Source organism: Amblyomma maculatum, chromosome 7, assembly GCF_055883805.1.
Source record: "Amblyomma maculatum isolate TAMU_Amacu chromosome 7, ASM5588380v1, whole genome shotgun sequence".
Classification (NCBI taxonomy): Eukaryota; Metazoa; Arthropoda; class Arachnida; order Ixodida; family Ixodidae; genus Amblyomma; species Amblyomma maculatum.
In genome coordinates, this window is record NC_139350.1 from 20,719,690 (window position 1) to 20,791,778 (window position 72,089).

Sequence of the window (72,089 nt, forward strand, 5' to 3'; positions counted from 1 at the left end):
AAAAATATTGTACGAGGCTCTGCGTGGTTATCTGTGCGTGGTTATCGACCCGCACAGCGCGAGAATGTGCGAACGAGGATGTACGAATGGGAATGTGCGAATGAGAATGTGCGAATGAGAATGTGCGAATGAGAATGTGCGAATGAGAATGTGCGAATGAGAATGTGCGAATGAGAATGTGCGAACGAGGATGTGCGAACGAGGATGTGCGAATGAGAATGTGCGAATGAGAATGTGCGAACGAGAATGTGCGAACGAGGATGTACGAATGGGAATGTGCGAATGAGAATGTGCGAATGAGAATGTGCGAATGAGAATGTGCGAATGAGAATGTGCGAATGAGAATGTGCGAACGAGGATGTACGAACGAGGATGTACGAACGAGGATGTGCAATGAGAAGACGCGCAATGTGTGCACGGTGGGAGAACGTGCAACGTGCTCACGGCGCGAAGGCGTGCACATTGTGACGACTTTTGTACCCGTGTGTGTGCGGCAAAATTTGTGCATAGCTATCAACATTCAGAGTGCATGGATGTGGGCACTCAAGGCCCCAATATAGTCCGAAGTAACGCGCGCGCGCCGCGTCGGCTCGCGCTCGCTACGTCCATCACGCCGTGCCGTTGGACTATAGACCTCAGTTTTTCGCCGACAAAACCGAGGTCTATAGTCCAACGGCACGGCGTGATGGACGTAGCGAGCGCGAGCCGACGCGGCCCAGCGTCGCCGACGCGCGAATAGAATCTCGCCTATTTCTCGCCGACCGCGTCAGCCGCGTCGGCCACACATTCCAGCATTCCTCACGCGCAGTGAAGATGGCGGCTTGCATGTAGACAGAGACCGCGCTATAACCACGCGCGCATTTCAGACACTGTTGCGGAAAAGCTGCTAGAAGGAATTCGAGGGCGGCCCTGCATCTATGATACCAAGCGGATTGACTATACAGAGACGTTCAGAGGAAAGAAAAATGCCTGCGATGCAAACTGTCAGTAGTGCGGCTGGGCACAGCTGTGAGTTCTTCGCTGCGGTGCGTTTGCCATGCTCATTTTAATGCATTCCTCTAGGTGGTGTAACGATGGTGTTTCACTTATCTGCAGTACATTCATAGGAAGAATACCAAAAACTGCGGAAGCGGCTTCGCATAGAGTTGTGACCGGTACACGCCGGAATCGAAGGCCGTACTCGATTTGGCCTCACGGAACGTCAGTGGCTCAACAACCAGGGAATTTGCGAAATTTATGGAATTCTACAGGAACTACGGCCAGCCGAGAAAGTGATCCTCATTACTGTGTAATCTCTAACTCCTCTGTAATCGTACATATACTTAAATTTTGATTAGTTTTCAGTAAAACACGCACGTATACAATCATCGTTCCGTCTGTAGCCGTCGGCGGCGCGGGCTCAGGCCGTTGCTGGGCTGGACGTCTCCACGGCTGGCTGTAAATGCCTTGTGCCATTTGAACATTCGCAGTAAACACATCGCGTCATTGCCTTGATCACAACAGTAATTAGTGCCTTGATAGGCTGCAGCCAGGTCCCTGTCGTCTGCTCGAAAATGAACCCCGAAAACGTACCAGCCCTCGAGGGCGTCTTGTGCACATGCGCACCGCGGCATCGGGCACGCCAGCCGCGCCAGACTGTAGAAGCGGCAGTTTTTTGACGCGCCCGTCGTAGCAGACGTGTCGTGGCTAACGTCGCAGACTTAGCCAGTCGCGTCGAAAACGTCGGACTATATTGGGGCCTTTAGTCCAAGGAATGAGTGCACTCTGAAGGTACAAGACATTAGTCTGATCTCAGACGATGAGACATTCAGCATGGGAACGCTACCATGCTATGGTGATACTCTGCATGGTTGCAAGGCTCCTACATCACACCTCATGTTTGTGTTGTGCATAATACTAATATGCCAGCTTTAAGCCTTGTGCAAGGCCTCAATCAGTTTCTGCTACAGTTATGACACAAAATGTTTTGCAGAAATGATGCTCTCCATGAGATGAGTCTCAAGTGCAAAGAATGCAAGCTTCCAAAAGATACATGTGGTCACCTGGATTGGCTTTATTGGCTGATAAACTGTGGTCACAAAACATCTGCTTTCGGTCCACCAGGTTCGAGCTTGGATGCAGGTTTCCTTCTTCAGCTGCTCTTGGCCTGTTGTATTCGAGCTTGGATACAGGTTTTCACTGTGCGATGACTGCAAAATGCAAAAAAAAAAGCAGGACTATATTCCAAAATCCGAAAATTCAGCTGTCTTTACAAAACATTCTGAGAAAAGGGTAATTAGGTGCTCTATTTTTAATTGATAACAATTCAAAAAGTTTCGATTCTGAACTACAGAAATATGACGAACTGACACAAGAATACAGGCGTTCAGCATCAGTCCATCACCAAATCTAATACCTTAGTCGAACAGATATTTCAAGGGTCTTTGAACCATATCCTATCAATCAAAGACATCTGAGCACTGCTTCATGGAAAGCTACAATAACTAGAGTGAACAGAGCAGTGCAGAACTGGAGATTTAAATGAACTTTGAGAAATATAAGTGTGCATTCTAGGATATGGCTTAGCACACAGGGCTAGGAATAAACCCAAACTTGAAATGAAAGATTATGCAATTCTACATATATGATCATAGAAGAAAAACAAAATTGCAGACAGAACAGTATGGAAAGTATATCATCATTGCATCTTGTACAAAAACAGTTGATAACACATCTTCAAAAGTGCACGAGTATTACTTGAGCCCAGCAGCGAATTATCAATGGCAATAGCGGGGTACAGGAGCTTAGTGAGATGATGGAATCTTTCAATGGTGATCGAGAATGCCATGTAGAAGTGGCACAACTCTCCCCAAGTTTACTAAAAGCTTGGTTAGGATTCATGACGGTCCCTCAACCTTCCTTAAAATAAGGTCGAGAAATACCCTAACCACCCGAGGCAGTGGAAACAGTGCATAGGGATCAGGTTAACTGATATTCACAAACATGCCTTGACTAACACCTTTACTCCAAGCGGTCCTCGAGGCCCTTTTTTTTTTTTTAAATGAAGCTCCACTTGAATTTCTCCTCGAGTGCATGAGAAAACAGGGCATCTATATGTGGCAATGACACTACTACGGGGACACCTAGACTTCCACTTGTAAACATGGGGCATCGCAGCTTTCACACACTGTGCAGACTTCGTTCTACTGCATACCAAGCCTTTCATGAAAGTGGATACAATAAGGATTCACAGACCCACTCTCTGAAGCACTGGCTCCGAGAACCTCAATCTGACTCGAAAATACTGAAACATCGTTTCAAGTACGACCAAGAAAAGCCTCTTAAGTTTCTGCGGCTGACGTTGAGCATGGATAACTATCGTCAGTTGCAGATTTCAATGCTAGTTGATCATCGCATTACGCTACTGTGGTGTAAACACATTTCAAGTCATCACCAGATACCTTAGCAACATTTCAGAGCACGCTGAGTGCCAAGTTGCAGAAAGCATTTGATGGCTAACAGCAAATGAAACATGTGCAGTGGTTTCTGTGAACCACTGTGGAAAGTGGTGCAATTGTGGGGAATGTCATATTGCAAATAGGAAGACAGCGAGGTACCGGAGGTGCAGTTGTGCCATGGAACACCTGTGCTGCACACATCAATGGCTTTCTGATTGCCTCAAATATACTTGTATGTCTAGATGCAGTGCTAAAGGGGGGGGGGGGTCAATTCTGTCTTTTTAGCTGTGGAGAGATATTTGCAGTTGGTGGAAGGCATGGCTTTTCAAGTGCGCTTAAAATTAAAGCTCCTAGCTTGCTTGGAAACAGAAGCGGCATTTGCTTCTGGGAAGACAAATTTGTTGGCTTGGGTGCATGCGCTATAACATGCTTCTTTGAACCTCACATGTGCTCAACGCTCGCCGCTGAGCACTCAGAGGGCAAATATGCAACTAGGTCACTAGAGTTCACAGCAGTTCGAGCAGTTCTCAATGCCTAAATCCTGTTCTACATGAGCCATATGTCACTGGCAGTGAATGTTGGTAGATGTGAATTGTTTTCAGCCATTTTTCACAGCTGCCTTGTTCATGCAGTCTGCAAAACATATTTTACTAGGCTGTGACTTTTTTTTAACGTCCAAAAGCGACTCAGGCTATGAGAAATGCTGTAGTGGAGGACTTCAGAAATTTCAACCACCTGGAGTTCTTTAACGTGCACTGATGTCGCACCGCACATGGGCGCCTTGCTTTTAGTCTCCATCGAAAAGCGGCCGCCACAGCCTACTAGCCTGTGACTCTTGAGGCAGCTTGTGGATGCTGTTCACAAGGACTTGACATTACAAAATGAGCATGTTACACGTAGTGGCATGCACTTTCCGGGCCAAATTTTGGCCTTATGGCTCATTCGGTTGGGGGGACGAGAGCAGAGGTGCCAAGCAGTACAGAGAAGTACAGGAGCACGCCGAGCGAGGGTGTAATTTTCCTCCCACGGGAACGCTCTCTGCGTGTCGAGAGCAGTACGCCACGACCATTGTGACTGCACTTCCCTCCCCAGCATTCTCCGCCTACCCGCAGTAGCAGCAGTTGCAACCCGAGGAGAAGCAAACACTCCATGTAGAACTGCTTTGCATGCCTTTGTTCTCACAGCGCGGCAATCTGCCTCCTTTGGCTTTTTCGATGCCAGCAGTGACTCTCAAACATGAACAATGCTTTGCAGCCGCCATTTAGAGCGTCACCGACTCGAGAAAAGAAAAAAGATGGTGCGGATACACCGCTTTATGTCATGTGACATCCTTTACACTCGCTTTAGATGAGGGAGCAGCCGGGAGTGCATTCAGGTGCTCTCAGCAAAGGAAAAGACCTCCTCCTCTATCATTGCAAGCCAGTGATTCTACTCCTGCTCTACCACTGGAGGGCACCCGCTTGTCTGAGAGCACTTTCGAAGTGCTCTCGAGGGCGCCTGCTCTCCCACTCGAATTCGCTATTAGTCTTGCCCCGTATGCCACTTGTGCTGTCTGGAGTGGAGAAATATTTCTGAAGGGTAAGTCGGAGGAAATGCTGAAAAGCATTCATGAATCTGAACTGAACCTTAAGTAGAGAAAAGACTGTTTCTGCACTTTATGGAGCTGAGGTAGCGTCGAGTGGAGACATATTTTTGAATTCGGCCACAAGGGTAAAATTTGGATTAACTATTCCACACGCAAAACACTCATGTCCTAATGTCAAGTCCTCTGAACATTCAGAAGCAAACTCGATATTCACAGGCTAACAGAACATGTTTCCCGGGCTGCATGAAAAGACAGCTGTGAAAAACAGCTGAAAACGCTTAATGTTAGGCAAAATGTCGCTGCTGCTGTGATATTGTTCATGTAGAACATAACATATGCATTGAGAAATGCTGTGAACTTTAGTGACCAAATTTTTTATTAACATTTGATTTGAAGTTGCTGCTACACTTCATCTTTGAGCTTGCAGGGCTCAGGGGAGAGGGAAGAAAATATGCGTGCTTCTTCGCTACATATACACCCAAACCAACAAATTCAACTCGCTGATTTCAGTTTCCAAACAAAGCTTTGAGCAACAATGGTCACTGCACTTGAAAAGCCATGCCTTCTGCCTACCGTGAATATCTCTCCACAGAACAAGTGAACCAACCGCTTTGACAGCACCGTGTGTCCGAAGAGTACATAGTACCCTGATGTGACAAGCAAGCCATTGATGCCTGTAGCACAGATGTTGACATTGTTCACAAGGCTCAATCGCGCTACTAGTGGCCCCAGCTTCCTTTATACGTACTTGCTAAGACCGAAAATGGGAAGACTGCAAAAATGGAGGGGGGGGAAGGCAGCATTTGTGTACAAAAGGGGGGGCGGCTGCTACTTTCAGGCAGTGTCTGATGCGTCCTAATCTAAACATCCTAAGCATAAACACATGCAGCAGCAAGCATGCAATGCATGTCTAAAGGTGTGCCTCCGTCGAGATATCTGCAGGCCGCCACCAAATGTTCTCATTACGTCTCTATAGCCAACGCAAAACTGATCTGCATGCCCACCACCAGTTTTCTCTCAGTACCATGGGAGCGCTGTTTAAATTTTTTAATGCAAAACCATAACTAGCCCTTTTACACGTAATTTCATCCGTGACCGTCGTTGGCTGCGTTGGTTCCGAAAAAAGAGCAATCACGCCATTGCTGAGCATAGAGCAGCTTAGTAACATAAGGCATGCGGCTGAGCTCAATAAGAAGGATCAGATAACATGACATTTGGGCAAAGCCTTTAACCTCAAGTACACTGAGTGGCTGCCCTTAGCTGAGATCGAAAGCGAAGCCAGCACATCATCTATATCTACTGTGGCTGCATTAGCTATGCATCGCTGCCTACAAGAAACGCAGTACACCAACTGTTTTCGCAGCCAGCGACACCTACTCTTGCTCGGCTAAAGTCTGCTTTGATTGATTTCCTGCTTAGCCAATGATGCCGATGGTGCTAGTGTGGCCTCTGATGGAGATGCTCGAAATTATAATGCGGCTGCTGATTCCTCGGTGCTGGTTCCGCAAAAGCCATTCTTTGCAGGCAGAAGCCCCATAACGGAAGATTTAGGGCAGTGATCGTGCAATCAGAAAGTTTGGTCAAACGTCTGAAGTCTTCTAAAAAATCGGAAGGTTTGGCTGCAGGTATGTACGCAATATACCTTCCCCACAAGTGTGTCCTTGTCTGTGGAAGCCACCAAGCAGAGCAAACTTCTATTAGTCCTCAAATTTGTACCGTAGCTCAGCACTAAGTAGGTTCTGAAACACTGCTCATATACAGCAACAACTTAAAATGTGCAGCACCACAGAAGTATGTGATGATCAACTACAGCACTGGAGTTAGTGATAGACCATGATTATGCATACTTGGTGTCAGAAGCTGGGATGTCAGGAGGGATGCCAAAGCCATACCCAGAAAAAATAATGTGCTAGAAGTTCTAAGTTAACCAGGGTTGACCTGGGCTGTCACTCAGCCAATGCTTCAGAGAACAGATCTGTGCATACTTACTGTATCCACTTTAGTAAAAAGCTTGCAAACCCGCAGAACAAAGCCCACAGAGAGAGCAAATGATAAGATGTCAAGTGTTTACAAGTTGAGTGCCAGTCTATGAGCCCTCAAGGTCACATAACTGCCAATAAATTAAAAGCAGGCATTCAGGGCTACGTGGAGTTGAAGTAAATGTATTCTTATGAAGTGAAGATTTCCTGTCACTATACTCAATCTCACAAGCTGTCTGCTGCACCTGGCCCATTCGAGATCATATAGATTATAGTAGGTAATTGTGCTCTTAAGTGCCTCTCACCCCTTGAATTGGCCAGGGTGAAAGTAGGAACACAATGACCTACTTGGACCCTTTACAAAACTCAATGCGTGACCTATATTATATAGCAAAATCCTTGTGGGAGAATATTTTTGCACATCTTGGGTGCACAGTCACGTGACACATGGGTGATGTATCCTATATGTCACATACACATATCTCCTAGATTTTTTTTTTTTTACAGAGGCATGCTGCTCAGTCAAAAGACGCGATGCGCGGGAGTGTAGTGCGCACCGATTCTGTGCGTTTGCAATTTTTTTGTTTTCGTCCTGCTTCTTCCGATAGTTTGGTGGAACGGCTGGTATGCAATGCGATGCGGGATTCTGGAGTCCTGAGTCTGTTTTTTCGCAGCAAGTCGCCGGGATGGTGCGTTTGCTTTCTGCAGTCTAAAAAAAAATGTGCAAGAGTACTTGCCGTGTGCGGGGCTGCATATATATTGAGTATCAGAGTGAGAGTTATTTGCACACGCGCATGCCCATACGTGCCCATACACATGCAGTTTTTTAGTGGCTCAAAAAAAAGTAATTCTGTCAAGACAGAGCATCTTCTAAAGGGCACGTAAACTTTGATGTTTGGATTAAGCATTGGAATTATACAAGATGTTTCACATAAGGTTTGCTTTATGGGGTTTAACGCCCCAAAGCGACTCGGGCTTGTATCACATGGGGGGCTTAACTCAAGGTACAAAAACGGCCTATGTGCGGACACAGAAGCAGTCAAACCTTCGGTGCTACAAAAAAAAAAAGCAAGCATGCACATTGCTCTGTGCTTTGCCGAGGCAGCTCCAAGCCATCACTCACTTGAAACCGTGCTGCCTGCGTTGGCCAGCTTGCCCTCCCCCTCCCCCCCCCTCGATTCATTCATTTTCTCCGCACTGCTAAATAAAAAAAAAGAAAGCATGCATACTGATGTGCGTTTAGCCCGCAGGACAGCTAGACTCCCCTCCCATTACCTCCACTCCCCCTTCCCACCCGCCACTCATTTTAAAGGACGGCCAACATCCCAGCACTCTTGTGTCCTTCCCGCATAGACCAGGCATCCCTTTTCTCACTCCCTCCCAGTAGAATGAAAAAAAAAGCCCATGCAGGACATGCAGGAGTGACATAGCCACGTCACTTTTGTTTCAACGAGGTTTGGGTTGCTTTGACCGGAGCAGCAGTATAGGGAGCGCTCAAGATTTGATTGCTTCTGTGCGCAGCGCGTTAAAGCACAGGGCTCGATCGGCCACCTTTGTACCTTAAGTTAAACCCGTTGTGTGAAACGATAGTGCCGGAAAATTGTTGGTTCATAAGCTAAGCCACATCTTTTATGAATTTACAGCTTAACTTTAAACACCAACGTTTATGTGCCCTTAGAAGATGCCCTCAGTCTTGACAATTATTTCTTTTCTGCCACTGCAAAACAGCATGTGTGTGGCGTGCGTGTGTGCAAGTAATTCATGCACTAGCCTTGCATGTTTTCATTACAATGAGGAAAACAAATGCACGCACTGTGAAGAAGCAGACTCTTGACTCCGTGTCCTTGCATTGCTCGAATACCACCAACCCCACTAAACCGCCGGAAGAAAAAGAATGAAAGCTAAGCAAAAGATATCAAACGCACAGAATCGGCGCTCACTCTAAATTCCCTTGCATCATGCTTTTTGACTGAGCAGTGCTTCTCTCTCAAAAAAAAAGAATACAAACTCCACAAGATATGTGTACGTAACACATAGGCTATGTCACTGATGTATCATGTGATTGTGCACTGAAGACATGCAAAAATATCCTCCCAATTCCCTTTGGGGCAGAAGTTGGGTGCAATGCTGAATATTTCTGTATCAAACCTCATGTTATGCATGAATCTGGCGAGGAGCATGCCTTCACTATTGAGAACCAGAAGGGCGGAAGTGGGGGAGGGGGGGGGTTATGAATTTTGTTACTGAGTGGAGCAGGTAATGGATGTGGTCATTGTCACAAGAAATGTCTCCTGGCAGCCACCTATTTCTGCCCCCAAAACAGGTTTGGCCGCCACAGTGAAGGGGTTTGCACTGAGCAGAGAAGCATTGCAGAAATATTCTGCCAGAAAAACCCCATACTTCATTCATGGTCTATGATTACATATGGCATAGTATTATCAATAACACTCCCCTGTTTTCTCTTTTCACTTTACATACAAATTATATTAGCACTCAGTTTAGCTACCAAAAAAGTGCAGGGGGGCCTTTTAGAGAGGAAATTTGTCAGAGCTGATTTATAAGAAAGCAGCCATCAACGAGTCTAGTTGAAGACAGGAAGACCAGAAAAATAACCCTCCAGAAAGGTCTTCAAGGCGTTCCAATTTGAGAAAAATTTATTCACCGCAGTTTTGCATAAATGTGTGAAATTTAGGAAAACAAAGACAAACATGCTGAAAAAAAGAAAAATTAAATAGGCACAAGAGAGGTGGCAACTGCGAAAAAGAGAGCCACCTGTAACCATGGTCTGGACGCATGCCAGGCTGTCACTTTGGGTTTATATTATATAGACTCATGCTCTCTTCGATTGTTCCCTCTGAAGTGCACTTTTAGTTTTCATGTAGGCTCACTTTTAGAGAAAAACCATGCAATTTTTTTTGAGAATTTTAAGAAGCAAATAATTTCAGGAGTTCCAAAGCTCCTTGAAAATAGTTCCTGAAAACCAAGGGTACTCAATGATATCAAAGGCCTGTGTAAACCACACTCCATGATCATCATATTGAAGGGAATGGCTTACCAGCCAAGCCTCTGGGGCCTGTGCCCAATAAAGTATGGATGCATCATGTAGAACTTATGAAATCAGCTGGTAATGACATCTGTTTCAAAACTTCTGGCTTTTCCCATCTTAAAGTAAGCTCGCATTTTCAGTAAGTAGCACTTTAGTGGATAGAATGCAGTAATTTAAAATAAAAGACAGCTTCAGCTTGTCCTCAATGTCCTTTTATTACTCTAAAGCTGAACATGAGCTATGAGAGACATCATGAAGGAGGGCTCTGGGTTAATTTGCAGAGCCCTCTTCCACAAAAGTTCTTCAAGCTATGCAGTGGCACCAAATGTGGGCCGGCAAATTTGCATTTTGCCTATATCAACAGGCCACAGGCACCATTCCACTCTGCATTCTCAAACTCAACAGCCAAATGTCATAGCCAATAAGCAATGGCAGCAAACAAAGAAAACACTGAAGAAACCTAAATGTCAAAATAAACACGAGGGGTCACGAATGCAGTAGTGGGTTAGGCAAATAAAAAACTACACATACTGAAAGATGTCTTCAGTACTTACATCAATGTCCTGCTTCTTGCCCACCACAGCACAGCACAATTCCGGCAAAGGGTATAGAGCTTGAAGGAGCCATTGCTTAGGAAGCCACATGGAACTTGCTGCAAGGTAAAAAGTACCATGAATCAATAAATTAGTGAAAACGTAATATGGTGCAACACGTACATGCAGAGGCTTTGTGAGCAAGAAATAAAGGCACAAAGTAGGAACACCGCAATACTGTTTTTTTTTTCTTGAAATGATGCACGACATGCTGGTGCAGGTCACTGCATGAAATTTGCCTCTGCCTGCTAAATAATCTTAAATTATTATTTTTTAATTCAAAATTTCACTTTGTGATTCAATTAGTTGAAGGGCGATTGCCTACAATGCCAGAGAAGAAACAATGTTGACATCACTCGAGACATACCAACAGTGAAATAACTCCTTTCACTCTATCTCGTCGCCAGCCTGGCAAAAGAGCAAGTCAGGCATCACAGTGCCCCTAGTTACAAATAAAAAAGCTTTTACTTGACTTTACCTGCAAGTGCATTTTAACAGCCTATCCATAATCCATCAGTTCCCACTAGGTTCGAGATCAGACAAGCCCTCCCTTTCTTTATGCTTTACATCGAGCGAGCACCTTAATTGGTACTGCAGAGCCTAATACATGCCTGCAACTACAATACTACTTTTCTAAGAGATGTGGAACTTCATTAAAATTCATTTTATGACCGAAGTAGCAAAGATTGTATTTTATCTTGAAAGAAGCAGCAAGAAAAAACAAGGGTATGAAAGGAGACAATACGGGCACTAGCTTACAACTAATGTTTATTGAAGCACACATGAAATATATAAAGAAGACGAGCAACAACGCAAACCACTCAATCACTGATAAGCAAAAAGCAAGACATGAATCACTAAAATTTAAGAACAGTTCCCTATCTAGATAACCCAACTCACTGCATGGTAACATGATGGATGGCTCACTAACACATTCATTACCTAGCTGTAAAATATGTCCAGCTTCAATGATTTCCCAGATGATTTGCAATGGATGACAGCCAGAATGTGCACAGCAGAAAGAAACTGAAAGCAACCAATGCATTCTTACAATGCACAGCCAAGTTGACCTCTACCTATATCTACTCAAATGGAACCATTCGGAAGTTTTAGTGATTCATGTTTTGCTGTCTGCCTATTGGTGATTGAGCGGTTTGCAGTGTTGCTTGGCATTATATATTTCTTATTTGCATCAATAAACATTAGCTGCGAGTTAGCATCTGCTTGCTTCTTTTCACGTCCTTGTTTTTTCGTGCTGCTACTTTCAAGATGACACCTTACCAACTCACCCAAATTACATCCTTATGATTGTATTTTAGTCAGTGAAATTTTACTTCATGTTACACTAATCAACACACATGACCACGTTTCATGGAACTTAAAGCCAATCAATGAGAGCCTCATCATAAAGCATGAAAGTTGGCTCAGATATGCAGCTCTCCATGCCAACACAGCTTGCACAGACATGATTTTCTGTGGTAAACAAAACACTGGGCTGCTGCAAGGGTGGTACAGAGCAAGCAGAGGGTGCTCTGACACTGAGAAGAAATGTGGCATTGAATCTTGCTGTACATGGGGACAATGTTTTGGGGCTATGCAGCCGAGTCTAGGTACGAAAGAAAATGAGAAAAGTTTCTGTCCCCTTGCCGTGAAGAGTGGTTTGCTCACTATTTGGGCTAGGAGTGTACTGGGCTGAAGTGAAGGGAGGAAGTTGGAGAGTTAATGCAAGGTCACTAGGGCTGAAGTAACCCACTCTGGCAAGGGGAAAGAGGTATGTTGCCTCTTCCTTTCTGCCTAACTTCAGCTGCATAGCCACAGTTATCCCCGAGTATAGTGATGTGCTACCGTGATCAAGACTTGTAGAACTGAAAACTGAAAGTAACAAAGGGGTATGGCCTGATTAAAATATCTATGGTGTCCAGGTGAATAGCACGCTGCACTCCAGGGTTGCTGACGGCTCATTTACTTATTTTATATTAAAAACAGTAGTTAGTGAACCATAAATATAATACTTCTGCTATTGTGAGGATTCCACAGCTATGTAAACTGCATGAAGTGAAACTATCAATAGCTTGCACTGACAACTCACCAGGCACCCACTGGTGAAATAAAAGTGGAGCAAAATGTCATCTTCATTCACCACATTCATCATGAAGGTACTGCAGACACTAAGCATAGTTCACCATCATAGCACTTCTGATATCATATCCAAGCCATCTATAAAGCTACCTAGCTTGTCACATGAACATATTAACAGATGACTTTTCAATGGTCATATGACTGACCAAATTCTCATGAAAAAAAATGTTTATGACCAAATCAGCACTTTTCTCAAGTTCACTGCATGGGAGTGAGTTCGTCAACTGCTAGTGTTTCAGAAAAAGGGGTCATCAAACTGTAAGTAACCTGAGTTGAGTTGCAAGCAACAAAATTTCGGAGAGTGGTGAGGGGCAGACTTTGTGGCATTACGAAGGTCATCTACTAACGCTAACAGTAGGCAACCTTGATTTGATGACGGGTTCAACATGCCAAAGAAACTTAGACAATGAGGGTCAGCAATAGTAGGTAGCTCTGGATAATTTTGACTATCTGCGCTTCTTCAATGTGCACTGACACTGTACAGCACATGGGGACTTAGCGTTTTGCTACCACCGAAATGTAACCACCCCGGCTCGGACCGAGCCCGCATCACCCAGCTCACTAGTCAAATGCCCTAAACACTGAAACCACCACAGTAGGGTGCAGGCAGCCTTAAAAAGCGTTACATTTGCAGGCATGTTTGTACAAGCCAAGCTTATATAAGCTGGGTATGGCCAAGCTGTGGCTAATGAGTAGCACGAGGCTCCTTGCAAAGTGCAGATCACGACAGCTTGGCACCTGTCCACCACCCACCATTTGCAGTATTTCTGCCTCTACAGCAAGCTTCTCTGTTCTTTCTCCCTTAAGTTTCAAACCACTTATTGTTTAGAATTCTTTTGAACAATGAACAATATGCCACCCTTATGGACATACATCTAACAGAGCTGCTCACGACTGTAAGCATGCTCATTCAAGAATTTCAATATGCTTGCTCTACAAATGGGGCAGTAGAGGCATATTAACAATCGTGGCATGAGTTCTTCACCGTGACCACCAGCTTTGTTAAATAAAAAAAAAGTCATTCTTATCATTTACTTTGCCCTTTGTAAAATGTTGCCTTTTTAGTCAAGCGTTCTCATTAAAGGTGTGGCAGCAGGCCCATAGCTAAAGAGCTGTCTGACATACGCCCGCATTGTATTAGCTTGCTCGTACATTGAACTGAGCCTTAGCAAGCTTCGCGGTGATGCAAATAGATGTTTGCCCATGCTAACATCTCAGCATTTCCATAATGGCGCAGATCAGTGTCTTCACTCTACTTGTGCTATGAGCATTCCTGTCATTAGCACATATTGAAAGTAAAAAAGATGACAGCAGGCAATGCGACATATGCCGGCAGAGACACGTTCACCTGCTTTTCCTCTGCACATACAGTGAATTACAATCCCAGACGTGAAGTGGCCTGCATGCTCCGCAAAAGAGCACCTGCATCCAGTACAGATTGTGTCCCGATTGCGTTTGGAACTCATGCCAGCGCAAGTAGGTGGTGCCCATGAACTGATAGAAGAATTGCCTGTTATTCTGTGTGCTAGCCCGTGCTTCGTCTACACGTGCGAGCTGTTTTTAAACCTGTAGTAGGTCTGCACTTCTCCCGCTGCTTCTTGGGATGGCATTGACATCAACAGTTTATGCCATTCTTTCGTATAGCCGAGTGCGGGCATGCAGGGTAAAATTTCTTTGGCACTATTCTCAAATAAAAGGAAGTCGCAGTTCACCATTTTCACTCTATCAGAGTTCAGGAATGGCTTTAAGATCATTAATAGCACATAAAGATGATTTCCGCACAAAATCTTCTAGTCACACTCCGAGCTGAGGTCTTTAAAAAAGATTATTGCATAATACTGCTACTCTTAGACTTGCTGTCCTCAAGAGTAAGCACTAGTTCATGACAGCAATTTGCATTCATAGCAGTGGCAAGTAATGATCATCTATTATGGAGCACAGAGGGCACAGTCACCACAGCAGAGCATGCTACTGGAAATAGAAGGTGCAGCTGAACAAATACTCAAGCAAACTTCTAGCCGGTTCTGTTGATTTCGGAAGAGCAATCCACTGCTCCAGGGACCGATCTTGGCTCAGCAATCGCTCCCCATCTGCATTGGGAAGATGGGACCTGTGTTCCGGATCTGCATTTGGAATACAGTTACCCCAAAAAGAGCAGAAAATAATGTTCCGTAAGTCACTAAACCCTGTGATTGGAATTGACCATTAGTAAAGTCTTGTCATCTATCACCTCGATCTGCTCATAATTTAAGTAGCATTATAAAAGTCTGCGATTCTGCAGGAACCTCTGATCTCACACTAAGAGTTCAGTGCCCATAGCCGGCACAACGCGCATCTAGAGATGCCAGGTAATGTAACTCGAAAGAAATGTTATGCTAACTCTTCTTTACCTACTAAGAGAGCAAACAGTATTTCTGTCATCGAACCTCCTTTTAAACACTATTTCATGGCAATGGCAAAAGGCATTTCGAGTCAACTGGAGGTCTAACCTAGTACAGTGGCGATGAACGAGCCCCTGAGCCTGCCATGTGCCAAGGCGTAAATGCACTTCACTGCAATGTACGAGTAAAGAAGTGGAAGGCTGGAAGCTTGAACAATCTGTTTCCAGTAAACAGTAACGTTTGGGTGGTTAGGTTGGAATACCAAGCAAGCACTCTGCCCATATCTTTATCTACTAGATTTCCTCTCAAAGGTACAACCAGCAAACAATGTCTGCAACTTAAGCCAGGAGTACAATCCCAGCATGTTCTGAACGTTCTGAAGACTTCGATCATCACATTGACTTTTTAATCATGCCAGTCACCTCAACATCAAATCAAAGCAATATATGTGGCAGCTTACGAAACCCTCGCACATACAAAACACACCGAGAAATGCAAGCCAGTCAGTCTAAAGGCAGCCTATCATAAGCATATTGTTCATGGCCTTCACAGTGCCACCACGTTTGCTCCCTGACCACCCTATGAACATGCAGTGTTTGCACCCCAACTCATGTTACAGAAAATGTGGCGGCTCTTTAAACAAAATAGGAGCAGTGCACCAAGAAAGGCAAAAGTTCGTCCCTAGCTCCCATTATGTCAACTGAAGAATGTGCAGAGTCGGACAAGAAATATGGATTTCTGAAAACATGTATTCTGTATAGAAATATGAGTGATATCTAGGAATCTAGGAAGATAGTGGTACCAGTGCAGTAAGCAGTCTGCCCCTTAGGCATCATGAAGGGCCAATGCTCTCGAACTTCCAAACCTTTTATCATGCCAAAACATGCTCACCCGATCAATTATGAATTGTGAAAGGCTACACACCCTAAAGTGGAAACAGTTCCATGCAAAAAAGTAAAAAGAAGCCAAATGCAGAATGTGATGTGACTGTTCAACAATGTCTGGAAGTGCATGTGGCAACCAAGCAATTCATAAATGTGGTAGCCATTGATAATCTAGATCCAGACACAACACTAATTCCATATCAACATCTACCGTTGCTTCTACAAAACATGCATAAATTTAAACAAAAACACCACAACTGAATGATACTTTAAGCAAAGGCTTGTTTTGCTTGGAATTCTGCATGCACTCTTCATTTTGAAACTTGCATGAATTTCATATTCTCACATCTGTGATGAATCAGTGGTATACTGAGTACGGGAAAACTGCACATTTTGATTCACATTTCATATTCGAGACGATGCCAATGGGGCATCTCAGCACTAAGTCAGATTTTTTTTCGCTTCATTTGTAAATAATTAAACAAGAAAATCAATACTATTGGTACTGTTGAATGCATAATTACCTTTACACCTTACTGACATTTCTGGACTGAAGGTCTGAGTTTGGTGTCTGTCATTTATATGCGCTTAGTAGTTTTTGGGGATTACTTCAGTCACGACCAAAGTATGAAAAAGAAAATATCAAGCCCAATACAGGCGAAAAAATTCAAAATAGCTCAAAACTTTTTTTTTTCCCTTCTACTACCCAAGGCTCGACAATAGAGTTTAAGTACGGTTGCTGCTGAATCATACTGCCGTTGCATGTTCGCCGGCTCCATATCTCGTAATCCGCAATATTTATGGAACATAAAAATAATGATCTAGCCCTGTTGTAACGCAGGTAGGTTTTACCGCTTATTCAATCCGTGTAGTTGCAACTGCACAAGCGCCGGATCTTCAACTGCAGCGCAACATAAGGCCCGGGTCGAGGCACTTGGAACTGGCCCATTCTAAATTCTTGCCGAAGGCTGAATTGCAGTAGGCGCCAGCATCGTGCACCCCGCAATGGTCTTACGAGTGATGATTTGTACGGCATATTCTATTCTGAGCGTGCAGCCCCTGGCACTAACTGTCTCTTTTCCTAGACACTGCAAACGCATTCACCCTTCCCTCGTCAAAAGCAAACTACCGTATGTTATGACATGCGCCTCTTGATGTTTACGAACTAGCGCTGTGTTGGCATGCATCATCAGTTCTGCGCAAAGTTTTTAGGAGAATGTACAGGGAAGATGGAACTTAACTTACCTCCGAGATGTCAAATGTATGCCGGGTGGCGGCCGCCCTCCAATAGTCCCGTCGTCAGCGTAGTGTTTGCAGTGAGAGCGCACAAAGGAAACGCACTACCTGTCGGGCACGCGAACACACTTTTTGCACAGGTATGCACACAACCTTACCACGCTTCTGCACATCGCACGAGCTATTTTGTTGCGCTCTGTGCCTCGTATATCTCGAAATAATGAAGCCGCCAGCAGCAAGATAGCAAGGCGCCCCAACAGCACAAAAGAGAAAAAGACGCGACGCCACCAACTCATAATGGCTACGGCTAGCACTTCGATCCGCTTCGGCTGCCTCGTCTGGTTTCGACTTGTTTCGGTTTCGGAAGTCGCTGACCTAACGACTTTGCTGCTCGCCGAACAGTGGCAAGCACGATGTCGGGCGTCTACGCGCTAACGTCGCATGTTTGTCGTGTATACGCGCCTGTAGTTTTGTACATTCTAAAATTAGCAGTGCTAGCGAAAGACCACCGTGAGTTTCGCTTCTTTTCTCGCGATGCTGGACAAACTGCGTGCTTTGCTTGTCATGGACGTTAGGTTGACCGCGGTCTGTGGTTCGGCGAATCGGAGCTTTGGCCCAAATTCATTGCCAAGTTCCTTGCGAAAACTCCTGTTCATAAACAGTTACAGTGGCAATTGTTTGTTTGTTAATACTGAAAGACTATACGGCGTTTTACAGATCAAGTGATTTGTTTGGAAACAGAAGATGCTGAATTGTGCTCGCTCATAAAAAACAGTGGGCGAGCCCAATTCGGCTCGCCCGCTGTTCCTTTATGGGCGCCACATCTATGGCTGTCAGCTCCAACTGGTCACCTGAGAGCGATCATATCTTGTGTGATATGTGCCTCACTACTTCAGTGTTTAACTCTTAAATGGTGACGAAATTTTTTAATGCCTGTAGCTTATAGCAAAAGCAAGGACAGTGGGGTGAAAGCCTGAACTCTCAATCAGGAAAGATATGCGATATGCAAAAATAGCTTACCGGTCAAGCTTCAAGTGAAGGCAGTGTGGGGTGTTTGCACACTCTTTACTTCAATTAAGAAACTGACCATACAAATATTTCAACTTATCTCTGTGGCCTAAAGCATACAGTAAAGAAGCTAAAGCAATCAAGCTGCTCTTTCCATGCAGCATAATGATTATGCACTGCTGGTGGAAACTGCACAACATATATTCGTGGAGTTGCACGTGCAGCTTTCCTCAATGCATCTCGCGTGACGCAGCCTACAGTTACACTGAAAAGTATGCCATCTAAAATACATTTCCTTGCAATATGATGATTCAGCATATATGTGTATACGTAGTGTGCATAGCTTCAAGATGCAACACATACTGTTGGTATCACCTCTCATAAAGTACTAGGATTTGTGTATCTCTTCATTAGTCTAAGATCACCGATTCAATCCTTTCTTTTTTTTTCTTTTTATTTGACATTGAGACGGACAACATTTGCAAGTGTCATTACGCAGCAGAAAGCTTCAATTCAGAGTAGTGCAGTTCAGCAAATTTTTGCTATAGTCTCAGGAAACTTAAAAATGGTGTATATAGGTGTAGATGTGCAAGTCAAAAGTCAAAAGGCTGTAGGAGCTGTTTTGCTCAGCCTATCCTTGTGCTGAAAAAGAGAGTCAGGCTGGTTGGTTATAATGAGTCGATTGAGTGAACAGTGCTCTAAGATAGTAAGGGCGATAAAGAAGCAGAATTGTTGTCATCTTCTCTCCCATCCCATCTGTTAGTGCTGTTCAGTCGTTTGAGAATTGTCTTTCTGTGGTCTTTACAAGTGAATATGAGCTCGTGAAGTTTAGTACTGGAGTTGGCTTTCACATTTCTGCTATCACATTTACTTTTCCTTCTACAGATGAAACTCCAAGCCAGTTCTTCATACAAACTTATGATGCCTAATGGTGGTAATAGTGTGCAGTTATAGTGAGTTTCCTCCATTCATATGCAAAATACAATGTAAGGGAGATTTTGATCGTCCGTTTGACCGTCATCTACTTGGCAGGCAACACATCAATGTTGTGCACATAGCCTTTGTCGTGCATCTATGGCTCCGTCCAACTTTTAGAAACGAATGGTTGAAAGAGAAGCAAATGATGTTATTAGATCTAGTTGAAGTATCTCGCTTTTGACATTGTTTTACAGTGAGCTTGATATTCGAGTAGTTGTTGCTCAGCGTGCATGTTGTCATATAAAGATTTCTGCATAATGAAAGGAAGCAAGCACTTTTCTACTAATGTTGAAAATGTGCTGCAAGCCAAGACCAAAATTGTGAAATATGAAAAAGTGTACCTGTCGCAAGTAATCATAAAGTAATCATTATATGAAAGCTCTAACTTTGATCTCTTTCATATTGGAAGGAACTACACAGTCTCAACGACTAATTTTTTAGCATGCAAGCATGTACATGGCCACGTAGTTCGCATGCTCTCTTAGAACATCTGTTCACGCACTGGCTCCATGTGCTTCTACAAGCTCGCAAATACGTGACCAGCTCATTCTCATTCAATCTTGCACAGTGGCTGTGCGTGCTTCTGTGAGCTCGCTCATGGGCTCATTCAAACTCGCAAGAACTTGTACAATCTCATGCGTTCCTGCACAGTGGCTCTACGTGCTCTCATAAATCCACGCTTAATCTCCCAAGAACTCACATATTCTTATTCATTCTCATTCACTCTCACACTTTCTTGTACAGCTCACATACAGTTTTTTCAGTAGGGTTTCCCATAGCGAATTACGAGAAATGGGAAAAGCTAGCCTGAGAGGCCTCATTTGAACGTCATCTATAGTTCGTTCTTGAGCTGTATTCGAATTATAGGAACGAACCAGTTGAGGCAAAATAAGAAATGAAAGCGAGTATAAAAAACAAAAACAAACACTCTGTTACGCAGTTTCACTGCTCCAGGTGTTTTTCACTCTTCATAGGTTTCAGTGACGCACCCTAACCTTCGGCGACAGCAAAGGTTCCGCGCGGTGTCAAGTTCAGGCTGCTTGTTCGCGGCTTCCCTTCTGTTGAGTGGTGCAACATGTGTGAGGGAATCTCCCCGTGTTCTCGCCCGCATAAATATTCCTGACCATATTTTTTTTGCATCCCAACACGACTACCAGCCGAATTCGTCACTTTTTCCAACGGCAGCAATCGAACTCGCTGCGATGCGCCTCGCTCGTACGCCGCGCAGCGAAGCAGACGGACAACTTTTCTCCTCCATTCAGTATTCGACGGCAGCGTAGCGAGCGGCCAACCGCTCTTTTTGCCTCAGCGCCTCCCAGCAAAACGCGCCTCACTCTTGCCACTACAAAGCATTCTAGAACACTGTAGCTTCGACGACCGAAGGGGACGAAGTTATGCTGAAAGCAGACCTCTCAATAATTCGAGCGTCTTGAAATGAAAAGATGTCTTATAAATGTGAACCAGCGCATTATTTTTTTAACTTAGAATGCAGTCCACTGGGCCTGAAGCGTTAAAATATGTACCTCACGTGTTTTTAGATTTCATATCGAAACTGACACTGAGCCATTTGCTCCAGCTGGGCAAGACGGTGTTTACGGCGGCTACAGAAGCTCGTCTCTAGGATGACCCAGTGATCTCGCTCTATTGTGTGGCCTTAAAGGTGTAGACTGATTGATTTGTTTATTGTTCAACATAACGAGCATCGTTGCTCGAGATTTCAGTTTTCATAGTTCCGCGGGCCCCTGTCTGAACCAGAATGTGTGAACGCGTAGCCATTGCTATTCGAAAACATAAGATCATTTGGGATTTGTATTGAAACAAACCTTTTGCAATACTGGAAGCAATGGGGTCGAGCGCCCCGATATGTGGGTGACGGGTGGTCATCTATGACCGGTAACAGGATAAGATATTAGCTTACTAATGTGTGCTAATAAGAATGTGTGATATATTAGAGTCACAACTGAAAGAATGGGTACAAAGGCCCGCAAAGACGTGGACACGAACCAGATACCGCAAAGGGAGCTGCTGACGGAACACATGCCCTTCATGGCGGAGCCTAATTGACACTCGTATTTGTATCCAAGATGTTTGCAATGATGCAGAACTGTTTTTCCCCCGAAGGTGCCTATGTTTAGACGGAACTAGCCTTATGCATTATTGTGCAAAAAAACTGTTTTCTGAACACCATTTCACAGCAAACAGCTTCTATTTTTTGTTTAAAGATATTGGTACGTATATGCCACGGAAGAGGACGAAGCTGAAGCCACGGTTGGTGCTTGCAAGAACATTTACGTCTGTCATCAGCTGTGGTGGTTTTCCCTGAACTAGCCTTCTGCCACGTATCATCTTGGTGGAGGTGAATCAAGATCCCCGTTCGCGCAGATTAACCCATTTACGCTCCCAAAAGCTGGATTTGCGCAGCGGCCGTCACCTACCTGGCATCACAACGACGTCAAAAACAGCCACAATGACCTCCGAGACAGCCCCTACTCCCGCGGGAACATCCCCTCAGCCAGTAGTACTCACGGAGGTTCGCCACCTTCCCATCTTTAATGGTGACGACCACCCAGACGTGGACGACTGGCTAGATGAGTATGAGCGCTGCAGCGAGAACAACCACTGGGATGCAACCATCATGCTCGCTAACATCATCTTCTATTTGGCGGGAACAGCTCGAACATGGTTCCAAAATCACGAACAAGAGCTCGTTACTTGGGACTGCAAGCAAAAGTTTCAGGACTTATTCGGGAAGCCCATTAGGCGGGCTGCCAAAACGGAACTCTCTTCTCGTGTCCAATCCCACACGGAGTCCTACCTTGCCTACATTCAGGACGTGCTTGCGTTGTATCGTAAGGTCAACAACTCCATGCCGGAAATTCACAAGGTAGGGCATATCCTGAAGGGTATCGCGGATGATGCGTTCCATGCTCTGTTCTGCAAGGAATGTTCCACTATCGACTCGGTGCTCCAAGTCTGCAGAAAATTCGAGCAGGCAAAATAAAGACGTCTCGTGCATCGCTTTGAGCCTCTTCCAAACACGCCGGCTACTTCATCCTGCGATGACCTGGCCCCTTTGCACCAGCCCTCTCATCCCACGTCCGTCACTCGGATCGTCCGGAGAGACCTCGAGGCCCTAACTTCTGCACCACTCCCTTCTCCGCTGCCCGACACCGTGGCCATTATACAAGCCGTTGTCCGTCAGGAACTTGCAAACGTCGGCCTCTCCTCTAGCCCCGCGCCGCCCCCGCCACCATCGCATCCTGTTCCTTTAGTGGCTGCTGCAACCACCAGCCCAACCTCCCCACGTCGCTACGTTGGTCCCTATCCTGCAGAGTGGCGCACCTCAGAATACAGGCCAATCTGTTTTATTTGCTGTCGCGCCGGCCACATTTCGCATTATTGCCGTAGCCGCACCTTCCCCAACCCTCGCTCCTGTTACAACGCTGACCGCCGGACCGCTGGTATTATTATGGACCTCGACGTTTTGTCGCCCAACCAGCCAAGCCGCTCCGAGCCTATGATGGCCCCGGGCACTTTCTTGCTCAACCGGATGAACCTCGTGCCGAAACTGTCAAAACTGCTCGTCGATCCAGTCGATCTCGATCTCCCCGCGCTCGTCGGTCCCGTTCACCGGTACCTCGTAGCAGCTCACCTTCATCGTACGCCGGCACCTACTCGGGAAACTAGCGAATGCAGCGCCCCGGAGTGACGCTGCATTACCGATCCGGACTGCCAATTCGGTACTAATCCGCGCACCTAGACCTAACCTCATTAATATTCTTTTGGCTGGAGTCACAATTTTTGCACTTATGACCCTGGTGCCCACATTTCTGCCATCAGTTCTTCACTCCGCCGACGCCCCAAGAAAGTCCTCACACCCGCTATCTCATCTACCATCCGTGTTGCGGATGGCAACACAGCTACTGTTATTTGTATGTGTACTGCACGAATTAGCATTGCTGGCCGCAACATCCCTGTGTTGTTTACAGTCCTCACCAGTTGCCCTCAAGATGTTATATTAGGCCTCGACTTTTTAACCGCCCATTCCGCTCTTATTGACTTCTGGACGGCTTCATCTAGACCTGCCGCTCAGTCCTGACAAACAAGCTCATGAAACTTCAACGCTCCGTCTTCACTCCGCTGCATTTACTCTTCTGCCACCTGAAGCCGCTGTGTATGTGCTCATGTCTCCTTTCTCCTCCATTCCTGATGGCGACTGCATGGTTTCCCCCGCAACCGACGTGACTCTGCAGCGTAGCATAGCTCTCCCGCCCAATATCGTCCACATAGCGAATAACCACACATATTCCCGTCAAGAACTTCAGCTTTTCTGTACAAGTTCTTCCTGAGGGCATTTGTCTCGCTGAACTGACCCCACTGTCTAACTTTAATGTTTCTGAACATTTACCTGACACTCCTGCTGAGGTACCGACACGACCTGCACAGTCCCCGTCTACGGAGGCCCGAATATCAGGAATGGTGGCTCCTGACGTATGTCCTGATCGTTCTGAAGCACTTAGGCGCCTTCTGACTTCGTACAGTAACATTTTTTTCTTTGGTAACCGACCCTTGGGACAAACGTCCGTCGTTACTCATCGCATCGATACTGGAGACGCCAGAAGAATTCACAGAAGACCTTACCGAGTCGCCATTTCTGAACGTCGCGTCATACAAAATGAAGTGGACAGGATGTTGGCAAGAAACATTATAGAGTCTTCGAGCAGCCCCTGGGCGTCCCCTGTCGTGCTTGTTAAATAGAAGGACAATACCTAGAGGTTCTGCGTTGATTACCGACACCCAAACAAGATTACAAAGAAGGACGTTTACCCACTTCGCAGGATAGATGGTGCCCTCGACTGCTTGCACAGTGCCAGTTATTTCTCTTCGATTGATCCGGAGCAGATCGCGGTCGACGAACGGGGCAGAGAGAAAACCGCCTTCGTCACACCCGATGACCTGTACCAATTCAAGGTGATGCTTTTTTGCCGGTGTAATGCGCCCGCTACATTCGAGCGTATGATGAACTCTTTTTTACTGGTTTTAAATGGACGACGTGCTTATGTTATCTCGATGACGTCATTGTATTTTCTTCGACCTTCGAGAGCCATCTTCACCGCCTTGATGCCATTCTTGGAGTCTTTCGAAGGGCTGGTCGTCAGCTGAATTCAAAGAAGTGTAGCTTTGGCTGGCGTGAACTCAAAATGCTCGGGCACTTGGTCAATTCCCGCGGCGTTCAACTCGACCCCAACAAAATTCGTGCTATAAGTGCATTTCCTACACCCCGCTGTACCAGTGACTTTCGTAGTTTTCTTGGCCTTTGCTCGTATTTTCGGCGGTTTGTCCCCAACTTTGCGGACACGGCTCGTCCACTCACACTGCTTCTGAAGATTGACGTTCCTTTATGCTGGGGCCAAGAACAATCTCAAGCCTTCTCTGCGCTCATCGCAGCCCTCACTAACCCTCCCGTCCTGGTCCACTTCAACCCCTCAGCACGAATAGAGGTACGCACCGACGCCAGTGGCCACGGTATCGGTGCCGTTCTCGCCCAACAGCAGACGGGCCGCACTCGCGTAATTGCTTATGGCAGTCGCCTCCTTTCAGCAGCTGAGCGGAACTATTCGATCACAGAACGTGAGTGTTTAGCCCTCGTGTGGGCCATTACAAAATTTCGCTTTTACTTGTTTGGTCGCCCGTTCTCCGTCATCACCGACCACCATGCCTTATGTTGGCTCTCTATGCTGAAGGACCCTACTGGTCGTCTTGAGCGTTAGGCGCTGCGTCTTCAGGAATACACTTTTTCTGTCGTTCACAAGTCCGGCCGGCTACACACTGATGCCGATTGCCTGTCCCGCAACCCGGTAGATCCGCCGCCTGAAAGCGAGTGTGACGATGACATCTGTGTGCTGTCCATATCTGACTCTTTAAACATTCGTCATGAGCAGCGCTTAGATTCTAAGCTTAGCGGCATTATCAACCACCTCAGCACTGATCACCCTGACCCTAGCCTTGCTTTATTTGTGCTCCACAAAAGCACTTTATATCGCTTCTGCTGGCGCTTCTGATGGCGCTGAGCTTCTGTTCGTAGTCACCGATCACCTGCGTGCCACCGTTCTTCGGCAGCTGCCTGACGCGCCCACCGCGGGTCTTCTTGGCGTATCTCGCACGTACGACAGCGTCCGCCTGCGCTTCTTTTCGCCAGGCCTCTGCCGCTCTGTTCGTCGTTGCGTGGCTTCTTTTGATAGGTGTCAGCGACGGAAAAAGCCCTCGGTTATGCCTGCTGCATCCCTACAGCCGATCGACATTCCTATAACCCATTTTACCGAGTTAGCCTAGATCTCCTCGGGCCTTTCCCTCTGTCTGCTTTGGGGAATAAATGGATTGCCGGGGATACGGACTACACTACGCGCTATGCCATTACACGAGCGATACCCACCAGCTGTGCTACTGACGTGGCTGCGGTTCTGCTCCACGACATTATCCTTCTCCACGGTGCTCCACGACAGCTGCTCACTGACCGCGGCTGTTGCTTTCTTGCTCGAGTAGTCAAAGAAATTCTCTGATACTGCTCTATTAAGCACTACTTCACCACTGCTTACCATCCACAAACGAACGGCCTCACCAAACGCCTCAATCTTGCACTCACGGACATGCTGTCAATGTATGTATTGGCTGATCACCGCGACTGGGATATTACTTTACCGTTTGTTACGCTTGCGTATAATTCCTCCCTTCATGATACAATGGGCTACTCGCCCTTCTATCTTATGTTCGGCTGTGACCCCTCTCTTTCGTTTGACAGCATACTGCCTCACACCCCTGATGCAGGTTCCTATGTTTGTGACGCCATATCCCGAGCTGACACCGCCCGTGTTGTTGCTCGCCGCCGACTGGCTTCTTCCCAGAACTCCCAAAAACTGCGCCATGATTCTCGACATCTCGATGCCCACTACTCTCCGGACTCTCTGGTCTTGCTCTGGACTCCCTCCCGTAGAGTTGGGCTCTGTGAGAAGCTCTTGCCGCGGTACACAGGCCCTTACCGTGTTTTACGGCCAGTCACTTCTGTGACATACGAGGTCACCCCTGTGCACCCACGCCGGTAGTTTCATATGCCACGTTCCGAAATCTTTCATGTCGCTCGCATGAAGCCCTACCACTCCAGCTGTAGTTCCCCAATGTAGTACGCACTGGGACGGTGCTTTTCGTTGCGGGGTAATGTTACGTATATGCCACGGAAGAGGGCGACGATGGAAAAAAAAACAGTAAGAGACGACGAAGCTCAAGCCACGGTTGGTTCCTGCAAGAACGTTTACGTCTGTCATCAGCTGCGGCGGTTTTCGCTGGTCTAGCCTTCTGCCATGTATCAATATGTTAAAACAATGCAGAATTTTTTATTCACTTGTATATGAAATACTCGATTGCAGTAAAATAACCTTTTCTGCACATAAAAACAAAATGAGCCAATGAATACCGGACAAAGCGAATATTCGCTTACTAATCCGGTCTCTAGCCCAAATTGAACTAAAGCTACCATCATGGAAAAATAAAAACCCGAATCCGACAGGAGCTCTTTACGCAAATATTAGCTTTCACTTCTTTTGCGTCTCGGCGTCAAAGAACCGTTTTGCAGCAGTCAACTGTACAATACGACTGACATTCCGAAAGTAAGTTTCCTCATTTTTTTTTAACATGTAAACTATATTGCCCCAAAAATACACCGTGGCATCATAAAATGTATACCTTAAACTATTTTTTGCCATAATCACCACGGACGTTTAGACAATTTGCCCTAGCGTGTAATGAATTTAAAGAACCCACTCTGATAAACGTCGGTGCCCTGCGATGATACACTAAAGCCAAACATCATGGTTCACAAAAGATCAGATTCTTTGCTTCGTATGGGAGGGATTAGATTACCCGGTCTACAGCCCTATCGAACTTTCACCTGTTTCCTTCGTTGAAAGCCGTACTCTCTGGACGTCCCCTCCAAAGCAGTGCTGAGGTGGAGCAAGCTGTGCGACAATTGCTTGCCTCGCAGGGCATCTACTTTTACCAGTGCGGGTTCTTCAAACTCATTGCAAACTATGGCAAATGTCTGAATGTCGGTGGCGACAATGTCAAAAAATAGTGCAAGGTGTATATTTCATAATGACATGGAGAATTGTCGGGGCAATAATGTTTCCATGAGAAAATTAACGACGAAACTTATTTTTGGAAAATCGCTTGTGTCATCCTAGCAGACACAAACAAAACATTAGGGGTACACTTAAGTTTCTCCTTAAGAATAAACGTGAGATCGTCTTTAGCAGCATTTTTTCGTACGCGAATCCTCAAATTTTTTGTATAGCTACATTTTTGAAGAAATGAAGGCGCAGTATATCTGTTTCAGTTTTTGGTGGACACTTACGTACAGTCGTGAGCAAAAGTGGTGTACAACACTCAGCCGATGGCAGAGAAAACTGCATCTCAACTTTATTTAGCAACAGATATCTAAGATCGAAGCAATGGTGACTGTCCGCCATTTCATCTATATGCATGTGTCGATGTCGCTGTTCCTTACGCTGTCACTAGATGGCATTTCGATGCAGTTTTCCCAAGCTGTGTCACAGGCTGAGTGTTGTATACCACTTTTGCTCACGACTGTACATTTCAATTGTGGATTGGCTGGTCGGTAATTATAGGCACAGTGCCTGTCACAGTTCTCTGCGGATGCATGAACACCGTCGTAATTGGGAGGATGCCACCTCCGCTACTACAAATACGTGGTCAAGACATTTAGGTTAGATTTCGAGCACATCAGACAAAACTGGAGCCGAAAGTGGGGCACGGCGACGCCTTTTCGACCGCACGAGCTGCATGCACTATCGCGTTACATGCGGTAGAAATTGCATCAAATAGATTCATGGCTCCTTTTTGAGAGTAAAGAGAAAATTTATCTCTTCAGAGAGGCATGAACTCAAAGAAACATTAACATCACTCCTGGAATTCTAGCCAGTGCAGCGCAGCTCCTAACTGGATACATTTGGGGCTGATATTTTAGGCTGCGTGAAGCAAGAATGTAGGCCCGATCGAAAAATTGCATGCTTTTCGTCTGAATTCATTATCTAGTCTTCACCTTCTTTGTACGCTACCACAGCGTCTATTGTGGATTACCAGGTTTGCTTACCACGATGTTTCAGTTTAACCTTTTGTGGCAGCATTGCTTTATTTTAAAAAAATATGGCTTCCGGGAATGACTTCTGATCGTTCTAGCTGTGGTTGCCTTCGGTGCGAAAGCCTTTGAAGTTATTCTATTTCCTTCGAATCAGTACTGCAAGCTATCCTAAACTTGTCTAATTGTCGCAAAAAAGCGAGTCTTTGCCATGTTTTTGCTTCAAGAGTGTCAACGCAACTGATATACCTTCCCAGCAGATTGCAGAACATAAAACACATCTTGAGTGAAAACTACAGGCAGCAACTGGGATTTCTCTTTATTCACTTATTTTCCTCCATACTGGCCACATTCCGTCGAAGTCCAACTTCCGGCATCCTGTTCGACGCTTGACCACTGGAACCAATACAAAGAGCGGAACGTAGCTTTTAGATACTGCAAAGGTGAATCGTTGGCGTTAGCTGCATTAGTGAGACTGAAAGCGTTACTCTTAGCTTGAAGGACAACGCCTGAAACACCTGAAGGATAATCTTGAATTACGCGTATAACCTCGATTCTTTCATAAACCTATGCGCATTCATGCGTAGGCTTCTGAGTGTAAGAACGGAGAAAGAAAGAACGGCTATATACAGGTGTACCATATTTCTACAAAAAAAAAAAAAAAAAAAAAAAAAAACAGACATTAGTGTCTGGTCTATATAAGTTTCCGGAACAGTCCGTGGACTATAATGTTTATTATTGCGAAAGCAATACTACGCCAAGTCTCACCGCTCGTCGCGTGGGCCGTGGCCCGTTGCCCTGCCTCTCCACCTCCTCGATCAGCCTTTGCGCGTTACCCATTTGATTGCGCGTTACCCATATGCCACGAGCAGGAGCTGTCAACTTGGGTTGCTCGTTTCATATGGGAGGGTGATATCAGAATCAGCCTGTCAGAACCGTTTGCATTCTCGTTAGCCCTACGACACGCAGACACGTTCATTCGGCTAGGTTGAAGCGTGACCCTAATGTGGTTTGGTAGCTTACAATTTCGAGTCATACCCTAAAAGGTGAGGTTAAGTGTCCCCAATAATGTAGCACCGTACACTGATAGGGCATGAGAGGGGAATAATGTAGCTGGCAAAATAAGCTTCCGCCGTTGCTTTTGCAATTAAAATATGGTTAACTAGAGCTAAACCACAACTGATGTTTTTGTACATTTCCATGTATTAGGCATCGTGCGAGACGCCGCCAGCGTAATGTGAGGAATGAAACCGCTCTCAGGTATATTGACACCGAGAAGGTAAAACTCATGTTTCATGTTTCTCACATCACGCTGTGTGATCACTTGTCAACGCTTTTTTTCCCATCTTCTCCATATCGCTATATGCCATTTTGCTTAGCATGTACAGGTTGCACTCGCCTTAGCTTCTGTGGTAACACAATCATTTTGCTTTCCTTCCATTATTTTTCTGCTTTCTTCCTGTCTACTTCATTTTCTGCGTTATAAATTCACAGTACTTACCCCTCTTGCCATTATTTTGCGTAATATAACAAGGAAAATGCGGCAAAAAAATAACCCATTATAGCGGATTCAACCAACATGCTGTTGAACAACTCCCGCACAGCCTGCATTTGTTCGGCTGTAATGACGATCAGAGCTTAACAGGACACAATCTTTCCAACCTCTATTGTTCTTCTAGAAATAAGTAGACGGTTACCTTCTCTCCTGGTGCTGTTTGCGTGCGTTCGGGCGGTATAGGTGCCGTTTACATTCAAAAAGCTGAAGCCAATATCATGCATTATTTCTCACTCTCTCGGCATATTGATTGTTATTTTTCTTGCAAGGGTCATTATTCTTAGGCAACCTCCAAAGCATACTGTGACCTGCGGAAAAACGTATTCATGTTCGTTGTTTATCGCATCCGTCACGCCGCCTCATAGAGTTTGCGTGCGGTAGAAGGTACCACCATGGACTCCGTAAAGCCCAGTTTGCTCGCGAACTTTGCGCCACCTATTAGAGCTTTGACGGAGTTCTGGTCCCGCACATTGACAGCCACTGAAAGGTTTAATGCAAATGCGACAGCTAGATCTAGCACTGTTACTTGGGTGACGGCGAATATTATTGAAGAAGATCCCCAGACCACCGCATATCCTTGCTGTAGAACCGTACTAGCCCGAACGGTATCCTGCGACCCACACATGCTTATTTTCAGATTGGACGCCAGAATACGACCGGCTATAAGAGTTACTTTTTTTAATGGGGAGAATGCCTGTGAGTTGATACTTCATGTTCGATTGGACAGCGCTAACCTGGTGAAGTTGTATCATCTACAGAGAAGCAAGGATGAAAGGAGCTATCCGGGTAATGCCGGGATAAAAATAAAACGTGCCTTAACCATAATCCCGTGATTCAATAACGCTAGGGCTCGTTTTTGTGTTCGGTTGAGCTCCAACATCGTTTTCAGGTTGATGTAGTTTCGGTAAAATTAGACATTGCGCATGAGGATAGCTTTATGCATATACACGATATATTGACTGCGGACCGAACGCAAAAAACCTACCCTTTTTTACTTACTTATTCTGGTGGACACTCCTCAAGAGTGACACAGCTCCCCTGCCTGTTGCGGTAGAACTCGTCCCCGCAGTAGCAGCCGAAGACGCAGTCAGCGGTGCAGATGGGCCCAATTACACGCCTCCAGCATTTCTTCTCGGCGCAGAATGAGGAGACGCACCGCTTAAATACCTCATTCAGGCCGCAGTCTTCGGACCCTTCCTCTTCGGGAGTAAAAGTAAAAGAACGAAAACGAAACGTTGAGCGGGAAGATTTATTTTTTACAAAATACTTGTTTCTTGGGCTAGTTGGTTTGTTCTAGTGTTGGGGGCAGCGCGAATCGAATATGAAGGAACGAAGACAGTGCTCACGTTTCGTTCTTTCTTTGTCGTCACCCCTTCTGTACTCTAATTGCGCTGGTACCTAAATTACTGCCAAAACTTACTCTGATGCATTACTGCGTGGTCATTATTCTCACGACATGCTATTACGATTGTGCCGCGCTTACACAAAGACAACTGCTTTAGTGAGTTGGTTCATGTATTCCCCAGGTAATGCGCATCTGACGACAACGCAGCAGAGTGGTCCACCCACTACACTGTATTCTTGTCAATTACGCTTTCCTGTGCAGTCGCAGCTGGAGAAGAAACTGTTAAAGCGGAACAACGAGTTTTTTTTTTTATTCGAAGCCTTACCATGTCGCATAACATAGAGCTGCTCTTATTCAAATTAAGGAATGCAGGCTATTTTTTCTTAAAAACCAGAGCAAGCTCTGACTCTTAGGCTTGTTCAAAGTGCAGCTTCGTGTAGTCGTCTGGTTTTTGAGGTCTGCGTGCCTGAACGCGTGTAAAAGGTTGGGCGAAGGTGAACCTCAGTGACTGATAGCACATGCGCTTGGCACTACATATCCTTGAAATCAAAGTCTTTGCAACGCAAGAGCCGGGAGACGTATTAGCAAACCATATCCCGTAAGAGCACTCGAGCTGACGACGCTCTTGCGCGTGGATGGATGGATGAAATATAGGAGCGTCCCCATTGAAACGGGGTGGTAGCAGTAACTATCATGCTCAATTTTCTCCCTATATCTTAATTATTGTTTTAGATTGGTTTACTATGCCATCATTCTATTTACTAAATTTTAGTTTCTACATTACTAACTTTGTCACTTCCCTGCTTTTAAGCCACCAATCTTCCAGTCGCTTTTTGCTAGCTTCCACCGCCGGTTCATTCACCCCACCGCTTGCATCTCTAAACCCCAGAGCTTTAGGAACAGTGACTGCGCCTGCATCAACTTACTGATGGATACCATTATATTCGAGTATAATATGGTCAATTGTTTCACTGGAATTACAACATACAGCACATGCGTCTCCTTCATTGTTAAATTTCTTTTTGTAGCTGCGCGTTCTAAGGCACCCTAATGTAGCTTCAAAATGTAGGGCACTGCCTCTTGAGGTATCAAAGAAAGCTTCCTTCCTGACCTGCCTTTTCCACTTTCGGTATAATTCCACTCTCTGTTTCTTTTCCACCGAATTTATCCAATTTTTACCTTGTGTGTTTTTCACCTGTTGCTTAACGCTCTTTATTTCTTCGTCCTTGTGACTAGCATACTTACTAGTTCGTTTCCTAGTTCTTTTCCTCCATTGTGAGTCAACGCTTTTTCAGTAAAGGTATTTAAATACTTTAGCTGCCCATTTGTTACTGTCCAATTTCATCAGGCGTTCCAACTATGATATTTTACTCTGAGCTTCCCGTACTTCGAAAGATGCCCAGCCCATATCTCCCTGTACCGACTCATTTGTGGTTTTGCCGTGGGCACCTAGTGCTAATCGTCCAACGGCTCTCTGATTTATTTCTGATGTCGACTGTACCTCTGATTTTAGGCACAAACCCGCATTCCCAAAAGTAAGTCCGGGCACAATAATTCCTTTCCAAATACTCCTCAAAACCTCATACTTGTTGTGCCCCACAATGCCCTATGCTTCATTATACTGCGGCATTTCTTCGCCCTTTGGCCTTAAGTGATTGCTCATGCTTTCCAATGTATGCCAATTCTTCGTTTTCCCATACCCCCAGATATTTATATTCTGCTACTCTGGGTATTTCATGGCCTTGTATTTTAAGACCACGATCAGTTCAGCCGTTGACAATCATCAGACCGGACTTAACAGCGCTAAAACTAAAGCCTTGAGCGTCCCCTTCGTTTCCGCAATACCTACCTAGAATTTGCAATTCGTGCAGACTCTCAGCTAGCAGCACAATATCGTCTGCATACATCAAACCGGAGAGGCACTGCTCTACCTCCTTTCCACCGAATCTATATGACAGGTTAAAACCTAGGTTACTTCCGTGTATCCTCCGTTCCAGGTCCTAGAGGACAGCCTGGTCTTAATCCTTTGCCTACTTAGACATATTCCGTACTTCTTATCCCTTCCCATGTAATTTCAACTTTGTTATCCCGGTATATTTCCTGTAGGAACTCTATTATCTTATAACCGATACCTCCTTCTTTTAATATGTTCCACAGGAGTTCCCTGTTAACGTTGTCGTCCAGGAAAGCTAAATACAAAGGTCTATTTTGCACTAAAGCTATTTTGATGCATTGGGTAAGCGCGAACAGGCTATCATCTAAGCGCCTACCATTTCTAAAGCCGTTCTGAAGTTCTCCGAGTAACTTGTTACTTTCTACTGTAATGACCGTGCATGGTCCGCACTTGCGCGCTCTATTGTTCGCCTGTGGGCATGGATATGTGCTGTTTGTGCAAGGGCGCTAAGTGAGCCTGTTTCCATGAATCCTTTTGTGTGAGCCTGTTTTGCTTTGTCGAGACCCTGCAAATGCCAAATTGGCCCTGTCAAGGGAACGTCAAAAAAAATACAAAGAAATGTCGCCCTGTGGGAAATAACCGGAAGTGCTTTTATTCAATTGTTCACCCTTCCCGTCGAGAAGCGCTATTGTCCAGTGAGGAATGCCTATTGTCCAAAGGAGACGACAGAGTGGCACGTCCGCTGACCTACAGGACAAGAAAGGAGCATGACGAATACGGCCATTAGAGGAATTCCCGGGAATGCAGGAAGGATTTGCAATTGTCGGAAAGGGACAATGCTGGGAGCAGTATGCGGCGCGCACGTGCACTTGGGTTTCTGAGAAGGAAATCCACTTGCCGGAACCATGATATCGGATCTTTGCTGAAGAATAGAAATGTACCTCCTCGCCGTTCCCAAGCTCTACCCGCCAACAAGTGACCACGCCCAACGAAACAATACTGGACCAGTCAGTGCATCAGACCATCAGTGCAGTGATGTGTTCGATTGGATGCCGATATTTGAGGGGCGTGCCCTGGAACTGGTTGGTCAGCATCTTCAGAGAGGAGCTGGACATAGGGGGTTTTAAGGACGTTGCAGAGCACGAAATGACGCTCTGAGCCCTGGGTAAATGGCTCATTCGGACTCTTCTCGCTATGAACTCTTAACGCTTGCCATTTTTGCTGATATACCCTTCTTTTTCATGTAAATACGTTTTCTCAAAGTGCCATTAAACCTGCTTGTATATATTTTACCAACTTCGAAGATTCAATCCTTCATTAACCCGGAGTCTCTGCACGCTACCAAGTGAAGGCCGGGTCGACTTAGTCCCAGCGTCACGACACTACCCATGCTTGCACCTTTAATTTCACCGCCTGCATGTCCAAATTGTACATAACAGATGTCATGGTAATCGGCCTGTAGGATTATATGTGCATCTTTTCTCCTTTCCCTTTATAAATCAAATTCATTTTACTCTGCCGCCAGCTGTTCTGGATTTGCTTATTCGTTATGACTGTTTCTAAAGCTGTTAACAACGTTTCCTTACTTTTTGGAACAAGTTCATTAATCAGCTTGATCAGAATTAAATCTATTCCTGTAGATGTGTTTTTAGGAATATCTTTTTCTGCCTTTTTCCAGTTTAGATATGTCAGTTTTAAGCTGCTTTGTACTCTGCTATCTTGTGTTGCTTCCTGATTTGCGGAAGTTACCCTATCGTCACTCTTAAATGACTCGGCTATAACTGATGTAATGTAGTTCACAGCGTTGTCTCCTTTTAAACAATTTCCCCCGTTATCTTGAAGCGATCCTGCTTTCTTTCATTATTTTTCCCTAGCCAGCTTATATGGTTCCAGAATTGTCTTGCTCCACCTCTAGAGGCATCGTGTACGTCAGCCATATCCGGCGATTGGTGGACTGCTTTATTTTACTTTGGACGAGGGCCAGTACCTCAAGTTTCTTTTGTCATCATGATTCCCATTTTTGGTCGATTTCCTTCTGAGATACCTGTATTTCTTTGCCACTCGGTGTTCCCGTGAAGCAGCCCGTCGTTGTTCTATAGCTTCCCTGATTTCCTTATTCCACCAGCTCCGTGGCTTCCTCTTTCCATTCCGGCGGTATGCTACTTTAACCTACTTAATTTTCCTCTTTATGAGTAGTTCTACCTGTTCATAATCCCAGCCTTCCATGGGGCTTTTCTCTATTGCTTCCTCTATGTATGCTGCTATCTGCGCAATTTGAGCGTCGTTAAATTTTGCGTTTACTTTTTGTCTACGTTCCCTTTCTCTTTTCGTCAGGGGCCCCATCTGCAGACTAATACGTTTATGATCACTTCCAAGGCTACACTCTCCTTCTTTGTTTCTTTATATTTTTGTGACCTCGCTATAAATTCCCTGCGACATTAGACGGTAGTCAATGGTCGCCTGCCTGTTGCGGAATTCCCACGTGATTTAGCATTTGCCCCCCGCCCCCCCCCCCTTTCTGCTTCTGTATTTGCTATAACTATATCGTGCAACTCACAGAAATGTAGCATTAGCTTGAAGTTACAATCCGTGTATCCATCCAGATCGTTGATGTGGCCGTTCATGTCCCCCAGAAAATAATATCGGCTCCGTATCCAAACTGGCTGATATCGTCACTGAGACCTTCAACAAGATCCTTGTTTTCTTGCCTGCATTGGTGTCCTGCTTCTATAAATAACTACCCCTAGCCATGTCCTTATGCCGGCAATTGTTCCTGATGCTCAGATATGTTCTTTACAAGATGATTTTATTCTATGCCAATTTGTTCCCTGGTGTATCAACACACCTACCCCTCCACCATTTTTTTTTTTCGTTCTCGTTCTGTTGCACCCTTCCTAGGCGTAGCCTTCTATAAACGGCGGATCTTCTGGACCCCTGAAATAAGTCTCGCATAGAGCGTACACACCTTTTTTGTCATCCTTTAGCCGCTGTTCTATCTCTAGCCATTTCGCTTTTTTTCTACCTCCTTGCATGTTTATGTAGCTGATCCTAGTGTTAAATTTCTTTTTTGTCCCTTTCTTTCTCGACCTGCTCCTTGCCATTTTTTGGGGCGCAGCCTCCGGTATTGCACTTTCTTCTGCTTCAGTACTAACTACCTCTGTGCATGCACGGAGTCCTCGCGGACCCCCTAAAAAAGCTACAGCCCTGCCTGCTAGGCACCAGTCGATCTCTGCTCCCACCCTTCTGTGGGAACAGAGATCGGCAGAGAGCAGCAGCGCTACCAGGAGACAAATAGTGGATATATTGTCTAAACGAATAAGAACACATATAAAGGCCACCGTTCCTGCCGTTTTGGTGGCGCACTAGATTAACACCAAGCATCTCTTCACTGATGCCACTTAAACATGCGTTCGACTCCTGTGTTGCATTTTTTAAAAATATGTTTTTGCAATTTCCTTCACTGTAATTATATCCTGCCTTCAGTGAGTGTATGTTACCTTTAGGTTGTGTTTACAGACACCTTTAAGTAACAATCGGTATGACAACAGGTACACTAAGCAATTACCTTCGCCGTAATCAGTTCCTGCTTTGGTGAGTGCATGTTACCTTTAGGTTGCGTTAAGAGAGATCTTTCAGCAATAATCCCCATTTACAGTGAGTGTATGTTACCTTTAGGTTGTGTTCACACACATCTTTCGGTAATAATCCCCATTTACAGTGAGTGTATGTTACCTTTAGGTTGCGTTCAGAGAGATCTTTCAGCAACAATCGCCGTTTAACTCGCTGAAAGCGTTGTCTGCTCCAGTGCGCCTACGGGATATGGTTTGGCAATACGCGCCTCGGCCAGCCCTATCCATGTAAGGGATACTCCTGCTATTCTCGTTGGGTTATGAGGCAGAGGGTATGTGCACGGGAAAATTAGAGCACTTACACCTTTCCTTAAAGAGAACGTCAGAATCGCAATGGCGAAGCTGGGGTCCAAAGGAAGTCTGTCGCCGGGGTGCTCGTTTTTGTGGCTTGGCGTGTAAAGGCTTTCTACTTTCTGCTGATCAATATTTTGAGCATCGTCTTGTACTCAGTGTATCTATATGCATTTCATTCTTTTTTTATTAGGAGCTTGTATCTCCCGATTTGTGTTGAGTGCTTTTGCCCATATTTTTTAGTTTGTTATACCCGCTCCTGAATGGGTGTAGATGTGAACTTCTCTTTAGACGGTATGGTATTGAAGACTGATTCACATCAAGAATAGCGAAAAGCTCCATTACAAATGAGCCCAGGCGGTCCTTTACGTACCACCAATATGTGACTATTGCCGCAGGTGTTGGGCTAGTAGTTGCTGTTCTTTCATAACTGTTGAATAGCAGGTGCGTCTGTATAACTACGCATGCTCTGGAGTTTATATCCACCTCTGGTTGTGTTAGCTGGCCATTACTGCTTTTACCTCAAAGTGTAGAAACAGTAATGAAAAAATAAATAAAACGCAAAGCAGCATAGTTATGTGCCAGCTGGTGGACATGGTAAGTAACAAAACCGCGGGAATGGCCGGACAGAAGGAAGGAGACTGTGTTTCCTCTTTGTCGCAGTCCTGTATTTTCCGGACGGTTCCTATGCTAACACGAAAAAAAAATGTTTTAAAACTAGCTTAAGCCAGAAAACAAGCAATAATCTGGAATGTGGTCACCAAGAAAGCAGTCTCTCTCGAACGCAGAAATTGTAACTTCCGCGACCTCGACGAGAAGTCAGTAATCACGAGCACCTTAGTATCGCTTTATATCCACTAACGACGTTCTAGCGCAGATGTGTATCGGAAACCATCTGGTCTCGCAACTCAGAATTGTGCCATGATTATCGTGGGTATGTTCCTCTTCGCACCGAGATATGCGCTGAAGTATGCTCCCAAATAGTTCTTAAATTACTTTTACGTAGCTCTAATATCCTTTGTGTAGCAGCCTTAGATATTTCGAGGCTTCAGCTTGAATAAAAAATAAACATGTGCTTCAGATCTTTACTTATTTTTGTCTGTGTACCTACGCTACCACATTTGCGCCCCTAACCCCATTCAGTGTCTGACGAGCATGCGCCTGACTCAAAGGTAAGCAGCCCTTGTCCTCTCATCTTTTTTATCTTTATTCAAAAAAAAAAAGCAACGCATCAAATAACGCAACCACCAGACAAAAAATCACTCTCATGTCGACTTAGTCTTGATCAAAGGTCTTGAATCAAAATTATATTCAGCTCGGCAGCGAACTAAAGCTGTCAAACCATCCTTAAATGGCAACATTCATTTAAATTGCTAGGAAATTATTTCTTATCACAGCAAGAAACAGTCTCATAGCATTTCGCGGCCCTCCAGTCGTTAATTGCGCCTTTTGCGACTCTGACGAATATCCTTTGGCTTCAGGATTTTTGCAAAGACTGTGCATTCCCTGCACACCCCAGCTTTACAGAGAATAACCGAGACCCCCGCAGCTCCTGAAGGCGGTCGGTGTGTTCCATCGGGTTCCCTCGCTTGCAATAATTTGTCGAAACGACGGCCGATCGTGATTGTGTCGTAGGGCGTGCGTAGATTAGATGCAGCGGCAGCCTTCCTAATACAGATATTGGACCATCGGTAAGAATGCAATAGATAATAAAGTAGTGCAGCTTTTACAGGTCACCTGTTTATCCACGTGCTCCGCCCTACCATCTCATGAGAGAATATTCACACTGCAGAATAAATGCAGACACGGCGCGTGCTATAAATGAAGGTCGGGTAGCGTCAGCCATCAGCTCCGACGCAAATGACCTTTATCCAAGGGCTTCTGCATGACGCCTAAGACAATGTCGCTGCTCTGCCAGCCACGCATCAGCGAGAGAACTGACTACATCGCTAGCCTGTAGTCGTCGGACTGTCGAGAGCCCGGTCAATAATTTGGTGCTCTTTTGGTTTCACTTCTCTGAGTTTTTCGCATTGTTCTAGACCTGTCTCTGTACAGAAGTGTCTTTTGAATTAAGGCTTGCATATTATGCATTGCTTTTGTGTACACTGCGTATGTGATCTGGCTATTACTGCATAACCATGTTTCTCCTTCTCTTAATAGCGTAAAAAGTGTATTGTATGCTAACATTTGCCTTCGCAGAACGTTTTGGCAAGCTAGTCGGTGAAATTTGTTAATTTTCAAAACTGCACGAATTAGTGAGGACAGCGGAGACAAACACATTTTATGGCTTGCATACAGTGAAGCTGGGCACCAAACGACCAACCCCATTTGTTAGTTTGTAGCTGGGTTCCGGCTGTGTTTGTTACACAATTTGATGTCATCTCCTGTGAGACCAGAAACACCCACTTGCAAAGGGTTTCGGTAGTGCGCACACGGGTGTGCATGTTTTCAAAGATAACCGAAATATTTTATACTGCGCAAGCAGAGTTCATGTACAGATGTGCAAAGGGCAGTGTTGTTTGCTTTTTACCATTAGAATTTGCTTGCTGGAAAATTATTGCATGCAAGGTTAGTGCAGCAACTTCGTCCTAACAAGCACTGTAAAAAACATAAATGCGAGAGCAGTATGAAAAGTATTTGTTATGCTCCATGTCAGCTTGGAATTGCCATCATTCAACTAACATTCCTAGGCATCCTGAAGTAAGTATGACTTCCCAGTGGCATAGGAGTCATGCACTGAATGCATCAAGTAGGACGACCCCAGAAAAAGCTACTAGCATTGAACTAAAGCAGAATGTTATGTTCTGTATTTGTGTAATTATCTCTTTCGTTGTTCATATGCAAGAATGCTCAGTAAGTTGAAATATTGTTACGCCCTTAGCGTCGCGACGGAGACGTTCTAGTCGGTTCAGTACGCTTGGTACACACGGCTAGCGGGAACGACACAAGTGCCACCAGACAAAGGTCGAACGGGCGCGCACACTTCTTCTTCCTCTTCCTTACTTCCTCCGTGCTCTGTTTTAGAACAAGTCCGTAACACTTCCCCCGTCGCAGGCGAAGCCCTCCGGGCGAGTCAGTCGTCAGCACGAGGATGACAGGGTTTCAGACGCGCGACGTGGGCAAGCTCAGTTCGTGAAGAACGTCGGCCACTTTTTGTAAGGCGCGCAATCCGATAGGTGAGGTCACTAATTGCCTCGAGGATAACATAGGGACCGATATAATGCGCGAGCAGTTTCTGACTTAAGCCACGCTTCCTTAGTGGACGCCAAAGCCAGACCATATCTCCAGGGAGGTAGGTGACGTGGCGATGGTGGTCGTCGTAGCGGGATTTCGAGCGCTTTTGTGAGGCGAGAGTTCTCAGGCGGGCTATCCGGCGGGCTTCTTTAGCCCGGCACAGGATCTCAGCAATCTCAGGTTCGTCATCTGTGGAGAACGGGAGGATGGTGTCGAGGATGTGTCGAGGAGACCGGGCATAGAGGAGAAAGAATGGACTGTAACTTGCTGTTTCCTGTTGGGCGGTGTTGTATGCGTATGTTATAAATGGTAGCACAGTGTCCCAGTCCTTATGGTCGGCGGCGACGTACATTGAAAGCATGTTGGTGAGTGTCCGGTTGGTTCGCTCGGTCAACCCATTTGTTTGCGGATGATACGGGGTAGAATGTCGGAAATGCGTTTGGCACAAACGAAGGAGTTCTTCGACGACATCAGCGGTGAACTGACGCCCTCGGTCGCTGATCAACACTCGGGGAGGCCCATGGCGCAGTATAACAAAGTGCAGCAGGAAGAGGGAGACTTGGTGTGCAGTAGCCGATGGAAGGGCTGCCATCTCACAGTAACGAGTGTGGTAATCAGTGCAGATGACGATCCAGCGGTTGCAAGAATGAGACTTGGGAAAAGGTCCCAAGAGGTCTACCCCGACTTTCTCAAAAGGGGATCTTGGAGGCGTCACCGGATGAAGAAGACCAGGAAGAGTGCCGGCGGGGCGTTTGTGACTCGCACATTGAGCACAGCTAGCCACATACTTCTCAGTGGTTTCACGCATGCGGGGCCAGTGGAAACGTTCTTGGATGCGATAGAGCGTCCGCGCAGATCCCAGGTGTCCCGAAGTGGGGTCGTCGTGCATAACGCGCAAAACAGAGGAGCGTAGGCTGACGGGCACCACCAGAAGGTAGCGGAGACCAGTGGAAGAATAGTCCTTTTTGTACAAAAGACCACTCCGTATACAATAGGGAGTGGAAGCTGTAGGGTCCCTTGCAGCGGTAAAGAATGGTTGGAGATTCTCATCTTTCCTCTGCTCAGTGCGGAATGTACGGGTATCGGGGAATGGAGGTAAAACCGCAGCGATGTAATGATCAAAATTGTCGGCGTCACATTCCGTTGTGGGAAGCGGTAAACGTGAGAGACAGTCCGCGTCAGCGTGGCGGCGTCCACTCTTGTACGAAACTGTATAATCAAACTCTTGTAAACGAATTGCCCACCATGCAAGACGGCCAGATGGGTCACGGAGGTTTATCAGCCAGCACAGGGAATGGTGATCAGTGACCACTGTGAAAGGCCGCCCGTATAGATAACAGTGAAATCGCTGAACGGCGAAAACTACCGCGAGGCATTCTTGCTCAGTGATTGTGTAATTTCGTTCAGGTTTGCTTAAGGAACGACTGGCGTAAGCAATAACGTGTTCCTTGTCGCCGTAACGCTGAATCAGCACAGCACCAATGCCAACACCACTGGCGTCCGTGTGCAGTTCCGTTGGAGCAGAAGGGTTGAAATGTCGGAGAATCGGATGTGACGTTAGTAAAAACTTGAGCTGGCAAAAAGAAGAGTCACACTCTGATGTCCACTCGAAGGGAGCGTCTTTGTGGAGAAGGCACGTAAGCGGGTTAGCAATGTCAGCAAAACGGGGAATGAAGCGGCGGAAATATGAGCACAGTCCTAGGAAACTTCGGAGTTCCTTTACGTTCTGAGGTGTTGGAAACGATGCAACGGCCGCAGTCTTTTGAGGGTCAGGTCTGATGCCTTCACGATCGACGAGGTGTCCTAGTACCAAAATCTGGCGCTCACCGAAGCGACACTTCTTCGAATTAAGTACTAGACCGGCGTTCTTGAAGCAGTCAAGCACGAGAGCGAGGCGTTCGTTGTGCTCTTCGAATGTCCGGCCAAAAATGACGACATCATCGAGGTAGCACATACATATTTGCCATTTTAGTCCCCGTAGGATAGAGTCCATAAATCTCTCAAAAGTTGCAGGAGCATTGCAGAGCCCGAAAGGCATTACATTAAATTCAAACAGGCCGTCGGGTGTGATAAATGCCGTTTTTTCCTTGTCGTCAGGGTGCATAGGGATCTGCCAATATCCCGATCGCAGATCGACGGATGAAAAATATGATGCCGAGAACAGACAATCTATGGCGTCATCGATCCGCGGAAGGGGATACACATCCTTCTTTGTTGCAGCATTCAGACGGCGATAGTCGACGCAAAAGCGAAATGTACCATCTTTCTTCTTCACCAGAATTACAGGGGCGGCCCAGGGACTGCATGACTCTTGAATAACACCCTTTTCCAGCATATCCCGAACCTGCTCACTGATGACCTGGCGTTCTGTTGGTGACACTTGTTACGTTTGGTGTCGCGTACTCAACCCACCGCTGACGCCAGTTGTTAGGTTTGGGTCGCGAGTGCCGGGGTTGCGTACCGCTGCGGCGCGCGGCCCCTCGGTAGCGTTGGCCTGGCGGCTCCGTGGACGGCGGACGGCATCAAAGGTGTCAGCAAAGACGAGGCGTTTTCTAACGAAACAACCTTTACTACAACATCGTGAAGAAACGGGCAGTGAAGCTGACCCGGAGAGATTACAGACACTCTCACACAGCTGGTGTCTAGCGTCGTGCCAACGGCGCGTCAAAGTAGTCTCTCTCTCAGCGGAGTCGGCCGCTGCTTTTTATAGTTTTTCCAGTTCACAGGGAAAGGGTAAACCCTCACAGGAAAGGGAGAGCCAAACATGTTGGTTCACGACGAATGACTCAATCGCAGGTGTTCCGACCTCATCTCCTCCACCTCCTGCAGACAGGAGAGGGCGACGCACTTTCCCTCGATCTCCAGGCTTGGCCAGCTTGTGCACACACACGCACGCACACACATTTGGCGCGTGGCAGGAACACGCTGAGACTTGTCGGCGGGAGGAAGCGTTGCGCGGCCGATGAACGGCGTCGAAATGGCCGATCCGCTCGCGGTTCTGCCTGTTGCTATGCGGTGGCCGCGTCAGCTGTCCCACTTCTCGGTGGAGAAACGTAACAGACTGCCCCGCCGGGGAAGGGAGATCCCGAAGGGCAGGGGACTGCATCCGCTGTCCGGAGGGATCGGGATGGTGCTGCTAGCCGGGTTCATCCGACTCTGTTTCTCTTGAGCCAGTCAGCCTGAAGAATTCCTTGGCAAGTCCGGGTTTCCAAGGCACTCTGCAACTTGTCTTCAGGAGAGATTTCTGACAACCTACAGCATCACAACCACGCTAAACACTCAACCGGTCAGCCAGCAAGCACGGCACAAACTTCACTAAGTTTTGCCAGACTATTTCCCTCTTATGCCCACATCTATATTAAAGGGCAGCTTAGCAGCACTTGGAACGCGTCCACAAATTTGAAAATCGCATTTTCAAAACAGCACTTCAAACAAAGATACTACAATACAAATGTTCAAAATCCTATGTCAGGAAGAAAAACACTAACTAGTGAATAAAGGCTTCTTCTCAAGTTATGGGCTTCGACTTAAGCCATCGGCATTACCGTTGAGATCACCCTTTTCACTGAAGCTTCGGCTGTCCGTTTCACGGAACAACCGTACCTTCCTGTTTCTGTGCAAAGAAACATACGAGGATGAATCACTCGCTTTTCTGAACAACCTATCCCTCTCCTTACGTGTGGCACACCAGTCACGCGATTTCTCGGCACGGACGCATTTGTGCCTTTGGGATAGTCGCTTTCTTTTTCGCGATAGCTTACACTTTCTCCATTCTTTCTCGCGCCTGCCTTTCCGTTTTTTTCTACGGCAGCACTGAAACACATGCTTTGTGCTTTCTTTTCGCAATCTTTGGAGTTTGCTCTCCTTACGATGGCCGCATTCTTTCTCGCGCCTGCCCTTCCGCGTTTTTCGTCGGCAGCGCTGGAATACTAGCCTCCGGCTTTCTTTTTGCAACCGTTTGAGCTTGCTCTCTTTACGACGGCAGCAATCTTTCTCGTGCCTGCCCTTCCGCGTTTTTCGGTGGCAGCACTTGAATACTCTAGTCCTACTTTCTTTCGGCGCGAGCTCTGGCAAGCTAGCGGTAACCGGAGCTAGTAGGACATGGTTGTCGTCGAAGTGGTCAAAGTGCGGCGCCGCGTCTACATCGCGGCCAGCAGCGCAGGACTCACTTTCAGTCAAGTCCGAACGAAAACAACGGATCACGCCAGCCCTCAAGCTAGGCATTTCCTCTGGCGGCTCGCCACTCACATTACACGGGTCCTCCAATGAGCCGCATTGCTCAGCGCTAACCGGCGCACGATCAAGCTCCTTCGACAGCTGGGGCGCTTCGGATTGCGTGAGGGTCATAGGTGCTACGTCCGCGTTCGCACTGGGGTTGCTTTCGCGAATACAACCTAGCGTGGTATCAGGGCACGAACGATTCTGACTCTGCTCTGGTCGCTCACTGTCGCCTTCGCAAGTCTCGCTCTCTACAGCGGACGCGCATTCCTCGTCGGTCTGCCCTGGCTGATCACAACTCGCGGGTTGCGCAGTTTCGCTGATCGGCACTTGGGTTTTCTGCGTGCCCTGCTCTACGACACAGCTGATTTCGGAAACCGAAATTTTCTCATCTCCGTCGCGCTCTCCACAAGCTTCTGCTTTCGACTCGAGAGACGGTTCAGTTACTACCAGTTCGCCACTCTCATTTGATGGAACTGTATCTCCTACAGCTACTTGGGTCGGCGTGCAGTTCACCTCGCTTAACGGCGTCACTTTGGACTTCTCACCGATTAAGCATGTGCTAACCGTATCAGCTAGTGGCTCGACCAAGGTAACAGGATACTCTTCTGTTCGAGGCTCGGTCGGCTCGCTACTGCGGTCACATTGCTCGGCCGCTTCCCCAAGCTGTTTCTCACACTCCGGTGCAAGTTCGATTTGCTCCGGACCTTCCGCACTGTCTAGCCATTCGCTTACAGCGGCTTTCAACTGATAGGCCAGATCAAAGTATGCCTCGTTACAATGTTTCTCGCTCTCATATCTCTTCCGAAGATCCTGAGGCGTTATCTGATATCGTATCAGTAATGACATTAAGAGATAGAAAGCGTGCAGAGTGGGTCAGAGAAATAACTCAAGTTAATGACATTCTAGTGGAAATTAAGACGAAGAAATGGACATGGGCAGGACATGTAGTGCGAAGAGAGGATAACCGATGGTCGCTGAGGGTAACAAACTGGATTCCAAGGGAAGGAAAGCATAGCAGGGGGAGGCAGAAAGTTAGGTGGGCGGATGAGATTAAGAAGTTCGCAGGGGTCAAGTGGATGCAGCTAGCACAGAACCGGGTTAAGTGGAGAAATATGGGAGAGGCCTTCGCCCTGCAGTGGGTATAATCAGGCTGATGATGATGATGATGATGATGAATTTTTCAAGCGGTCGCCAACCAATCGCTTGATTTCTTCCGACGCTTCAGCGGAAAGAAGAGCTACCAACTTCTGCGCCCAACTATCACGCTCGAAGCGTTTGCTTCTGCAGACATTCTCGAAGTCTGCCAAATACTCGGCCACATCCTCGGCAATGAGGAACGGTGGCGGATAATCTCGCGGTATTGAACCGTTACACTGAATGGCATTGCAAGCTTGAATTCTTTCCACGCTCATTCTATGTGCTGATATCTCCAGCTGCATCAGTTTCCTTACGCGGGCGTCCTCTTTCTCGTGACGTTCCCTACGCACACGATCCTCTTGACGTTCGTCAATGATCTCAAGGCATTCCAAAAGCTCGTCATCTTCAGCTTCCAACGCAAGAATAGCCTTTAACACTTCTGGTTTTCTGAGTTTGTCTGACAAATTCAGACCCAACTCCTCCGCAAGCTCCAACAATTTCGGTTTGCGCAACGACTTCAAATCCAAATTCATGGTTGTTCCGAGTGCTGCCTTCTCTACTGCCCACTATTGCCTTGCTGCAATTAACCCAGCAACAACGACAACACAATTACCAGCTCTGTTCTCTACTTAACAAAAGCCTGGCAAAACTCAGTAGAAGAAAGTCCCGCACTCACCAAACCTCGCAGCCAAGAATCCAACGCAGTCGTTCCGCTGCAGGCAACCAGTCATCACACAGGGCTCGTTGCACTGCTCCCGCCTTTTCCGCTGAGCTGCTTTGATTCACGAGTCACGCCTCGGACATCTCCGCTCTTCCCACCAGATGTTGCACTTCGGTCAGGCCTGGCTCGTTTCACCGACCACGGTCACTGTTTGGTCGTCCTCGTCTCTCCGCTTTCCGCTGTTCACCAGTTGTTGGACGACGGTATCGCCTGGCTCGTCCCTCCAACCACGGTTACGGCTTGGTCGTCCCACCGCTGCCTACCAGTTGTTACGTTTGGTGTCGCGTGCTCAACCCACCGCTGACGCCAGTTGTTAGGTTTGGGTCGCGAGTGCCGGGGTTGCGTACCGCTGCGGCGCGCGGCCCCTCGGTAGCGTTGGCCTGGCGGCTCCGTGGACGGCGGACGGCATCAAAGGTGTCAGCAAAGACGAGGCGTTTTCTAACGAAACAACCTTTACTACAACATCGTGAAGAAACGGGCAGTGAAGCTGACCCAGAGAGATTACAGACACTCTCACACAGCTGGTGTCTAGCGTCGTGCCAACGGCGCGTCAAAGTAGTCTCTCTCTCAGCGGAGTCGGCCGCTGCTTTTTATAGTTTTTCCAGTTCACAGGGAAAGGGTAAACCCTCACAGGAAAGGGAGAGCCAAACATGTTGGTTCACGACGAATGACTCAATCGCAGGTGTTCCGACCTCATCTCCTCCACCTCCTGCAGACAGGAGAGGGCGACGCACTTTCCCTCGATCTCCAGGCTTGGCCAGCTTGTGCACACACACGCACGCACACACATTTGGCGCGTGGCAGGAACACGCTGAGACTTGTCGGCGGGAGGAAGCGTTGCGCAGCCGATGAACGGCGTCGAAATGGCCGATCCGCTCGCGGTTCTGCCTGTTGCTATGCGGTGGCCGCGTCAGCTGTCCCACTTCTCGGTGGAGAAACGTAACACACTCTGTACGGCTTCTGTCGAATTGGGTGTGAGTAGCCTGTGTCAATTCGATGCCGGGTACGTGTCACGGGAATGCACCGTGAGCCGCTAGGCTCGGAAAAATCAAATATTTATTTATTTATTTATTTATTTATTTACAATACCCTCAGGGCCCGTAAAGGCATTGAAGAGGGGAGTGGGTTAACAACAAAACAAAATAAGCATAACCGTATCGTTTACAAGGGTATGAATTTCAAAAATATCTAAAATACAACAATAAATACAAAAGATTAGATACAATAAGAAGCAGTGCAAAAGTCCTGTCAGTATACAATATTAGCTAAAGCAGTACGAAAATTTGAGTTATCATTGATGGAAACAATATCTGCGGGAAGGTGGTTCCATTCAGTCGATGTTCGGGGTATGAATGACTGTAAGAAAGCGTGTGTATTACATCTACCGAGGCCGATTTTATGATGATGGTCAATGCGATGGGATACATAGTGAGGTTGAAGAAAGAATTCGTCACTCAGGCTAGGATGATGATAGAGCTTGTGGAACAGGACTAAGCGAGATATTTTGCGACGTGATCCTAATGATGGAAGTTGAAGGTCGGACTTCATGGCTGTAATACTTTCGGTTCGGCTGTAGTTAGAATAAATGAAACGGACGGAGTTATTTTGAACAAGTTCTATAGCGGTGATTAGTTTTTCATAACCTGGATCCCATACAGATGATGCATACTCTAATTTAGGGCGTATTAGTGTTTTATATAGCAATAACTTTAATGACGATGGAGCTCTCGAAAAGGCACGGCGTAAGTAACCAAGCATGCGGTTAGCGTTGTTAATTACATATTCAATATGGGTTGTCCACGTGAGGTTAGATGAAATAATTATGCCCAGGTACTTATATGAGTTTGTTGATTCCAAAGGAACGTTATTCAAATAGTAAACATGCGAGTCATTAGAAATCCTTGTTACACGCATGCATTTACATTTACTAATATTAAGTTGCATTAACCATTTTTCACACCAGGTAGCAATCGCAGTGAGATCAGTTTGAAGACAGTTAATATCATCTGGGTTTTTAATTTCACGGAAAATAACGCAATCATCGGCAAAGAGGTGCATGTTAGAAGTTATCTCAGAGGGCAGGTCGTTTATGTAAATTAAAAAGAGTAAAGGTCCTAGTACGGATCCTTGAGGTACACCGGAGTTCACATCAGAAAGCGAAGAGTTATGACCGTTTACTGATACGAATTGTGAGCGGTTAGTAAGAAAGCATTCAATCCATTTTAAAACGTTTGGTTCAATGTTAAGATGACGAAGTTTGTGAAGCAGCAGTTTATGACAAACCTTGTCGAAGGCCTTAGAAAAATCTAAAAATATGCAATCAGCGAATGAGGATCGATCCAGAATGTGGTGCAGTTTATGGGTGAAAGATAAGAGCTGAGTTTCACATGAGTACGACTTACGAAAACCATGTTGTGCCATTGTAAAGAACGAGTTTGATTCAAGGAATACTGTCACTGCTTTGAAGATTATGTGCTCTAGTAACTTACAGCATGTACTTGTTAGAGAGATGGGACGATAATTGTTGGCGATGTTTTTGCTTCCCGACTTATGAAGAGGAACCACCTTCCCAATCTTCCATTGCGTAGGTAATGTACATGTGTCAAGAGACTGTTGAAAAATCTTTGTTAGTATGATGGAACTATAAGTGGAAGTGTTTTTCAAAAATTTAGCGTTGATAGAATCGAAACCGGGAGAAGCATGATAGTCGAGATTTTCAATAAGTTTTGCAACACCAGCTACGTCTACCAAAATTGGGAACATGGTCGGGTAGTTGTAGTTCTGTGATTCAGGAAAGTGAGGACTAGGAGCGCTTGAAAAATTTTTAACAAATATATCGTTTAAGAAAGATGCACATTGGGTGTTGGAAACCTGTTGGCCAGACGAGTTCTGTAATATAATTAAGTTTTCAGAGGAAGGGTTAACTACGCGCCAGAATTTACGGACGTTAGTTTTCAACATGGAAGGCAAAGTATTGGAAAGAAAATGACGCTTAGCGCTTTTTAGGGCGGAGATGTACTCTGAAGAAGCTAGTTTATAAGCCGTCCAACGTGAATTAGTAGGCGATGCTTTAGCTGCACGATAGAAGCGTTTCTTTCGGTTAGAAAGGCGTCTGATATGACCGTTGTACCACGGGGCGTGACTATTTGAAATGATGGTGCGGTTTGGAACGTATCTTTCAGTTAAGTCTTTTACCTTGGCTGTAAAACTATCCCAGTTTGTCTGAACAGTACTGTCGTGAAAGTTAGTCAAAAAATTGTCCAGAAAGGCCGATAATTCTCTATTGATAGCTTCAAAGTTGGCTTTTTTGTAATCAAGAATCAATTTGCTTTTTTTGTTCGGCTTAGGGCAATCCAGGCTGAGACTGAAGTTTAGCAACGAGTGATCACTTATACCAGGTAGAAATATAATATCAGAAGCTAAGTTAGGCCGATTAGTTAGAATCAAATCCAGGGTGTTTGCAACATGGTCGGTGACTCTTGTGGGACGCGATACCAATTGTGTTAGGGAAAAAATAGAACAAAGGTCTAGAAATTCTTTGGCTTGGGTTGAAAAGGATAACAAGCTAGGAAAAGGATCGTTCCAAGTAATATTTGGAAAATTAAAATCACCAAGCAAGAATAGGGGGGACGAAGGATATAATGCACAAGCCGCGTTGATGGCGTCATGAAGGTCGTTATTAAATGTAGAGGGATATGAAGGGGAGCGATAACATGCACCGAATATCACTTTCACATGACCTAGGGTTACTAGTGACCAGACTATTTCTAGATTAGTGTCTATTTGGATGCGCAATGAGGGAATGTCGCTTGAAATAGCAACAAGAACGCCCCCTCCACGGTGGCCATTTCGATCACAACGGTAAATTGTGAAGTCACGCGCATTTTCGAAAATTTCAAAATCTTGTATGTGTGCAGAAAGCCGTGTCTCAGTCAAAACGATTATGTTTGCAGAACTAGAGTCGACTGCTGACGATAAGGAATCAAATTTATTAACCACGCTTCTAATATTAGTAAAAAGAACAGAAACGGGAGCTACTCTTAAATGGCTACTACCCCTCACTCTCTCCTATGTTGCGGCTTCAATAAACGAGGTAGCATCGGTATTAACGTTGCTATCGCTTGACTTGGTTTCCTTAACACTGCAAGAAATGGGATCGTAAATGTAGCACTTGTGGTTTAGAAGCAGTTTGTTGTAACGTAATTTAAACTTGGGAGACCCATCCCGACTGTTGCCAAATTCGATTAATTTTTTACGGGCGAGACGGGTAGAGGCCGAGAAGTCTTCACTAACACCAATGTCCTTGTCTTTGAAATCACTACGCATAGCAAGTATCTTTTCTTTTATTTTGTAGTTGCCGAACTTAACAATGATCGGACGGCACTTATTAGGCGCAAAGGAACCTAGGCGATGCGCACGATCAATTGAGTCTGCTGAAAATGTGACTAATGACGAGTTCAGAAGCGATGTTATTTTTGCTTCAGTTTCCTGCCAAGATTCTTTACTGTCTGAAATGCCATGAAAGATTAGATTGTTTCTACGCGATCGGTCTTCTAGTTCATCGAGCCGGGATTGAAAGTGGTTATTTTGCGTTGATAATTCATGTACAGAAGACTGAATAGCGGAAAAATCGGCGTCGTACTGCTCGAACACTTTGGTTTTTTCTTCTAGGTCGTCTATTCTTTTTTGAATACTGGCGAATTTAGCTTCCATGTTCTTTTGACTATTCTTGATAGCTTTGATATCAGCCGCCAATTCAACGTGACTTTTCGAAGTTTGCAGTGAACGAGAGTGAACATCTTTCAGTAAATGAAAAAGAGTGTTCATTTGCTCAGCAGGATCGTCCGGCAATGAGTCGATTTCCGTAAGTGATTCGGATCGCGTATTGGGACCAGGGTTGGACTCAATGTCCCCGGAGCAGAGCAATAACAGCGCCACAGAGAAACACTCGCAAATTGTTTCACAGAACACCCGTGGGCACGGGAACAGTAAAAGGAAGGGGTCGTCGCATTTCTTTGTAAATAATGGAAAGGCTTTACACACCTGCATTGTAGGAGGATGAGCGTAAAACATCATGCTGCAAGCTCTGCCCCCGTGCCCACTGAAGGTGAAACAGACAGGCGGTCCACTTGTATCGGTTGTCGAAGATGATGGCATGGTTGATGCGGCTGGTAGATCGTAGGCGAGCATCACGGCAGGAAATCGGCTGAAGAAGGGCATCGTATCACTTTCGTCTTTGGATGTGCTTGATGTTCCAAGGGGCGTTGTAACATGTGTCGAGCCACAGGATGACGTTGACGGCCAAAACGCGAAAAGCGCAAGTAGAACCTGCATTGTAGGAGGATGAGCGTAAAACATCATGCTGCAAGCTCTGCCCCCGTGCCCACTGAAGGTGAAACAGACAGGCGGTCCACTTGTATCGGTTGTCGAAGATGATGGCATGGTTGATGCGGCTGGTAGATCGTAGGCGAGCATCACGGCAGGAAATCGGCTGAAGAAGGGCAACGTATCACTTTCGTCTTTGGATGTGCTTGATGTTCCAAGGGGCGTTGTAACATGTGTCGAGCCACAGGATGACGTTGACGGCCAAAACGCGAAAAGCGCAAGTAGAACCTGCATTGTAGGAGGATGAGCGTAAAACATCATGCTGCAAGCTCTGCCCCCGTGCCCACTCATATGGAAGAATATGGAAGAATACTTGACCAGTAAGACCTCCAAAGCGTCACGCTGGTCCCTGGTTAGAGAGCGGCTGATCATCCGATGTAGTTGCGAGTCAGGGGCTGGAGCGGCAGCACTTTCGCCGGGTGCATCAGTAACCAAAGCCACCGACGGGGCGTCGTCTTGGCTACAGGTCGCAGTCTTCATATTCACAGGCAACACTACTGGTTGCGAAGAACAATTAATGGCCCACAGCCGTGAGCAGCCCTTGACCACCGACAGTAGGCAATGAGGAACCAGAATGTATTTCTTTGCACAGTTAGAATGAAGCGGTGCCACTGTAGCGTCGAAGGTGTCGGAAGCACGGCTGGGGCACAAAACTGGGACGCACACCATAGACAAGGCTGGCACATTGGTATCCTCTGTTACACAGAACACATCTTCACGGACATGCGGCTTCTCTAAGAGTCCAGAAGGAAGGGAACCATCAACGCAGAGTTCCCCAGAGCGGCAGTCGACCGTAGCGCCACACATTCTCAAAAAGTCAATACCTAGAATTATGTCATGCGTGCATCGCGAAAGCACTGCAAACTCCGCTGCGAATACCGTTCCACCCAGGGACACCGAAGCACTACACATTCCCAGGGGACACAACACCTCACCACCCGCGCCATGAAAATTCACATTTCTGTCCCAAACAAACATAACTTTGCGTCCTAACCGCTTCTTAAACGATAAACTCATTATTGAAATGGTTGCCCCGGTATCCACTAAAGCCATTGTCGCCACACCATCTACAAGCACATAGACCGTGTTCTTTAACATAACAACAGATGGAGGAATTTCTTCAGGCAGCGCACAGTCTACAGTCTCCAGCGGCCTGACCTCCAGCAGCCGCGCTGACTAGTTTTCCGGCAAAGGCGATGCCGACCGCCTTCCTGGTCGTGGTGACGGAAAGCGGCGCGCAGAAGAGGCAGGTGGTGGTGAGACACTTCGTTCGGAAGCAGGAGAGTTGTTGCGCGGTCCATTGGTCTGGGAATATTCATACGAAGATGGGGGCCATTGCCAATTAGAGTCGTAGAAACGGTTACGTGGCGGAGCATTTTGGACGGGCCGATCGCAACTGGTGAGTGGGCGGCTGCGGCAGTATCGAGCTATGTGCCCCTCAATGCCGCAGCGTCGGCACACGGGGGCTGTGCGACGAAAAACTTGTTCCCTGGAGGGCTCCGAGGAGACAGGGTGCATTGGGTAGCGATACTCATCTTCAGGTCTTCGGGTTGGACGCCGGAAATAGCGAGCAGGTGGTGGTTGAGGATGGTACTCATAGTGCTGATCATAGGGCGACAAGAAGTTAGTAGGGCGCGAGTCGTAGCGAGGCGGGTGACCAGGGCTATCGAACCTTGGCGTCGGGCTGTTGGAGTAAGCGTCCGCCTGTGCCGTATTGATAGAATTCACAACGGGCATCGACGGGAGCAAGGAGGGAGGCCCTCGAGAGCCGACAACGTCAGAGGGCAAAGATGATGGAGACCGTACAGGGGGCTCAAACCGCTGCAGTTCCTCACGAACTATTTGCCGGATCGTCGACGACAAGTCCGTGAAGTTGTCTTCAATGCTCGCCACAGATGGAACGTTGGCGAGCCGCCCAAATTTTGGCGTTATGCGACGAGTCTTCAATGTCTCGAATGTGCGAACATGCCGAATGACATCACAGACGGCATTCAGGTCACCTTTGGCAATTAGAAAATTATAAACATCATCTGCGATGCCTTTCAGAAGATGTCCTACTTTATCTTCCTCGGTCATATTAGCGCTTGCAGTTTTACATAGCTTCAGGACCTCCTCTATGTAAGTTGTGCATGTTTCCCCAGGTAGCTGAGCTCTGTGCGTAAGCGTGTGTTCAGCTCGCTTCCTTCGTGCAAGACAGTCACCGAAGCACTGCCGCAATTCAGTAACAAAACGGTCCCAGGTGGTAAGAGAGTCTTCGTGGTTTTCGAACCAAACAAGAGCGGTATGGGTTAGGAAGAAAACCACGTTTGCGAGCTTAGCGGCGGCGTCCCATCGATTGTAGCGGCTCACCCGTTGGTAGTGGGTCAACCACTCGTCAACGTCCTCGCCTGCCGCTCCCTCGAAAGTCCGGGGCTCCCGATAGTGATGCGAAGAACTGTTCGCTGCACCCGCAGGCCGATCTTCAGCCTGGATCACCGCGTCACCACGGGCTGCTTGCGGGTCATTGGCCGATTGCATGGCGCTGGTTTGCGGTTCGAGGCCCGCAAGGCGACGACTCCGGCGAGGCTCCAGTTGTGTTGGTGCTGTCTGTAGCGCCAGGGATCGTTACCCAGCACCTCCACCACAATGTTACGCCCTTAGCGTCGCGACGGAGACGTTCTAGTCGGTTCAGTACGCTCGGTACACACGGCTAGCGGGAACGACACAAGTGCCACCAGACAAAGGTCGAACGGGCGCGCACACTTCTTCTTCCTCTTCCTTCTTACTTCCTCCGTGCTCTGTTTTAGAACAAGTCCGTAACAATATAAACCTGATTGAGAGGACTGTCAATTAATCTGTGACTAATGCGCAGTATTTTGGTCACCGCTGAAGCAAAGTTCTTGAAGCTGCACATAATTTTGAGCCGTTTACATACAAATGGAAGTTAATAAAACGAAAGACCAGAGGTGAACGCCTCTCATCACAAGCTCTTTAATTTCACAGAATGCCTTCACTGAATTGACGTTTTACATCGAGAAAGTTACAGAAGTGACATATGATGAATATCCAATGTTGCAAAAAGACAGATACGCAGCTTGCCCAAAACTACTTATCCTGCAATTCTTTACAGTTTACTCTGTTGGAATCTACCGCTGAGCAAACAACTTGATTAGTTTTTAATGCCTAAACAAATAAAAGCGCACAGAAATGTGTTTTGTTAGGTGGATGTTCGCGCATTCAAGATCATTGAATGATAATATAGATAAATTTAAGGCTGCTCCTATTTTATGCGACTTGAATGAATTGGTTTTCTTTTATTATACATTATTTGTAATTACTTTCCCAGGCAGAAATACCTTGTTTTTATTTTTATGGGTGTGTATGAGAAAACGCGATGACATGAATGGCGCTAGTTCATAAACAGATGTTTTTGTGTATTACGCCACCACAGTGCTCTGATCGAAAGCCGTTCAGCTCACAAATTGCTTGAAATGTTTTGGAACGCAGCGATCAGTGGTTGTCGCAGAAAATAAAGGTTATGCTTAATAGCTCTCGTAAGCGATGATGTCTTGTACCGGCTGGTGCCCGGAGCAAACGCTAGAGTGAATGCAGAAAAATAAGTGAAATGTCCTCACCACTTGCAACGATGGCCACTGCAAGGACGGCTACCAAGAGCCCCAGAATGTACAGCTTCATGGTTTCGCGTTGGAGTGAGAACTCAGGCTGAGCGCCGGTTATTTATGCCCTCCCCTAAGTAGACAGCTAGTGCTGCTGCAGAACGCTACGTTGCACTTCGCATATCGCTGAAGCAGCCAGCTTTTATCACGACCTGACGCGCGTGGCAGCTCGCCCCACAAGACGCGACGTGCTTGACTGACGCCTTGCCTTTCCTTAACACTCGCAGTTGCAGTTTCTGGACTCTTCACTGCGTGCAGCGCGACGTTGACGTATGGGGACTTCAACTTATGTAGCGGCAAGAAAAGTAAATTAACGATGCAAATGCACAAACTGTTTCAAGAATTAGTGTACTGATTTAGCGCAACTTAGCATTCTTCACGTGTAATTCCCTGGGTAGCTCAAAATTTGCAGCATATTGAAAGGGCAATCACTCCAATTTGAGAAAACGTTCTCGTGCCTTCGTCTACGCACCGCAGTTGTCGTAGTTCATGCTACGTGAGCATTTCCACGGAGAAACAGGAGAGATGAAGAACTGCACAAACAAATGACAATGAAATAAACACACATTACCTAGATTTATTCAAATCCTTGAAACGTACAGAAGCAGAAGCGCACGAGCACCCTCCACTTCATAATACTGCCGCGAAACCTTCAAAACTGTATTTGTTGTTTTTTAACAGCCGCCGGCATACAGGCTTATCACTCTGATTCTGGACCGCGTATCAGTTCCGTAATCTTTGTTTGTTACTGCTCGATGTCGCGAGTCACACCTTTACCAGTTTTGTTGTAGCGCAAGACGCACCGAGATCTGTCTCGAAGGTTCCGGCCACTCGCTTGTCTTTCCACAATGTTCCAGCCCGTGCTGGTAGCTGTTTGCGACGTTATCTAGATTCTTCTGTGCAGCCTTTAAATTGAGCGTTGACTACTGTGACGGGCATTCTTTGTTCGACGATCGACGAGCACGTTTGTTTCTATCGCCGCCGCCGAGTTGCTTAGTTCTTTTGCGGGCGCAAGTCAGCCCAAATAAAAAGTTTCTTTAGTGCAATCATCGACCCTTCATTTGTGTCATCGACCTCGTCACCACTACGTGACATCTGGTGGAGGTACTGCTTTTGATCCTTCAAAGGAAGACCCAAGCCGTGTTCCTGTCGCCCTGGAAGACCAGCCTACAGGTCACCGAGCCAGCCGCCGACTTCAAGGCCTACAACCCGAACACGGCCTGCTGCCTCACCCCATTCGATCTCGGAAGGCATCGACGCTGACAATGGCCCAGCCTACAGCACCGGTTGTTTTCGTTCAACCCCGTGAGCCCCCCTGCTTCCATGGACGACCGGACGAAGATGCAGAAGACTGGATGGACCTTTTTGACCGTGTTGCAGAATTCAATGGCTGGAACGACGCCGCGAAACTCAGGGAAGTCTACTTTGTTCTTCAAGGACATGCCCGAGTTTGGTTCGAAAATCATGAGGAAGCTATGAAGGATTGGGAGATTTTCAAGGAAGCGTTTCTGACTGCCTTTTCAAGCGCCGTCCGAAAGGAAAGAGCCCATGCCCTCCTTCAGTCAAGGCTTCAACTCCCTAACGAACCTGTCTTGGCGTATGTTGAGGAGATGAAGCGCCTCTTTCGCCGCGCCGACCCTAATATGACCGAAGGTGAGCAGGTCAAACTTCTATTGCGAGGCGTTAAAGAGTCGCTCTTTGCGGGTCTTGTGCAAAATCCGCCAAGAACTGTGGCGGAATTTGAAACAGAGGCGTCTACTATTGAGAAGACGTTGGCCACCCGAACGCGCCACTACGAGCGACCACTTCAGCCGGACTGCTCAATCCACTACCCCAGCGCATCTACAAGCGGAGAGAACCTTCGGGACCTCATCCGGGAGATCGTGCGAGAGGAGCTCCGCCGACTGATGCCATCATCGCAACAACCGCAGGTGGCGACGCTCGCGGACGTCGTCCGTGAAGAAGTCCAGCAGGCGCTGGGCGTTCCTAAAGCGACGACTCCGACGGCTCCAGAGCATGAATCAGCAGGGATGGACTATGCAGCTGCATTATGTCGTCCTGCACCCCGACGCGACCTCCTAAGCCCTCGTCGCTACCATCTTGCTTCCGAAAGCCGCCCCTTGGTCCCCGCCCGCCAAGCCTACCAACGACCCCCAAGCCCCAGAAAGTGCGACGCCTGGAGGACAGCAAAAAACCGACCGCTCTGCTTCCATTGTGGTGAGGCAGGACACATCCTCCGTCACTGCCCGTACAGGCGGATCGGCCTCCGTGGTTTCGCTGTCGACGCACCACGACCCCGTCCTGGCGAGCGACCACAGGAAATCAACGACTTCCTGCGCAGCGAAGAGCACTCGTCGCCAAGGCGTCTGTCACGCTCCCCATCACCGTACAATGCCCGATTTGCGTCGCCGGGCCGCGGTTACGTACAAGGACGGTCTACTAGCCCCCGTGGGGGAAACTAAAGGCAGCAACCTTTGGAGGTGAGGTTGCTCAACGGCGAAAAGACGAACACCCTCCGCCGCCGACGACCACTAACGACGACGCAGCCATTTCACCGCCGCTCCACACGACGACGTCGACGACAACACGACCAGAGCGACCCCGTTTAGGCTTGTGTACGGCAGGGAGCCCACGACGACGCTCGACGCAATGCTGCCGCACGTAACCAGCGAAGACCACCTTCACGTCACCGCCTACCTGCAGCGTGCAGAGGAAGCCCGACGACTCGCACGGCTGCGTATTGAAGACCAACAGCGCACCGACAGCCGACGATACAATTTACGACGACGCCACGCAGAGTACAATATAGGAGACCGAGTGTGGGTTTGGACACCAATTCGCCGTCGCGGATTAAGCGAAAAGTTGTTGCGTCGATACTTTGGGCCATACAAAATCCTTCGCCGCGTCGGACCACTGGACTATGAAGTCATTCCCGACGGAACATCAGCATCACAACGGCGACGCGCTCGCCCAGAAATTGTACATGTTGTACGACTGAAGCCATATTACGCGCGTTAAAGAATCTGTGGTGTTTAAACTTTGGAGCGTTCATGTTTAAGTTCCTTTGTTTTGAACATCGAGGCGATGTTTTTTTAAGGAGGGAGTAATGCCGCGAAACCTTCAAAACTGTATTTGTTGTTTTTTAACAGCCGCCGGCATACAGGCTTATCACTCTGATTCTGGACCGCGTATCAGTTCCGTAATCTTTGTTTGTTACTGCTCGATGTCGCGAGTCACACCTTTACCAGTTTTGTTGTAGCGCAAGACGCACCGAGATCTGTCTCGAAGGTTCCGGCCACTCGCTTGTCTTTCCACAATGTTCCAGCCCGTGCTGGTAGCTGTTTGCGACGTTATCTAGATTCTTCTGTGCAGCCTTTAAATTGAGCGTTGACTACTGTGACGGGCATTCTTTGTTCGACGATCGACGAGCACGTTTGTTTCTATCGCCGCCGCCGAGTTGCTTAGTTCTTTTGCGGGCGCAAGTCAGCCCAAATAAAAAGTTTCTTTAGTGCAATCATCGACCCTTCATTTGTGTCATCGACCTCGTCACCACTACGTGACAATACTATCGAAGGTTGTGACAGAGGGCTCGCTCAGCAGCGTGTTGCATCTTTAAGCAGAAAAGATTTCAAATGTGTTGATTAAATTTATGCTTCTGATGCAAACTGGCACGTCCTTCCTATCACGATTGCTAAAAGCTTAACAAAATGCTTTCAATCTCCAGAGAATTCGCGGCATTTTTGGCTGCTCAACGAAAAATCACGGGGATACCTGTTGCAAGTGGAAGAGGTTTGTAGGGTTTAACCTTCCAAAGTGACTCAGGCTGTGTATTAGGGACGCCGTCGGAGTGCTCCGGAACTTTCGACCACCTGGGGCTCTTTAACATGCACTGAGATCGAACAGCATAACGGACACCTAGCTTTTCGCCTCAATCAAAAAGCGCTCGCCGCGGCCAGAACTCGATCCCGCATCCTTGGGAACTGCAGTCTAGCACCCTACCCACTACGCCACAGCGACGGGCTCCATCTGAGGTGGAGCGAAAAGAGCACACACTTGAACGGTGAAAGAAATACATTGCTTCCGTCATGGTTTTATGCGGCTTGGTGTTCAAATGCGCCGCTCTAGTACGCATCGCGTGGTCAAATCTGTGTGCAGCCTTGCCGTGGTGACGCAGTAGTTACGGCCCTCTACTGCTGTACCCAAGCATGCGGGATTGAATCCCTCCTGCGGCGGCCACTTTTCGATATGAGCGAAAAGGAAGGCGAGCATGGGCTGTGCGATGTCAGTGCACCCAAGTGGGCGAAATTTGCTGTGTCCTCCTTTACGCCGCCTCTCATAGTCTGAGTTGCCTTGGGGCGTTAAAGTCTATAAGCCAAAGCGAATTTATGTGCACCACCGTCTTACTTCTTCACGCTTAAAGTTGGATGAGACTTCAAGAATGGTTTTCGAAAACATGGACAGAATAGTCATAATAAGACCTGGGCTGCACATTTGCTAGCAATCTGCTAAATAAACACAGTTTATATTAGCGCCCAAAAGTTGGTTGAAATTACACTTAGCATTGCATATGCATTGTAATGGTGTAGGATCCCACATAGGACACATACACAGGCGCAGGCAAGCCACTGGCCATCCGTTCTTCTTTTCTTCTTTTTCCTCTCTACTCGCTGGCACCGCACTCTCGCGCTGCTCTTCATCTTCTTCAGGCTTGCGCCGTAACCTCAGGGGGGAGGGGCGTTAACACGGAACGCGCTTAAGTGGCCGACTGAAAACACATACGCTGCATTGAAAACTGCATAGGGATATGACGATAACACACGCCACACTAATCGGGAATGCGCGAACAAAATTCCAGTGCAAGTGCGGGGACGCCATTCGATGCTCACGATTTGATGAATAGACTCAGGAAACGGCTCATATCGAGGCTACGGTGCAAGCCTGAAGGAGAAGAAGCGCAGTGCGTGATATGTTACGGCGCGAGCGAGTAAAGAAGAGATAGAAAAAAGAACGGTTGGACGAATTCACTAGATATTATGCAGCCAAATTAAGAGGTAAACAACAATAACAACAAATTCTCTCAAGGTATTTGATCTCGGGATCACGGAGAAAATGCTTTCACACAGTGAGGCTGAGAATCTCAAAAACAAGCTTGAGACTCTCGATGTGTTCATACCCCCGAATGCCGTTTTGCAGAAGGGCGTTGTAGGCATTCAGTCCTACGGGGATGAGTTAAAACAATGTAAGGCAAAGATGCTTTTTGAGTAGGAGGTGCAGGAGTGTCACCGCGCTGTGTAGCGCTGCGTCCCTGAGGCTAACATGAATTGTTTTGTGACCCACTTCGCAAAAAAAAAAGTCTCATCCTTAGTTCATCAGCTCTTGAGGCACTCAATAGCACAGCTCTCATCAAATGAGTAATATTTTGTTTACTGAGAAAGTACAATCAGCTAGCCAGACTGGTAGTCTTCGAGAATCACTCAAGGAAGGAGGATCACTGGAATAACCTTGCTGATGTTTTAATTATGGGCATCGAACCTTTCTAAGGCGACAGTGTAGAATTCTTGCGATATTTCGGGTGATAATTGCGATGCTGTACGAGGGACGGCAGGACCATCCCTATCTTGTCGTTCAGCGTGGACACCTGAGGTACAGTTCAAAGCTGCCGGGGATCGAAGGCGGCGATCAGCCTATCCTTTGTCTCGCCAAAAAAAGGCGTTAACAATGGCGGTGTCGACGGGGCTGCGGTTGGAATACGAGATCGCACCACAACGGCTCAGGTAACCTCATAAAACATACCACACAAAACACTTCGACTAGCGATGTCGTTGAAGCGCAGAAAGATCCAGAAAAGCCCTTGCCAAATGCCAATAATATTCTGCTCTCATCATTACTTTTGTTATGAAAGCCTCGCATTGATATCGTGATTTGCTGTTCGGCCACTTTAAATGCGACGGGTGAAAGCGCTTTACCATGCAAAATTGCAACAAATCACGGGGAAACGGTATCTGCCTTCTAATTATAGGCTTGGAAAAGAAAAAAATAAAGGTGAGAAAAATACAAACTAGGCTCGATTAGAAACCATAGATGATGCAAAGTAAAATCATTAAAAGACGGTTATGGTAAGATCAATTCATTGCTAATAATCCAGGCATGAAACAAGGCAAAGCTAGACGTTACAGCACGTTTCATGGCACCCGTTTGAGCATATTCTTTCCTACTTCACAAATTGGGACTCTTCTGCCGGAGACGTTTTCTTCGGGACTGTGTTTCCTAGGAAAGTTTACCAGGGTCCATCAATGGGAAATCCTTGGCCGCGTCTATAAAACAGAAACGTGCCACTCTTTATCAGCCAACACATTGCAGCAAGGACGCATGCATACTCATTGTATCAACTTTCGTGACAGCTTGGCAGAATACACTATATAGAGCGAGCGGATGATGTGACCTCCGATATGATTATAAGACAGGTAGCTTTCCAGAAGCCAAACGATCTATTTATTGCATGCCACTGAGATTCTTGAAAACATTGTCTAGTTCTTCCTGCCCCAGATGAACAGATGAACAGTAGACACCTTATTGGAGTAATACATTAGGGAAGTCGTGTACATGAATTCGGCTATTATTATGCTTGTAGGAACGACGTAGATATGAAGCGGTGATATACTTGGAACCGTTTAAGTTGCAAACCACAAATTGCTGGATATCACTTCATTCATCACTGCGTATCTTCTCTTTTTGTTTCCGTCATTTCAAAGCACCTGCCCAGTCCAATTAAAAATAAAATGGCCTAAAATCCTTGCTTTGGCGATTTATTATAGACTCACATGTATAAAATTTCGGATTAAGTTGATTTTATTTTTTTCCCCTACAGAATACTGTGTGCTGTCATATGTACTGTCACGAATAATGGGGAACCACTTTTTTTTTGCAGTGTGACAAACAGCTTTCCACAACTCTTAGATGCGCCTATTAAGCATGTGTTCGCTATCAGTTTTTCTGTCCGAATCTCTGAATCTGGAACGAATGCTTCCAGCATGGCCTCCTGTATGAAAGGATGAATCACCACTTCCCTCTCTGCTACAGACCCAGTTCTTAGCTTACCCCTTTTAGGGAGGATGATACCTGTTCCCAGGCTACAGAAGCACACAATAGAGCCTTTGTGGTTAGTAAGGTGATTTTCTTTCAAAGGGGGGAGTTTGAAGAATGTTGAATACAGAATACAAAGAAAAGTGCCTTTCATTCCTTCACATTAAAGGTAAAATACATTGACCTTAATCCAGGAGGTTTCAGGCCAAAGACTTTCTAGGGGTCATGCTTCTTGGAGCAAAAATAACCCCAGTGCTGCTCGACTTTACCGCTACCACGTGTCCCTGTTCATCCAAGATGCTTATTGGTGAGACCGCTGGTTACTCTCGCCACCAACACCTATTACCAACTCACGTGACATGAGAGTCACTGGATGAGCAGACGTCGAGTCGATCAGACGCACTTCCTGCTGTACCTGCTGTTTTTTAGCGCTAATTTCATCATGGGAATGAGCCTAAAGGGGATTATGTCGTTAGGCAACGTGAAATTAGCTACCATCAGCGGCAGCCGCAAAGGCCAGGGCCTCCTTCAACATCTGATGCTGCGGCGTCTCCACCGCCAGTGGTCGTGTCTCAGCAAGGATGAGCGGAACAAGAGAGTGAAAGGTGATGGCAGGCTACGCGGTTGTCCCAAAGGCTCAGGAAAGAGAACTCACCACACGCCGAAGAAAAGTCGGAAAAGGCGACGAGAGAACATTGAAGGTAAGTCGCTGCATTTAATTCAATGATTTAGCGTTAAACGTTTTTCAGGGGAGGCAGTATCTGCTTTGCGAGAGTTTTTAATACCTTACTTTTTCTGGAAGCAATATATTTTTACGTTGCGGTTAATACAACGTATAGATTTCCGCCGATGTCTTATAGCTGCTGCCATAACCCATCTATACACATAACGGGTTGCATAGTGACATGTTCAAACGTGTTGCTGCTTTTACAGCATTTCTTCCCTAATATCATCATCATCAGCCTGACTATACCCACTGCAGGGCGAAGGCCTCTCCCATATTTCTCCACTTAACACGGTTCTGTGCTAGCTGCATCCACTTGACCCCTGCGAACTTCTTAATCTCATCCGCCCACCTAACTTTCTGCCGCCCCCTGCTACGCTTTCCTTCCCTTGGAATCCAGTTTGTTACCCTAATCGACCATCGGTTATCCTCTCTTCGCACTACATGTTCTGCCCATGTCCATTTCTTCTTCTTAATTTCCACTAGAACGTCGGTAACTTGAGTTATTTCTCTGACCTACTCTGCACGCTTCCTATCTCTTAATGTTACCCCTACCGTTTTTCGTTCCATAGCCCTCTGGGTTGTCCTCAACTTAAGGAGAACTCTCTTGGTTAGCCTCCACGTTTCAGCGCCATTGGTGAGTACAGGTAAGATGCAACTGTTATATACTTTCCTCTTTAGCGATACCGGTAAGCTGCTAGACATAATCTGCGAGTGCTTGCCAAATGCGCTCCATCCCAATCTTATTCTTCTTGTTATTTCCTTTTCATGGTCTGGATCTGCGGTTACTACCTTTCCGAAGTAGACATATTCGCCTACTACTTCTAGTACTTCGCTACCTAATGTAAACTGCTGTTCCTTCCCGAGGCTGTTAACATTACCTTAGTCTTCTGCATTCTTCCCTAATAATGTCGTCCTAAATAAAAGTTTGTTGTGCACTAGCTAATAGCAGTTATCCTCTCGGGTCCATATGTTTTCTGCGCGTGTATTGATGTTCTAACAGTGCTCGTATAGCTGGATGGATGGTAGGGTGCCTCGATACCAGCGCCGCCGTACAGGGTGGTGACACCCTTTGGCATGCCCCGCGCCGCCGCATTCTCCGCGCTCTCCATCTTGGGGCAAGTCGCTTCGTGCAGTTGCTGCAGAGTGTCCGAAGCGGTTGTGTTCTGCGCTGGGCGATTGTACTGTGTTCAGTCATGCAACCTAGCATGCCAGGCTGTTGGGTTCCATTCTGTGCTGGCTCAGCAAAAAAAAAAAGGAGCCAGATGAGCCAGAAACATCGCATTGCCTGGCATCGGGAGTAGCGCGGAGTGTTTTTTAAGTCTAAATTTTGAATTTTCAGCGTACGTGATGGCTTATAAGCTAAATATATGGACAATTGCGTCTTCTATGTTGTAGTCACTCGGGAAAATTTAGTGTAACTTTCAGTGAGTGACACTCGACCTTAGTATCATTCGCGTAGTGTCACACAATATCTGTTGTTGAGGATCTCCCTTTCTGTGTTCATAGCCGCACCAAGAATATGCGGAGAAGGTCGAGCCTGGCATTTGTCAAAGGAATGCACCATTGCGCCCTTTAGATCGCTCCCCTTTACACTCGATCTTGAAAGTTAACGTCAACCACCGAGGCTTCAGATTCACACGGATTACATTCCCTCTCCCCTCCTCGGGATATAATACAATGGAGAGCGATGGACGGCATGTCACCTCGCGACAGAGCAGGAAGTGAAACGCAGTTTGTAACAATTACTTTGGTCGCAAAAAAAAAAGAAAGTTCCCGTGAGTGGGCCCGCTGAAATTTGGCCAGTGGGTTTATCGCTAGTACAAAATTTCGCGAAACAGGTAACAGGTCCTCTGAAGCTGCTTTTTTCTTTTAATTATACACAGGAGCAGATTTTCGCGAGGTTTGTGAGATTCGCAATAATATAAAAAGTTGGGTTCTCATGAAAATTTGTTCGTTTTAAGTATATGATTGGCCGCTCGAGAAGTCACAAAGAAACTAATCTCGTGAGCTGGAAAGTGTAGCGGCATCATCTTGTGAAAGCGGTCGTGAGAAAGAAGGTGCTTGCACAGTGCAAAAGTTCATCCCGAATGCAGCTTTTCCTTCCCTGTGTAGTTGATTACCCATCGCAAGGCGATGTACACCTCCCGTTGTCTCCGCAAGTACTCGTCTGAGGTTAAGCCAAATTTAGGTGGAGCTAAATTTGACCGCCTGCCACCCGAATTGGCGCTGTCTCTTGCTTGGCATCCATAGAAAAATTGTGCTATCGCACATGTAAATATCGCATTGCTCCCATAATGTTTTTATTATTTCATTCATTTGCGTGCACACTACAAAAGACGCAAAATGACTGTTTCGTCGCCCATCTCATTTCAGCGCCAGTTCGAGGGCAAACACAGTGTATGGACGGCGGCTCCTCAAGTCAACGGCTGTCTCGACATCGTTGGATTGCGTGTAAAAATTTATCGGAATAAAACGACATCTGCCATTTGAAGAGTCTAGTAAAATCTGTTAAATGCCTTATCGAACAAACCGTTCCGATTCCAGCGGTTGATTGCGTGGAACACCCAAAGCTGATCAGCAGACTGTTAGAGCAGTTTGGGACTGTTAGAGCGGTTTGGGACGATGCGCTTGTACATTTACTTGATTTGGCTAAGTCAGCCAGAAAAATCAAATGATGGGTACGACAGCAAAACTGTAGCTGGCGCCAACCTTGATTAAAAGATGTCTCCTAGGCGTGCATCCAAAATCAGCTTCGAAGTCTTGATGGGGATTGTTTTGGAATAAAATGCCGTGTGCATCAGCATGCGACACGTGCCAAAGGTTGATTTACTCATTGTTTTTTGCTGAGTCTTTCTACGGTTTCTGCGATACAAATAATTTTCGATATACGGCTCACTGAAACGTAGAATTGGTTGTTGATCTATAGCAATAGACGCAACTGAATGTTATGCACCTCATAAACTCATTCATGTCCGGCAGAACAAAGTGCATTGCTTTATAAAACAGCCAGTCTTCAAAATAACCGCATTCGAGACGGCGAATGAGTAAAGGCTTACTATATGCAATTTGATCATTTCCTCTTAGAACTACGTCGCATGATAGCAAGCAGTAGTTGCTTTCACATTTTTTTTTCGAGCAAGAAAGCGCTCAGGATTGCGAGCATGTGTGTAAAAACGTTAATCAGTTGAGCCTGCTAGCGCAAGCGTGTGCTGAACAAGAAATCGGGCCGACGCTCCATAGCCCGCCGTGTCTACGCTTGCCCCAATATGGCGCCGTCGACGGCGGTGTCTCCACCATGTACGGAGGTATAGTGTTCTAGAATTGGGAAGTGTGCCGTCTTCGGCGCGCGGCAATGGGAGCGACGTGGTCGCCGGAGCGATGAAAAGCGTAGGTGGCGTTGTCAGCTGTAGGAGCGCATCACAAGCGCGCGCGCCGCAGAGGAAACGCTTGGGGCGTCTGCATCTGTGGCTCGTTTCCTGCGTGAATTTTGTTGCATCGCGTTGCTTCTCTGGCTGTTGTACTATGGCGCGTTGTTGAGCGAAGAACGATGATTGGTCAAGCAGGAAAACACATGTTTGCAGAGAGCGCAGTAACAGTTCCGTCCGTCTTCCCCCCCCCCCCCCCCCCTTCTTTTACTGAATGCTCCTTTCCTTCCTTTCGTTCTTCTTGCTCATTGCGCGCTCTTTCTGCTGCCTTACCTATTCGAACCCTTCCCTTCTCGAAATACACTCAAAGCATGGTTTCCTAAGCAACAGCACCGCGGAAGGCCTTCGGGTAACTTTGCAGTCCACAGTCGACCTCGTTGACTACTTATCTGCAAAATGCGGTTTTACATACATTATCACATCGAGACTAAGCCAAGACAAACTAGAAAACCTCTTCGGTATCGTGAGGCAATTTAATGGCTGCAACGATCATCCCACGCCGGCTCAATTTTAGTGACAGTTAATGTGGCATTTTACAACTTAGCGAAGCCCCCAAAGACAGGAAATTGTAATGCTGAAATTGTAAATGCCTTACTTGGAATTAGCCGTACAAGCGAGAAATCTACCTAGGCTCTTTCAAATCCTATTGATGAGCTTGACCGTTTGGTTGACGAGGGAAGGCTCGAGGACGTCGAAGCTAATTTGAATTCCCTTCCTTCAGATGACCACAGATACGTCACTAGGCACAGTCTAGCCGTCTCATAGCTTATATTGCAAGATATGTCGCTAGAAAGTTCATGAAGAAGTCAAAATGCAGTACTTGCTCCGCTTATCTCATTTCAAGCAAATCGTGCGCGGCACAAAAAGAAGAAAATCAATTTATCTCAAACTTCGACCACGGACGTCTTCTTTATCCGTCCTCGGAGCTTGCAAAGCTCGTGCACACGCTGGAAGAGTCTTTCACGGTTTCTTTTTTAGTTCAAGAAAGATTAATGCAATAGCCTGCGTGAATTTGCTTTGTTTTTGCAAAGCGCAGAGGTTTCCAATTGTTTGGTAGCCCTACTCATGACAAAGAAATGACACTTGACATAGTGAAGTTCTACGTTCTCATGCGATTGCGTTTTTATGCCAAGTCGCTAAACCAAGAGCAGACCTCTAAAGCAGAGCAGGTAAAGCACCTAAAGCTGAGGAGGTGCAAGTAATCGTGTTTGAGAACTTTAATCATTCTGCCTTTCTCTTGTGTGTTTTCAAATTTAGCAGCTTAATTTATTCACGGCCTAGTACAGTTCATTAATATTCTCATACAGTTTTATATGTTTGTACCATATTCTTGCACTAAGTCGCGATTTTTTTTTCACGTCGTTCATTATGTGGTTTCGTTCATTGCTATATGCTCTCATTCATTCATTTCATTTTGAGTAGGACTGCCAGTTCATATGTATTCGCCCACATTTAAATAAAGTCATCAGTAAGCGCTGGCATAATTTGTCTTCAAGCAATCTTCGCATACCTCTATTTACATGTGGCGCAAAAAGTACGCTAGCCTAGCCTAAAACACCATTCACTGCATTTTCAGTACGTGCGAGCGTCGATGGAAGACTTCAGTCTAGCCCGCATAAACCGGTGCATCCAATATTAAAAATTTACATGATCATAGAAATACGTTAGACATTCGTCATTGAACCTCCCGCTAGTGTTCGAGAAATAAAGCACCCAATACATTCAGGAAATATATCTTGCCGTTGCTTGTCAATTCGTCGGCAATCTGTATCTTACATTGTCTGACGACGGCCGCTTATTTTATAGGGAACTAGTTGTTTTGTTCATGAACCGTTTTAATCCATTTAGACACGCGTGTGGGAGCTAAAGCGACACAATTTATTGCGCCTTCGGAGTCCGATTGAACTAGCGGTGACGGTTCACCCAGCTGTCTGCTCCGCGCTCACTGCGCTCCTCCTGCACACAGCGCCCTCTCTCCTGTCATCGCTGAAACGACCAGCTCGCCGGCGGCAGACGGCACACTTCTCAATTCTAGAACACTATAACGGAGGTGCGCTACATCGAGGCACCCTAGATCGATGGAATATAGAAGCGTCCCCTTTGAAACGGGGTGGTAGCAGTAGCTATCATGCTCATTTTTCTCCCTATATCTTAATTATTGATTTAGAATGGTTAACTAAACGATCATTCTTTTTATTAAATATTTGTTCCTACATTACTAACATTATGTCACTTCTCTTCTTTTAAGCCAGCAATCTTGCAGTCGTTTTTTGCTAGTTTCCACCGCCGGTTTATTCACCCGGCCACTCTTATCTCTAAACCCCAGAGCTTCGGGAACAGTGATTGCGCCTGCAATGCCTGTGTAGCGCACACGTTGTAGCAGATGTCTTTTCCATGTGGCACACCGTGGGTGTCGGAAAAAACGTAGGCGCAACTTACGGCTTCCGAAAAAAAAAACAGTTTTGTGTTAGATACTTAGTTAGTTAGTTATATGGAGTTTTATGGCGCATAAGCAACTGTGGCTATCATGCGCCAACCGCAAGGTTAGACGATCAAGTGGCTACAGTAATGACGCTCAGATTTGGTTTAAAACATTGGCTTCCTTTAAAAATCCGTAAACAAGTGAAAAATCAACAAGTGTTTCATGGCCTAAAAGCAATGCGGGATGAAATGGGATGTGTTCTTTATAAAATACAGTAAAATATTTCTTCCTGTGCTCCTCGAGTTGTGAGCATGAGATTAAAATATGATTTACTGTTAGCTCATGTCCACACATTTCACATACAGGTTTGCCTTTTTTCGTTAGTAGGAAGTTATGTGTTATGTGTGTATGGCCTATGCGCAGACGACATAAAATTACCTCAATGAAACGTTTCTGATGTTCACATGATTGCCATTCTCCTAATATGGGCTTTATGGAGTGAAGCTTGTTCTCTGCTTCGCTTTCCCAATCAGCCTGCCATTTAGCTCGTAATTTCGTACGTACTAACTTCATTCCCTCTCTGTGTGGGATGTTGATTTGCTTTATTTGTAAATTTTTCGCTCTTGCTGCGCATATATCTGCTCGTTCATTACCCTTTATCCCAACATGACTGGGTACCCTGCAGAATTTGATAGTATGATTTCTTCTTGTGATATTTACTATGTTGTGCATAATGTTTCCTATCAGTGGTTGAACAGCATTTTTGGAGTTTATTGCACTGATGACGCTTAATGAATCTGTGTAGGTGATACTGTTTTTGATGTTCTTATTCAATATTTTCTCCACAGCAACACAGACAGCGTAGCATTCGGCTGTAAAATCTGATGCACACTGGGGTAGTCGTGTTATTTTCTCTGTGTTATTTTGTACTATTGCACTGCCAACATAGTCTAGTTTTTGAGCCGTCTGTAAAAAATGCAAATCAATTTTTATATTTTTCTTTTAATGCAAGGTATTCTTGTGATATATGCTCATGTGGTGTGCGTGTTTTTTGAAACTGCGTTAGTGTGAGGTCGAAAACTGCTGGGAGGTTGTACCATGGTGGGAGTGGTTTATTTCTTGGGGCAATACTTGGCAATTCACTAATGTCTAAATCTGGGCACATTTGTTCGAAGCGCATGAGAAGCGGCTTAATCAACCGGGGCTTGTTGTTGAAGACTGTCCTAGAGGGACATTCCGTGACTACTGAATGACATAGATGTTTTGGTTGAGAACGAAGTTTCAGGATGTATGCACATGTTAGGGCGCATCGTCTGTCCTTTAATCCAGGTTCATCTGTTTCTACATAGAGGCTGGTTATTGGGGATGTTCTGTACGCGCCAACTGCTAACCGTAATCCAAGATTGTGTATCGGGTCTAGTCGTTTTAAATAGGATGTCCTAGCTGAACCATATACTATACAACCGTAATCTAACTTAGAGCGCACCACGGAGCGGTAGATTTGCAGAAGGCATGCTCGGTCGGACCCCCACCGTTTTCGTGACAGCACCTTTAGGACGTTAAGTGATTGGGCTGCTTTCTTTTTCAGATTGTTTATATGGGGAAGAAATGAAAGTTTCTTGTCGAATGTGATACCCAAAAATTTATGTTCATGTTTCACTGGTAGTATGGTTTGGTTGAGGTATAACGTGGGATAATTCTGTAAGCCTCGTCTCAATGAAAACACAACGGCCACTGTCTTTTGAGGAGAGAACTTAAATCCATTGCTGTCTGCCCAGGTAGCTAGTCTATTTAGTGTCAGTTGTAGATGTCTCTCACAGGTGGATATGTTCGAGGAAGTGCATGCTACTTGCAGGTCATCTAGGTAGACGGAGTACATTATGGACTTTGGGATTATTGCAGATAACGAGTTCATTTTCACTATAAAGAGAGTTGTGCTTAGAATACACCCCTGCGACACGCCGTTTTCTTGTGCAAAAGTCGTGGAGAATACTGTGCCTAAACGGACTTGAAATGTACGGTTCGTCAGGAAGTCTTTCAGGCAGCTCAGCATCCTGCCACGGATACCTAGATCTGCTAGGTCGCGGAGGATACCGAATCTCCACGTGGTGTCGTAGGCCTTCTCCAGATCGAAGAAGACCCCGACACAGTGCTGCCTGTGGCTGAACGCCTCCCGGATTGTGTTCTCGAGGCGGACAAGGTGATCGGTTGTTGATGATGCCTTTTTGAAGCCGCATTGATGTATATCGAGAAGATGCCGGGATTCAAGAAAAAAGGTTAGTCTGATTTTTACGATGCTTTCAAAAGATTTCGCAATGCAGCTGGTTAGGGCTATTGGTCTGTAACTGCTAGGACATGTGGGGGGTTTGCCTGATTTCAAAAAGGGTACTATTATGGCTTTTTTCCAAGCTTCTGGTATCTTGCAAGTCGTCCATATTTTATTAAAAAAACTCAGCAATGCTTCTACAGCGGCTTGTGAGAGTTGGGCGAGCATTTGATTGTGTACATTGTCAAGTCCCGGTGCTGTTTTTTTGCCAGAAGATAAGACTCTGTTTAATTCATGTATTGTTATAAGTGCATTCTACTCGTCATTTACACCTGTCCGAAGGGGAAGCTTTTGCTTTTCTGCTGTTGTTTTATGCTTTTGAAATGTGCGAGTGTAGTTAGATGAGCTTGACACATTGGCAAAGTGTTCGGCTAAAATGTTCGCTTGTTCTTCTAATGTTGTTTGTGTTCCGGGTGGTGTCAGCATAGGATATGTATAAGGGGTGAAATCTCCTGTAAATTTTCGGACCTGTTCCCACATTTTTTGGAGGAAAACGAGCTGTTTATCGTGAACACGTATTTTTGCCACGAAGTTTTTTCCGCGTTTCTCCGGACATACCGCGCTCTGGCTTTGGCTTTCTTGTAGTTAATCAGGTTCTCATGTGTCGGATATCTGCGGAGGATG

At 46.4% G+C, this 72,089-nt stretch overlaps 2 protein-coding genes across 2 annotated transcripts; both read right to left on the reverse strand.

The window, feature by feature from the left end:
- Positions 1–28,718: 28,718 nt before the first annotated feature.
- Positions 28,719–55,605, reverse strand: LOC146182791 (ixochymostatin-like). Its single transcript, XM_084608923.1, has 3 exons — positions 55,441–55,605; positions 30,969–31,168; positions 28,719–28,810 (listed from the first exon to the last, which is right to left on the reverse strand). The coding sequence occupies exons 1-2, from the start codon at positions 55,499–55,501 to the stop codon at positions 30,969–30,971; spliced, it is 261 nt and encodes an 86-aa protein (XP_084465049.1). The 5' UTR covers positions 55,502–55,605; the 3' UTR covers positions 28,719–28,810.
- LOC146182792 (uncharacterized) lies at positions 50,408–51,915 on the reverse strand. Its single transcript, XM_084608265.1, has one exon. It carries the CDS (start codon positions 51,881–51,883, stop codon positions 50,510–50,512), a length of 1,374 nt encoding a protein of 457 aa, XP_084464391.1. The 5' UTR covers positions 51,884–51,915; the 3' UTR covers positions 50,408–50,509.
- Positions 55,606–72,089: the final 16,484 nt, after the last annotated feature.

Excerpts from the sequence above, each read along its gene's own strand:
- LOC146182792 (XM_084608265.1), bottom strand. The coding sequence starts at position 51,883 with ATGCCATCATCTTCGACAACCGATACAAGTGGACCGCCTGTCTGTTTC.
- LOC146182791 (XM_084608923.1), bottom strand. The coding sequence starts at position 55,501 with ATGAAGCTGTACATTCTGGGGCTCTTGGTAGCCGTCCTTGCAGTGGCC. Across the intron at positions 31,169-55,440 it reads AGTGGCCATCGTTGCAAGTG|AGGAAGGGTCCGAAGACTGC; the intron begins GTGAGGACATTT and ends TTACTCCCGAAG.